The sequence below is a fragment of the Phyllobates terribilis genome, unplaced genomic scaffold (assembly GCF_046119375.1).
Source record: "Phyllobates terribilis strain yellow unplaced genomic scaffold, ASM4611937v1 Scaffold_1__5_contigs__length_1240528914, whole genome shotgun sequence".
Taxonomy (NCBI): Eukaryota; Metazoa; Chordata; class Amphibia; order Anura; family Dendrobatidae; genus Phyllobates; species Phyllobates terribilis.
Window position 1 is genome coordinate 624770389 of NW_027362761.1, and position 72089 is coordinate 624842477.

Here is a 72089-nt window from a genome sequence, read left to right on the forward strand (position 1 = left end):
ATGGACCCTGTTTGCTCTGGTGTATAGAGAAAAGAGTACATGATGGAAGCTATGGACCGTGTGTACTATGGTGTATAGAGAGGAGGAGAGGACATGATGGAAGATATGGACTGTGTGTGCTCTGGTGTATAGAGAGGAGGAGAGGACATGATGGAAGCTATGGACCATGTATGATTCTGGTGTATAGAGAGGAGAGGACATGATGGAAGCTATGGACCTTGTGTGCTCTGGTGTATAGAGAGGAGAGGACATGATGGAAGCTATGGACAGTGTGTGCTCTGGTGTATAGAGAGGAGGAGAGGACATTGTAACATACCTGGCGGCGTCCTTGCATGGTGGTCCATCTCCCACTGTGCAAGAGAGCGCACTTGATCTCCTGTCCAGAATGTCTCTCTGGCTTCCCTCCATGCTGTCTGTTTGTGTCTGTCTCTGCTGCTTAAGGGCGGCGCCCGATCACTTCCTGCCTTTTGTACCTGCTGTGGGTCACACCCCTTGTGCGTCCTCAGCCTATTGCTGTCTGACACTTGGTATATAGCTCAGCAGCTCCCTTCTATCCCTGCCTGAGCATAGTGTTTTTCCTTCAGTGTGTGCTTGCACTCTGAAGGTGCCAGGTCCCGTCTTTGTTTCCTTGTCTGCCTTTCCTGGAGGCTGTATTTCCAGGCCTGTCTGAACTTAGTCCTGTATGTCTCCTGCTTTTTGTATCAGTTCCCGTGTCTGAACTGAGTCCTGTATGTCTCCTGCTTTTTGTATCAGTTCCCGTGTCTGAACTGAGTCCTGTATTTCTCCTGCTTTGCGGTATCAGCTCCCGTGTCTGAACTGTGTCCTGTATGTCTCCTGCTTTGCGGTATTAGTTCCCGTGTCTGAACTAAGTCCTGTATGTCTCCTGCTTTTTGTATCAGTTCCCGTGTCTGAACGGAGTCCTGTATTTCTCCTGCTTTGCGGTATCAGCTCCCGTGTCTGAACTGTGTCCTGTATGTCTCCTGCTTTGCGGTATTAGTTCCCGTGTCTGAACTAAGTCCTGTATGTCTCCTGCTTTGCGGTATTAGTTCCCGTGTCTGAACTGAGTCCTTTCTGTGTATCTTGTCTGTCCTGTCTGAACACGCTCCTAGCCTGTTCCTCCCGCCTTCTAGGAGCCGTTTACCTAGACCCGCTCCTGTATCTTGTCTGTCCTGTCTGAACACGCTCCTTGCCTGTTCGTCCCGCCTCTCTGGGGGCAGTATTCCCAGACCCGCTCCTGTATCCCGCTGCAGTGTCGGTCGCCTCCGTACACTCAGTTCCAGTCTGAACTCTCTCCTATCCTTTATCTGTTTTGCCTCTATGTCCGTTCCCTTCCTTTTTCTGCAGAGTCTGAACTCGTACCTAACTCCTGCTTGTTGTCTCTGCAAGTACTGTGTGAGTATCTGGCTCTGTCTTTCCCTTCCTGTCTGTTCCGTGTGAACAGAGTCCTGTCCTGCCTTGCTTCTGCCCGCTGCTCCAGCAGTCCTGTCCTGCCCTGCTTCTGCCCGCTGCTCCGGCAGTCCTGTCCTGCCCTGCTTCTGCCCGCTGCTCCGGCAGTCCTGTCCTGCCCTGCTTCTGCCCGCTGCTCCGGCAGTCCTGTCCTGCCCTGCTTCTGCCCGCTGCTCCGGCAGTCCTGTCCTGCCCTGCCCGTAACCCTCTGCCTGTATTGTTCCTGAGTCCCGGTGTGTACTGGGTCCTATCCCGCCTGTGTTCCTACCTGCTAGTGCCTCCCTGACTGTACTCTAGCTGTGCTTGCCTTTACCCCCCTGCCTCCATACCCGCCTGCCTGCATACCAGTCGTGCCTGCCTATACCCACCAGTCTGTGTGCCAGCCTACCAGCCTGTTCCTGTATTCCCCTGTGTGGGTCAACAGCCGTGTCCGGGGTCTGTCCTGGAGTAGCACCTGGTCCCTCTGCTCGGTTCCTCCTTGGTGCACTGGCGTCGTATGCCGTCGTGCGACCCTGGTCGGATCGGGTGAATACCTAGTCACGCCCCTCCAGGCATTCACTCTCCGGCACGGTCCAGTGGAATCACTATCAATCACACGCACACGCCGCTTAGCCCGGGCGTGTGCATAACAGACATGAAGGAAGCTATGGACCGTGTGTGCTCTGGTGTATAGAGAGGAGGAGAGGACACGATGGAAGCTATGGACTGTGTGTGCTCTGGTTTATAGAGAGGAGAGGACATGATGGAAGCTATGGACCGTGTGTGCTCTGGTGTATAGAGAGGAGGACAGAACATGATGGAAGCTATGCACCGTGTGTGCTCTGGTGTATAGAGAGGAGAGGACATGATGGAAGCTATGGACCGTGTGTTCTCTGGTGTATAGAGAGGAGAGGACATGATGGAAGCTATGAACCGTGTGTGCTCTGGTGTATAGAGAGGAGGAGAGGACATGATGGAAGCTATGGACCGTGTGTGCTCTGGTGTATAGAGAGAAGAGGACATGATGGAAGCTATGGACCCTGTGTGCTCTGGTGCATAGAGAGGAGGAGAGGACATGATGGAAGCTATGGACTGTGTGTGCTCTGGTGTATAGAGAGGAGGAGAGGACATGATGGAAGCTATGGACCATGTGTGCTCTGGTGTATAGAGGTGAGAGGACATGATGGAAGCTATGGACCGTGTGTGCTCTGGTATATAGAGAGGAGAGGACATGATGGAAGCTATGGACCGTGTGTGCTCTGGTGTATAGAGAGGAGAGGACATGATGGAAGCTATGGACCGTGTGTGCTCTGGTGTATAGAGAGGAGAGGACATGATGGAAGCTATGGACCATGTGTTCTCTGGTGTATAGAGGAGGAGAGGACATGATGGAAGCTATGGACCGTGTGTGCTCTGGTGTATAGAGAGGAGAGGACATGATGGAAGCTATGGACCGTGTGTGCTCTGGTGTATAGAGGAGGAGAGGACATGATGGAAGCTATGGACCGTGTGTGCTCTGGTGTATAGAGAGGAGAGGACATGATGGAAGCTATGGACCGTGTGTGCTCTGGTGTATAGAGAGGAGGAGAGGACATGATGGAAGCTATGGACCGTGTGTGCTCTGGTATATAGAGAGGAGAGGACATGATGGAAGCTATGGACTGTGTGTGCTCTGGTATATAGAGAGGAGGAGACATGATGGAAGCTATGGACCGTGTGTTCTCTGGTGTATAGAGAGGAGAGGACATGATGGAAGCTATGGACCGTGTGTGCTCTGGTGTATAGAGAGGAGAGGACATGATGGAAGCTATGGACCGTGTGTGCTCTGGTGTATAGAGAGGAGAGGACATGATGGAAGCTATGGACCGTGTGTGCTCTGGTGTATAGAGAGGAGAGGACATGATGGAAGCTATGGACCCTGTGTGCTCTGGTGTATAGAGAGGAGAGGACATGATGGAAGCTATGGACCCTGTTTGCTCTGGTGTATAGAGAGGAGGAGAGGACATGATGGAAGCTATGGACTGTGTGTGCTCTGGTGTATAGAGAGGAGGAGAGGAGATGATGGAAGCTATGGACCATGTGTGATTCTGGTGTATAGAGAGGAGAGGACACGATGGAAGGTATGGACCCTGTGTGTTCTGGTGTATAGAGAGGACATGATGGAAGCTATGGACCGTGTGTGCTCTGGTGTATAGAGAGGACAGGACATGATGGAAGCTATGGACCGTGTGTGCTCTGGTGTATAGAGAGGAGAGGACATGATGGAAGCTATGGACCATGTGTGCTCTAGTGTATAGAGAGGAGAGGACATGATGGAAGCTATGGACCATGTGTTCTCTGGTGTATAGAGAGGAGAGGACATGATGGAAGCTATGGACCGTGTGTGCTCTGGTGTATAGAGAGGAGGAGAGGACATGATGGAAGCTATGGACCGTGTGTGCTCTGGTATATAGAGAGGAGAGGACATGATGGAAGCTATGGACTGTGTGTGCTCTGGTATATAGAGAGGAGGAGACATGATGGAAGCTATGGACCGTGTGTTCTCTGGTGTATAGAGAGGAGAGGACATGATGGAAGCTATGGACCGTGTGTGCTCTGGTGTATAGAGAGGAGAGGACATGATGGAAGCTATGGACCGTGTGTGCTCTGGTGTATAGAGAGGAGAGGACATGATGGAAGCTATGGACCGTGTGTGCTCTGGTGTATAGAGAGGAGAGGACATGATGGAAGCTATGGACCGTGTGTGCTCTGGTGTATAGAGAGGAGGAGAGGACATGATGGAAGCTATGGACCGTGTGTGCTCTGGTATATAGAGAGGAGAGGACATGATGGAAGCTATGGACTGTGTGTGCTCTGGTATATAGAGAGGAGGAGACATGATGGAAGCTATGGACCGTGTGTTCTCTGGTGTATAGAGAGGAGAGGACATGATGGAAGCTATGGACTGTGTGTGCTCTGGTGTATAGAGAGGAGAGGACATGATGGAAGCTATGGACTGTGTGTGCTCTGGTGTATAGAGAGGAGAGGACATGATGGAAGCTATGGACCGTGTGTGCTCTGGAGTATAGAGAGGAGGAGAGGACATGATGGAAGCTATGGACCGTGTGTGCTCTGGAGTATAGAGAGGAGGAGAAGACATGATGGAAGCTATGGACCGTGTGTGCTCTGGTGTATAGAGAGGAGGAGAGGACATGATGGAAGCTATGGATCGTGTGTGCTCTGGTGTATAGAGAGGAGGAGAGGACAAGATGGAAGCTATGGACCGTGTGTGCTCTGGTGTATACAGAGGAGGAGAGGACATTATGGAAGCTATGGACCATGTGTGCTCTGGTTTATAGAGAGGAGAGGACATGATGGAAGCTATGGACAGTGTGTGCTCTGGTGTATAGAGAGGAGGACAGGACATGATGGAAGCTATGGACCGTGTGTGCTCTGGTGTATAGAGAGGAGAGGACATGATGGAAGCTATGGACCGTGTGTGCTCTGGTGTATAGAGAGGAGGAGAGGACATGATGGAAGCTATGGACCGTGTGTGCTCTGGTGTATAGAGAGGAGAGGACACGATGGAAGCTATGGACCGTGTGTGCTCTGGTGTATAGAGAGGAGAGGACACGATGGAAGCTATGGACCGTGTGTGCTCTGGTGTATAGAGAGGAGAGGACACGATTGAAGCTGTGGACCGTGTGTGCTCTGGTGTATACAGAGGAAGAGAGGACACGATTGAAGCTGTGGACCGTGTGTGCTCTGGTGTATACAGAGGAAGAGAGGACATGATGGAAGCTATGGACCGTGTGTGCTCTGGTGTATAGAGAGGATGAGAGGACAAGATGGAAGCTATGGACCCTGTGTGCTCTGGTGTATAGAGAGGAGGAGAGGACACGATGGAAGCTATGGAAACTGTATGTGATCATGTAGATTTTTTAGCACATTTTTTAGTGTAGTTGTATGAAAACGGATCGCACACAGACGTCACATGGATGTAAGAACCACTCAGAGAGGAAAATCTGATGAAAATTAGAAAAAATCACCCTAGGTTTCTGGGTGAAACTCAAGCGATTTTTCATCCGCTTGTCTGCAGCTGCCCAGAAATTGGAAGACGTAATAGTTACCATCCATGTGACAAGCAAGGGAGACCTGTGCTGGAAGTATTGTCTGGAAGTATACAGTGGGTATGGAAAGTATTCGGACCCCTTTAAATGTTTCACTCTTTGTTTCATTGCAGCCATTTGGTAAATTCTAAAAAGTTAATTTTTTTTCTCATTAAAGTCCACTCTGCACCCCATCTTTACTGAAAAAAAAACAAATGTAGAAATTTTTGCAAATTTATTAAAAAAGAAAAACTGAAATATGTGGGAAGGGAAGCAAAAGGCCAGAAAAAGCCATACAGCTGACAAATACTATTGAGATCTCTGCTACTGGAAGTGGAAAGGAAGAACAAAGACAAAAAAATCTAAATAATAAAAATATGGGAGGAAGAGAAACCAATCACAAACTAAAATGTTTTTATACAAATGCACAAAGCATGGGCAACAAACAAGGAGAATTGGAACTACTAATGCAGGAAAAGGAATATGATGTCATTGGAATCACTGAAACTTGGTGGGACGATACACATGATTGGAATAAAAGGCTAAAAGGATACAACTTATTTGCAAGAAACAGACTTGATAAACGAGGAGGAGGTGTCGCATTGTATGTTAGAAAAGCGAATATCTGCACAGAGATTGAAGCTTCAGAGACTGGGAGTTCTGTGGAAACTGTCTGGGTAAGAATACAAGGAGAGAACAACGGAAAGGACACCATTGTAGGCATTTACTACAGGCCACCTGGGCAAGCTGAAGATATGGATGAACTCTTTATGTATCAAATGACCAAGTTCTCCAAAAAATATGACGTAGTGGTCATGGGAGATTTCTACTATCCAGACATTTGTTGGGAATCTCTCTCAAGTAAAACTAACAGGTCAAGCAAATTCTTATCCTCTCTTGCTGACAACTTTATCTTCCAAAAGGTAGGGGAGAAAACAAGGGGATCTGCTACTTTGGATCTAATCCTTATAAACAGGGAGGAAATGGTTGAGGAGGTAAAGGTGGCTGGGACCCTAGGAGGCAGCGATCATGCTATTATAGAATTTTGGATAACTAGAGGAGGAAGACATGTGAAGACTCAAACTTTAAGGTTAGATTTTAGAAAGGCAGATTTTAAGAGACTCAGAAAGAGAATAGGAGGGATCCAATGACTGGATGTCCTTAAGGACAAAAATGTCCAGGAAGGATGGGAAATTTTTAAAAATGAGATTCTCAAAGCACAATCGTTAACAATCCCGAAAAGTAGGAAGAATGGGAAGCATTTAAGGAAACCAGGATGGATGAACACAGAACTTAAACACATGCTAAAAAGAAAGAAAGAAATGTTTATTAAATGGAAAGAGGGAGGCATATCTAAAGAAGATTATAATGCAGTCTGCAGATCCTGTAGGGCACGTATCAGGTTAGCTAAAGCTGACAATGAATTAAGGCTTGCAAGAGATGTCAAAAGCAATAAAAAAGGATTTTGGGGGTATGTCAAAAGTAAAAGAAAAGTCAAAGATGCTATAGGATTTTTACAGGATGAAAATGGAGAAATGGTAAGAGAGGATGTTGAGAAGGCTGAACTTTTTAATTCCTATTTTGCATCTGTTTTCTCTCAGAAAGAAAATGTAACATCAACTGATCTTCACTGTCCTTTTAAAGGAATAGAAGAATCCAAGTTATCTGTAAACAGAAAGATTGTGAGGGAATATTTAGCTAACATAAATGAGTTCAAGTCTCCAGGTCCAGATGAATTACACCCCAGAGTACTGAAGGAGATCGTAGAAGAAATTTTAGAACCACTCTCCATAATCTTTGAAAATTCTTGGAGAACAGGAGAAGTCCCAGAAGACTGGAGAAGAGCAAATGTTGTTCCTATCTTCAAAAAGGGGAAGAAGGTGGACCCAGGGAACTATAGGCCGGTGAGTCTGACTTCTATACCAGGAAAGATCTTTGAACTAATTATTAAACAACATGTATGTAAGTACATGGATAAGAATGAAGTGATTAACCAGAGTCAGCATGGGTTTGTAACTAACAAGTCATGTCAGACTAACTTAATTTCCTTCTATGACAGAATCACTGACTGGGTGGATCAGGGAAATGCTGTAGATATAGTATATCTTGACTTCAGCAAAGCATTTGACAAAGTATCTCACACCATCCTTATTGAAAAAATGACCAAGTATGCAATGGACCAGGCAACTGTTAGGTGGATTCATAACTGGCTTAGTGATCGGACTCAAAGGGTGGTTGTAAATGGCTTCACATCCAGCTGGATGAATGTCTCAAGTGGGGTACCACAGGGCTCCGTCCTGGGACCTGTATTGTTCAACATCTTTATCAATGATTTAGATGAAGGAATTGAGGGTAAACTGATTAAATTTGCTGATGACACAAAGCTAGGAGGGATAGCTAATACTAGAGAAGAGAGAGAGAGGCTTCAAAAAGACCTAAATAAACTGGAGCAGTGGGCAGCAACCAACAGAATGGTTTTTAACAGGGAAAAATGCAAAGTACTACATCTGGGCAATAAAAATGAAAAAAGCATCTACAGAATGGGAGGAATAGAGCTAAGCAACAGCACATGTGAAAAAGGCTTAGGTATACTAATAGATCATAGACTGAACATGAGTCAACAGTGTGATGCAGCAGCAAAAAAGGCAAATACAATTCTGGGATGTATTAACAGAAGCATACAGTCTAGATCACGTGAAGTCATTATCGGTCTTTACTCCTCTTTGGTCAGATCTCATCTGGAATACTGTGTACAGTTTTGGGCACCACATTTTAAAAAAGACATAGACAAACTGGAGCAAGTTCAGAGAAGAGCGACCAGAATGGTGACTGGTCTGCAAACCATGTCCTATGAGGAACGGTTGCAGGATTTGGGAATGTTTAGCTTGCAAAAAAGAAGACTGAGAGGAGACTTAATAGCTGTCTACAAATATGTCAAGGGCTGTAACATTGTAGAAGGATCATCTTTATTCTCATTTGCACAAGGAAAGACTAGAAGCAATGGGATGAAACTAAATGGGAGGAGACACAGATTAGATATTAGAAAAAACTTTTTGACAGTTAGGGTGATTAATGAGTGGAACAGGCTGCCACGAGAGGTGGTGAGTTCCCCTTCAATGGACGTCTTCAAACAGAGGCTGGACAGACATCTGTCTGAGATGATTTAGTGAATCCTGGTTTGAGCAGGGGGTTGGACCAGATGACCTAGGAGGTCCCTTCCAACTCTACCATTCTATGATTCTATGATCACATGGTCATAAGTATTCAGACCCTTTGCTCAGACACTCATATTTAAGTTATATTCTGTACATTTCCTTGTGATCCTCCTTGAGATGGTTCTACTCCTTCATTGGAGTCCACCTGTGTTTAATTAAACTGATAGGACTTGATTTGGAAAGGCGCACACCTGTCTATATAAGACCTCACAGCTCACAGTGCATGTCAGACCAAATGAGAATCATGAGCTCAAAGGAACTGCCCAAGGAGCTCAGAGACAGAATTGTGGCAAGGCACAGATCTGGCCAAGGTTACAAAATAATTTCTGCATTACTCAAGGTTCCTAAGAGCACAGTAGCCTCCATGATCCTTAAATGGAAGAAGTTTGGGACCACCAGAAGTCTTCCTAGACCTGACCGTCCAGCCAAACTGAGCAATTGTGAGAGAAGAGCCTTGGGGAGAGAAGTATAGAAGAACCCCAAGATCACTGTGGCCGAGCTCCAGAGATGCAGGAGGGAGATGGGAGAAAGTCAACTATCACTGCCGCCCTCCACCAGTTGGGCCTTTATGGCAGAGTGGCCCGACGGTAGCCTCTCCTCAGTGCAAGACATATGAAAGCCCGCATAAGGTTTGCTAAAAAACACAAGAAGGACTCCCAGACTATGAGAAATAAGATTCTCTGGTCTGATGAGATGAAGATAGAACTTTTTGGTGATAATTCTAAGGAGTATGTGTGGAGAAAACCAGGCACTGCTCATCACCTGCCCAATACAATCCCAACAGTGAAACATGGTGATGGCAGCATCATGCTATGGGGGTGTTTTTCAGCTGCAGGGACAGGACAAGTGGTTGCAACTGAAGGAAACATGAATGCGACCAAGTACAGAGATTTCCTGGATGAAAACCTCTTCCAGAGTGCTTTGGTCCTCAGCCTTGGCCGAAGGTTCACCTTCCATCAAGACAATGACCCTAAGCACACAGCTAAAATAACAAAGGAGTGGCTGCAGAACAACTCTGTGATCATTCTTGACCGGCCCAGCCAGAGCCCTGACCTAAACCCAATTGAGCATCTCTGGAGAGACCTGAAAATGGCTGTCCACCAACGTTCACCATCCAACCTGACGGACCTGGAGAGGCAGCGTTTAGGAAAAATATATACGTGACATGATATGTTACAAAGGAGACCTTAAAATACATAAGCAGTTCCATAAAATAAACAGGATAAAAGAAAACAACTTACACTATACGATCGCTGAGACGATTCAATATAGGTGGAGGAGGGGCTCCCCAGTTGGATTATGCTGTTATTGAACAGGACACGTTGCTTATAATTCTTATTCTCCCCTGGCAATCAGTGCTCCTGTCTTCTCCATGGGTTCTCTGATACCTAAGGGGAGATCTGGCCACACGCCCCCTGTGGTGACATCATGTGGGCCGGTCTCCAGCCTGTACATTTTTATTAAAAACGCTAACTTCTGTGATTACTCATCGCTCGTTGATTGCAGTAGCTTGCAATTGACGCCATTTTTTCCCTTATGATTTTATCTTCAGTTAGAGACCACACACCACATAGTTGCAGTCTGCTATTCCGCTGTTTTTGCGCTACAGCTCTTTGATTTGGTTTGCAACAATGAAAAACTATGGATACATTCCTCGGCTGTTTCTGTCACTAGAAATATGGGTCCCATTATTGTCAGGTGCATGGAACTTACAATATTTCATATTTTGTTTCGGAGTCTGGGTGGGTTGAATTTCTGTTAAACTCTCTTTGAATCAGGCTTTCCCAGTTTCACATAAATTAGTGCATTCCTGCCAGTAATTGCCCCCTGCGTCTTCCAAGGACAAGAGGCTCACATCTTAATGAAGTGTGGTGACACCTCTTGGCTGGCATTTGTTTGTGTAAGGCCTTTTGGCTGTGGGTGATAATATGCAGGAAGATGCTGGGTATTTTCATGGAGACAGCTCTCAAAAGATGGATAAGGGAGGGGGTGAATATCTATGTCAGGCAAATATGGAAGAACATTTTCCTGACATTAATATTTCCCTGACACTATTTATTATCTATCTATATATCCATATATCTAACTATTATCTATCTATTTATATATCTATTATCTATCTATCTATATATCCATATGTCAGGAATATTAGAAAATATTAATATCAGGAAAATGTCCTTCCATCTGCGTGACACACATGTTCACCCCCTCCCTCACCCACTCCTTCTGCCAGCACAAAGCCCCAATTAAGGCACGACTGATAAATAGTTATTCACACACGGCCAGGGAAGAAGTGTGAAAACTTCGTTAGGAAGCAGGCCTCTTGTCCCTGAAAGACGCAGGAGGTACTTAAAATGCAGGCTTCCCTAATTTGTGTGTAACTGTGAAGGGTCTTTCCCGAGCTTCAAAGGGGAATTTGCAGACTCACTGACTCCGATATTAGTTATGAAATAATATGAGTTCCATAGGTCCGACAATAACGAGACCCAAATGGGTTGTGACCAAATCAGCCCCAGAATATGCAGGTATTTTTCCACGGCTGTATCCACAATCAGGGAGCTGCAGCGCAAAAACACCCGAATAGTAGACTGCAGCTGTGGGATGCGTGATATCAAAAGAAAGATAAAATCGTGAGGGAAAATATGGCGTAGTTTGCGAGCTTCTGCGATCAACGAACGATGAGTTATCGCAGAAGCTAGCATTTTCTAATAAAAATGTACAGGCTGGAGACTGGCCCACATGATGTCACCACAAGGGGCGTGTGGCCAAATCTCCCTTAGGCATAAAAGAGTCTATGGAGAAGACAGGGGCACTCATTGCTGGGGGGAATACGAATTATACGCAAAGGGTCCTGTTCAATAACAGCAATCTGGAGAACCCCCCCTCCCACTATATTGAATCGTCTCTGCGATCGTGTAGTGTAAGTAATTTTCACTCTTTACCCTGTTTATTTTATGTAACTGTTTATGTATTTTAATGTCCCCTTTGTAACATCCTTATGTATATATTTTTCCTAAACACTGCCTCCCTTTTGGATTAAATATAAAATTTAATAGTTCTGTTTCTTTTGTTCTGTAATCGTTCTCCTCCCCGAAGCCATAAACGCTACCTGGTTGGTTCCTGACCCGATACAAGTCCATTAATACCGGGCAGTATCAAACCAGAACTGGTGGCAGCATACCATCTGGGGGATTTGAGGAAGGCTGGCAGTGACGGTCGGAGGTGTGGATATATATTACTGGCGCAGCCAGGGAAATATATATATACTGCCCTCACTGCAGAGGGCTACAGGACGGCCTCTCCGGCGACCACTCGCTCTAGGTGCAGTACCTTGACTGACCTGAGAGGTGAGGGGGTGCCAGAGAGTTGTGCCTGTATTGTGGCATCACGGATTGGTGACGTGTAAGGGACAACACACCACTGTGTTTTCCCCCGCTGGTAGCAGCTTCCTGGCACTACTTACTCTAGGTGCAGTACCTTGACTGACCTGAGAGGCAAGGGGGCGCCAGAGAGCTGCACCCACCGGCCGGCAAGTTTCCCTGACAAATAGGTGGCAGCGGTGGGATACTGTGTGATCCTGCCGGTGCCATTCCTGACAAATTGGTGGCAAGTGGTGGGATATTACAGAACATCAGTGGCTGGATTGAGCAATCATTCCTGTCACTGAAAACTTGCACGGTTCTTGCGAGAATTCTGTGCAGAGTTTTAAGAAATCAGACTCAGTGTTTTAATATTTTTTATCTGGGACATTACTATACGTGTAGCAGTTGCATCCCCTCCCTTCTCTTGTTTTTCTATCCTATCTTTTATTTGGCAAACAATGGCTACACGTGGAGAGCCCTGGTATCAACAGCAGACGAAGCCCTCTCTCATCGCCCTCTGTGAGCTGAGGCAGATTGACCCCACGAGCAAAAACAAGGCCCAAATGATTGCTGAACTGTTACAAGGTGCTGCAGAGCCCGTCCGACAGCAGAGCCCTGATGATGGGGCGGCCAACCAAGGCCCGGATGGTGCTGCTGCAGGGGTCCCACCTGTGATTGCCAGCCATACCCGCAACCAGGGTAGTGTGGACCCCCACCTGCAGATGGCCTTGGAGCAGCTCGCCGCAGATGATCGTGATGGACGACTGCAGCTGATCCTGAAATTCCAGGAGCGAGCAGAGCAACAGGCCCAAGCTGACCGAGAGGCCGAGAGAGCTGAGCGCCAGGCCCAAGCTGACCGACAACTCCAGCTGGAGCTAGCCCGGATTCAAAAGGAGTCGCCCTCTACGTAGACCCGTGAGTCCAACAGTGCCAGCTGCTTTAAACCCCGTCCTGAGCACTTCCCTGTGATGGAAAAGGATGGGGACTTGGACACATTTCTGCGAGGCTTTGAAAAGGCCTGCAGGCAGTATCAGCTGCCCACCGACCAGTGGGCAAGATATTTAACTCCAGGGCTCCGAGGAAAAGCCTTGGAAGTGTTCGCTTCCCTCCCTCGAGAACAAGATGGAGACTATGAGGCCGTCAAGCAGGCCCTGATAAAAAAGTACCAGCTGACTCCGGAGGTTTACTGGAAAAAGTTCAGAGCCCTCCAACGTGGACCACATAACACCTACAGCGATGTGGTAGACGGGCTCAGAACCAACTTTGAGCAGTGGATCCAAGGACTGTCAGTCACCACCTTCAAGGACCTGAAGGATCTGATGGTGAAGGACCAGTTTTTTCATCTTTGCCCAGTGGAAGTGAAGCAGTTTGTGCTTGACCGGGAGCCGAAAGAAGCCGCCATAGCAGCCCAGATTGCGGATACCTATGAGGCCAACCGCACACCAGAGGTGCGGAAGTCAGCCGCCGCCAGCTGGAAAGGGGGTAAGCCGACGACCACCCCCAGTGTTCCATCCAGCCGTCCCTCAGCAGGGCCTGCCCCATCTTCCAGCACCTGGACTGCATTTAACTCCCGTAAGTGCTATACTTGTGACCAAACGGGTCACATCAGCCTTGTCTGCCCGGAGAGGCAGAAGATGAACCCCACACCTGAGGCCCCAGGACCTACTGCAGCCATTCTTTTTGTGGGTGGGGCGGTTGGCCGGGCCCGGGAGAACTTACAACCTGTTACCATGGGAAACACAGTCACTGTCGGCCTTAAGGACACTGGCGCAGAAAGCACCCTGATCCGCCCTGAGTTTGTGTTACCAGAGGAACTCATTCCTGGGAAGACCCTTACTGTCACCGGGTTTGGGGGTGTCCGCCGTCCCATACCGATGGCCCGAGTTTTCCTGGACTGGGGTGCGGGGAGGGGGTTAAGGGAAGTGGGGGTGTCGGAGAATCTCCCCACTAATGTGCTATTGGGAACTGATCTGGGACGGTTGGTTGCCCGATACATTCCTGACAACCCTCCCAGTTCTGATATGTCATGTAATGCCACTGTCAGTAATGTCAATGTGATGTCTAATAAAAGTGTGTGTTGTGATAAAGGGGAACTCAGCCACCTCACCCCGCGGGGTGATGCTGCTGAGGATCCCATAAAGCGAGCCAGTATAAGTGCTAGGAGCAAGGGGAGCAGGCACGGACACCAGGAAGCAGGTCGTCCCGTGCAGGTGACCAGTGTCACACCAGATGGTGACATGGTCGGTGGTAGCTGCCCCATGACTAGCACGGCTCCAGAGGTGATGTGGAAGGATGGGGAGAAACACGGGGATCATAGGGAAAGTGGTCCCGTGCCGACGACCAGTGTCACGACGGACTGTGACATGGCCGGTCATAGCTCCCCCTTAGAGAGCACAGCTCTCAAGGTAAAGAAAATGACAGGTAAAAAGGTAGGCCGCATAACCAGGCGAGGTAACAGGAAAGTGTGTTCTCCTGTCTGTCAGGAGTGTGGGAGGAAGGTACCCATAGCCTGTCAGAGGTGTGGGGAAAATGTATCCCAAACCAGTCAGGGTGATCGGAAAGCTGGACCCTCAGGTTGGTGGGCAAGTGGATCTGCGGCTTGTCAGATCAGCAGGAAGGGTGGGCCAGGAGGTGGGCTCAAGGGGCGATCTGTAAATCACCCCTTATGCCACCTCAAAGAGGGGGAGATGTCAGGAATATTAGAAAATATTAATATCAGGAAAATGTCCTTCCATCTGCGTGACACACATGTTCACTCCCTCCTTCACCCACTCCTTCTACCAGCACAAAGCCCCAATTAACGCACGACTGATAAATAGTTATTCACACACGGCCAGGGAAGAAGTGTGAAAACTTCGTTAGGAAGTAGGCCTCTTGTCCCTGAAAGACGCAGGAGGTACTTAAAATGCAGGCTTCCCTAATTTGTGTGTAACTGTGAAGGGTCTTCCCCGAGCTTCAAAGGGGAATTTGCAGACTCACTGACTCCGATATTAGTTATGAAATAATATGAGTTCCATAGGTCCGACAATAACGAGACCCAAATGGGTAGTGACCAAATCAGCCCCAGAATATGCAGGTATTTTTCCACGGCTGTAACCACAATCAGGGAGCAGCTGCAGCGCAAAAACACCCAAATAGTAGACTGCAGCTGTGGGATGCGTGATATCAAAAGAAAGATAAAATCATGAGGGAAAATATGGCAGAGTTTGCAAGCTTCTGCGATCAACGAACGATGAGTTATCGCAGAAGCTAGCATTTTCTAATAAAAATGTACAGGCTGGAGACCGGCCCACATGATGTCACCACAAGGGGCGTGTGGCCAGATCTCCCTTAGGCATAAAAGAGTCTATGGAGAAGACAGGGGCACTCATTGCTGGGGGGAATACGAATTATACGCAAAGGGTCCTGTTCAATAACAGCAATCTGGAGAACCCCCCCTCCCACTATATTGAATCGTCTCTGCGATCGTGTAGTGTAAGTAATTTTCACTCTTTACCCTGTTTATTTTATGTAACTGTTTATGTATTTTAATGTCCCCTTTGTAACATCCTTATGTATATATTTTTCCTAAACACTGCCTCCCTTTTGGATTAAATATAAAATTTAATAGTTCTGTTTCTTTTGTTCTGTAATCGTTCTCCTCCCCGAAGCCATAAACGCTACCGGGTTGGTTCCTGACCCGATACAAGTCCATTAATACCGGGCAGTATCAAACCAGAACTGGTGGCAGCATACCATCTGGGGGATTTGAGGAAGGCTGGCAGTGACGGTCGGAGGTGTGGATATATATTACTGGCGCGGCCAGGGAAATATATATATACTGCCCTCACTGCAGAGGGCCTCAAATACCCAGTGGGCTACAGGACGGCCTCTCCGGCGACCACTCACTCTAGGTGCAGTACCTTGACTGACCTGAGAGGTGAGGGGGCACCAGAGAGTTGTGCCTGTATTGTGGCATCACGGATTGGTGACGTGTAAGGGACAACACACCACCGTGTTTTCCCCCGCTGGTAGCAGCTTCCTGGCACTACTTACTCTAGGTGCAGTACCTTGACTGACCTGAGAGGCAAGGGGGCACCAGAGAGCTGCACCTACCGGCCGGCAAGTTTCCCTGACAAATTGGTGGCAGCGGTGGGATACTGTGTGATCCTGCCGGTGCCGTTCCTGACACCATATATCTAACTATTATCTATCTATTTATCTATCTATTATCTATTAATATCTATAATATAACCGGGGATGCGTGTCTCTGTCTGAAGCCTCGATAGACTGCGCATGCTTGACGCGCAGTCTGGCTCCAGACAGAAGAACGCATGGAGCTGTTACAGGTAAGAGGAGGTGTATGGCACCGGAGATCGCGGTATCTGTAGACACTGAACGCATACCGCGATCTCCGGCGCCATACTTACATACTTACTTGACCGTGAAGAGCATTGCCGAGGCGACTCTCTTCGCCGGAGACCAGGGCAGGAGTGAGGCGTCGGATCGGCGCATGCGCATAGCGCTATCCGGCGCCATTTTACTGAAGACACATTTGCAGTGTGTCTTCAGCAAAATGGCGCCGGCCAGCGCGGTATGGGCACGAGCGTACTCCGGCGCCGCACTCCTCCCCCGGCCTCCGGCAGAACAGGAAAGAGCAGCGCTGGAGCACATGGAAGAAAGGCGAGTATAACTGTTTATTTTTGTATGTGTGCAGCGTGAAAGGGATGAGGGGTGCCATACATACCAGGATTGGGGGGTGAGGGGGCCACACATACCAGGATTGGGGGGTGAGGGGGCCACACATACCAGGATTGGGGGGTGAGGGGGCCACACATACCAGGATTGTGGGATGAGGGGGCCACACATACCAGGATTGGGGTATGAGGGGTACCAGGATTGGGGGGTGAGGGGATCATGCATACCAGGATTGGGGGGTGAGGGGACCATACATACCAGGATTGGGGGGGGGGTGCCATGCACACCAGAATAGGGATGAGGGGTACCATATAAACCAGAATGGGAATGCGGGGCTCCATGTCTACCAGGATGAGGGATGGGGTGCCATGCATATCAGGATGAAGGGTACCATGCATACCAGGATAAGGATGATGGGTGCCATACATACTAGGATGAGGGATTGGGTGCCATGCATACCAGGTTTCTGGGATGAGGAGGCCATACATACCAGAATAGGGATGATGGGTGCCATGCATACCAGGATTGGGGATGAGGGGTCCATGCATACCATGATTGGGATGAGGAGTGCCATGCATACCAGGATGGGGGTGAGGGAGCCATACATACATACCAGGATTGGGGATGAGGGAGCCATGCATACCAGGATTGGGGATGAGGGAGCCATGCATACCAGGATTGGGGATGAGGGGTGCCATGCATACCAGGATTGGGGATGAGGGGTGCCATGCATACCAGGATTGGGGATGAGGGGTGCCATGCATACCAGGATTGGGGATGAGGGGTGCCATGCATACCAGGATTGGCGATGAGGGGTGCCATGCATACCAGGATTGGGGATGAGGGGTGCCATGCATACCAGGATTGGGGATGAGGGGTGCCATTTATACCAGGATTGGGGATGAGGGAGCCATGCATACCAGGATTGGTGATGAGGGGTACCACACATACCAGGATTGGGGGGTGAGGGGACCATACATACCAGGATTGTGGGTGAGGGGTGCCATGCATACCAGAATAGGGATTAGGGGTACCATACATACCAGGATGGGAATGCGGGGCACCATGCCTACCAGGATGAGGGATGGGGTGCCATGCATACCAGGATGAAGGGTACCATGCATACCAGAATAGGGATGAGGGGTACCATGCATACCAGGATAAGGATGAGGGGTGCCATTCATACTAGGATGAGGGATTGGGTGCCATGCATACCAGGTTTCTGGGATAAGGAGGCCATACATACCATAATAGGGATGATGGGTGCCATGCATACCAGGATGAGGGGTACCATGCATACCAGGATTGGGGATGAGGGGTCCATGCATACCAGGATAGGGATGAGGAGTGCCATGCATACCAGGATAGGGATTAGGAGTGCCATGCATACCAGGATGGGGGTGAGGGAGCCATACATACATACCAGGATTGGGGATGAGGGAGCCATGCATACCAGGATTGGGGATGAGGGGTGCTATGCATACCAGGATTGGGGATGAGGGGTGCCATGCATACCAGGATTGGGCATGAGGGGTACCATGCATACCAGGATTGGGGATGAGGGAGCCATGCATACCAGGATTGGGGATGAGGGAGCCATGCATACCAGGATTGGGGATGAGGGGTGCCATGCATACCAGGATTGGGGATGAGGGGTGCCATGCATACCAGGATTGGCGATGAGGGGTGCCATGCATACCAGGATTGGCGATGAGGGGTGCCATGCATACCAGGATTGGCGATGAGGGGTGCCATGCATACCAGGATTGGGGATGAGGGGTGCCATTCATACCAGGATTGGGGATGAGGGGTGCCATTCATACCAGGATTGGGGATGAGGGAGCCATGCATACCAGGATTGGTGATGAGGGGTACCACACATACCAGGATTGGGGGGTGAGGTGACCACGCATACCAGGATTGGGGGGTGAGGGGACCATACATACCAGGATTGGGGGTGAGGGGTGCCATGCATACCAGAATAGGGATTAGGGGTACCATACATACCAGGATGGGAATGCGGGGCACCATGCCTACCAGGATGAGGGATGGGGTGCCATGCATACCAGGATGAAGGGTACCATGCATACCAGAATAGGGATGAGGGGTACCATGCATACCAGGATAAGGATGAGGGGTGCCATTCATACTAGGATGAGGGATTGGGTGCCATGCATACCAGGTTTCTGGGATAAGGAGGCCATACATACCAGAATAGGGATGATGGGTGCCATGCATACCAGGATGAGGGGTACCATGCATACCAGGATTGGGGATGAGGGGTCCATGCATACCAGGATAGGGATGAGGAGTGCCATGCATACCAGGATTGGGGATGAGGGATGCCATGCATACCAGGATTGGGGATGAGGGATGCCATGCATACCAGGATTGGGGATGAGGGGTGCTATGCATACCAGGATTGGGGATGAGGGAGCCATGCATACCAGGATTGGGGATGAGGGGTGCCATGCATACCAGGATTGGGGATGAAGTGTGCCATGCATACCAGGATTGGGGATGAGGGGTGCCATGCATACCAGGATTGGGGATGAGGGGTGCCATGCATACCAGGATTGGGGATGAGGGGTGCCATGCATACCAGGATTGGGGATGAGGGGTGCCATGCATACCAGGATTGGGGATGAGGGGTGCCATGCATACCAGGATTGGGAATGAGGGGTACCATGCATACCAGGATTGGGGATAAGGGAGCTATGCATACCAGGATTGGGGATGAGGGCTGCCATGCATACCAGGATTGGGGATGAGGGGTGCCATGCACACCAGGATTGGGGATGAGGGGTGCCATGCATACCAGGATTGAGGATGAGGGGTACCATGCATACCAGGATTGAGGATGAGGGGTACCATGCATACCAGGATTGGGGATGAGGGGGGGTGCCATGCATACCAGGATTGGGGATGAGGGGTACCATGCATACCAGGATTGGGGATGAGGGGTGCCATGCATACCAGGATTGGGGATGAGGGGTGCCATGCATACCAGGATTGGGAATGAGGGGTACCATGCATACCAGGATTGGGGATAAGGGAGCTATGCATACCAGGATTGGGGATGAGGGCTGCCATGCATACCAGGATTGGGGATGAGGGGTGCCATGCACACCAGGATTGGGGATGAGGGGTGCCATGCATACCAGGATTGAGGATGAGGGGTACCATGCATACCAGGATTGAGGATGAGGGGTACCATGCATACCAGGATTGGGGATGAGGGGTGCCATGCATACCAGGATTGGGGATGAGGGGTACCATGCATACCAGGATTGGGGATGAGGGGTACCATGCATACCAGGATTGGGGATGATGGAGCCATGCATACCAGGATTGGGGATGAGGGGTACCATATATACCAGGATTGGGGATGAGGGGTGCCATGCATACCAGGATTGGGGATGAGGGGTGCCATGCATACCAGGATTGGGGATGAGGGGTGCCATGCATAAGAGGATTGGGGATGAGGGAGCCATGCATACCGGGATTGGGGGGTGAGGGGTGGCATGCATACCGGGATTGGGAGGTGAGGGGTGCCATGCATACCCGGATTGGGGATGAGGGGTGCCATGCATACCAGAATTGGGGATGAGGGGTGCCATGCATACGGGGATTGGGGATGAGGAGTGCCATGCATACCGGGATTGGGGGGTGAGAGGTGCCATGCATACCGGGATTGGGGATGAGGGGTGCCATGCATACGGGGATTGGGGATGAGGAGTGCCATGCATACCGGGATTGGGGGGTGAGAGGTACCATGCATACCGGGATTGGGGATGAGGGGTGCCATGCATACGGGGATTGGGGATGAGGAGTGCCATGCATACCAGGATTGGGGATGAGGGGTGAAATACATACCAGGATACTGATGAGGGATGGGTACCATGCATACCAGGATAGGGATGAGAAGTACCACACATACCAGGATAGGGGATGAGGGTGTGCCACGTATACCAGTATTGGGGGTGAGGGGTGCCACGCATACCAGTATTGGGGATGAGGGGTGCAATGCATACCAGGATTGGGGATGAAGAGTGCCATGCATACCAGGATTGGGGATGAGGGGTGCCATGCATACCAGGGTGAGGGGTGCCATGCATACCAGGAGTGGGGGTGAGGGGTGCCATGTATACCAGGATTGGGGGTGAGGGGTGCCATTCATACCAGGATAGGGATGAGGGGTGCCATTCATACCAGGATAGGGATGAGGGGTGCCATGCATACCAGGAGTGGGGGTCAGGGGCGCCATGCATATCAGGATTGGGGGTGAGGGGTGCCATGCATACCAGGATAGGGATGAGGGGTGCCATGCATACCAGGATAGGGATGAGGGGTGCCATGCATACCAGGATAGGATGGTGGGGGCAGCAGAAATACCAGGAGGGGGGCAGCACATACCTGCATGGGAGACCATATACCAATAAAAAGGCTCGCCACCCGGGTGTAGAACGGGTTCAATAGCTAGTATCTATATATCCATATATCTAACTATTATCTATCTATATATCTATTATATATCTACACATGTATCTATTATCTATCCATATCTCTATCTAACATAGATAATAGATAAATATATGGATATATTGATAGATACAGTTGTGCTCAAAAGTTCACATACCCCAGTGATTTTGGCCTGATAACATGCACAGAATTTGACATAAATGGGTTTGAATGGCTACTAAAGGTAACATCCTCACCTGTGACCTGTTTGCTTGCAATTAGTGTGTGTGCATAAAAGCTGAGTGAGTTTCTGGGATCCAGAGAGAATCTTGCATCTTTCATCCAGCCGCTAACGTTTCAGGATTGTGAGTCATGGGGAAAACAAAAGAATTGTTAATGGATCTACGGGTAAAGGTAGTTGAACTGTATAACACAGGAAAGGGATACAAAAAGATATCCAAGGAATTGATAATGCCAGTTAGCAGTGTTCAAACTGTGATTAACAAATGGAAAATCAGGGGCTCTCTAAAAGCCAAACCACGGTCAGGTAGACCAACAAAAAGTTCGGCCACAACTGCCAGGAAAATTGTTCGGGATGCAAAGAAAAACCTACTAATAACATCAGCTGAAGTGTGGCTGCTTCAAATTGCATAATAAGGAGGCACTTGAAGAAAAATGGGCTACATGGTCGAGTCGCCAGAAGAAAGCCATTACTGCACAAATGTCACGAAGTATCTCGCCTACAATATGCCAAACAGCACAGAGACAAGCCTCAAAACTTCTGGAACAAGGTAATTTAGAGTGATGAGACCAAAATTGAACTTTTTGGCCACAACCATAAATGTTACATTTGGAGAGAGGTCAACAAGGCCTATGATGAAAGGAACACCATTCCTACAGTAAAGCACGGAGGTGGATCGCTGATGTTTTGGGTGATGTGTGAGCTACAAAGGCACAGAAAACCTGGTAAAAGCTGAAGGAAAAACGAATACAGCACGTTATCAGCAAATAATGGAGGCAAATTTGCCCTCATCAGACCGGAAGCTGCGCATGGGACGTACTTGGACGTTCCAACATGACAACGATCCAAAACACAAGGCCAAGTCGACCTGTCATTGGCTACAGCAGAACAAAGTGAAGGTTCTGAAGTGGCCATCTCAGTCTCCTGACCTCAATATCATTGAGCCACTCTGGGGAGATCTCAAGCACACAGTTCATGCTGGACAGCCCAGGAATTTACAGGAACTGGAGGCTTTTTGCCAAAAAGAATGGGCTGCTTTACCATCTGACTTCAAGCTGTCATTGATGTTAGAGGGGGCAATACACGGTATTAAGAACTGGGGTATGGGAACTTTTGATCAGGGTCATTTGGATGTTTTGGGTTATCGTTAAGATTTAAAAAGAGAAAACACAGTAGTTTGACAATAAATGGCTTCACCCAACCAATAACCATGAGTGGAGAAAAAGTTTTTTTGTTATCATTCATATTCTATGAAACAAAGCCAAGAAAGGAACAATTCTGCCGGGGTGTGTAAACTTTTTATCACGTCTGTATATGGGTAGATAAAAGATATATGGATAGATAAATAGATTTATAGATAGATAGATAGATAATAGTTAGATATATGGTAATATACAGTGAAGGAAATAAGTATTTGATCCCTTGCAGTTTTTGTAACTTTTTGCCCACTGAGAAAGACATGAACAGTCTATAATTTTAAGGGTGGGTTAATTTTAACATTGAGAGATAGAATATCACCCCCAAAAATCAAGAAAATCCCATTGTATAAGATAATTTTTTTGCATTTTGCAGTGAGAAATAAGTATTTAATCTCTGTGATATGGCCGGGTGTAGCTCCCCCCTAGTGAGCACGGCTTCCAAGGTAAAAATGATGGCAGGTAAAAAGGTAGGCCCCACAACCAGGCAAGGTAACAGGAAAGTGTGTCCCCCTGTCTGGCAGGAGTATAGGAGGAAGGTACCCATAGCCTGTCAGAGGTGTGGGGAAAATGTATCCCAAACCGGTCAGGGTGATCGGAAAGCTGGACCTGACAATCCCCTACAAACCATTATGAGTTCTGGCTCCTACAGACCAGTTAGACGCTCCTAATCAACTCGTTACCTGCATTAAAGACAACTGTCTTACTTAGTCACCTGTATAAAAGACTCCTGTCCACAGACTCAATTAATCAGTCAGACTCTAACCTCTACAACATGGGCAAGATCAAAGAGCTTTCTAAGGATGTCAGGGATAAGATCATAGACCTGCACAAAGCTGGAATGGGCTACAAAACCATAAGTAAGACGCTGGGTGAGAAGGAGACAACTATTGGTGCAATAGTAAGAAAATGGAAGAAATACAAAATGACTGTCAATCGACATCGATCTGGGGCTCCATGCAAAATCTCACCTCATGGGGTATCCTTGATCATGAGGAAGGTGAGAGATCAGCCTAAAACTACACAGGGGGAACTTGTTAATGATCTCAAGGCAGCTGGGACCACAGTCACCTAGAAAACCATTGGTAACACAGTACGCCTCAAAGGTTTAAAATCCTGCCGTGTCCGCAAGGTCCCCCTGCTCAAGAAGGCACATGTTCAGACCTGTCTGAAGTCTGCCAATGAACACCTGGATGAGTCTGAGTTATTGGGAAAAGGTGCTGTGGTCAAATGAGACAAAAATTGAGCTCTTTGGCATTAACTCAACTCGCCGTGTTTGGAGGAAAAAGAAGGATGAGTACAACCCTAAGAACATCGTTCCAACCGTGAAGCATGGTGGGGGAAACATGTTTTGGGGGTGTTTCTCTGCTAAGGGCACATGACTACTTCACCGCATAAATGGGAGTCTCCAGACCTTAATCCCATAGAAAACTTATGGAGGGAGTTGAAGCTCCGAGTTGCCAAGCGATAGCCTCAAAATCTGAATGCTTTAGAGATGATCTGCAAAGAGGAGTGGACCAAAACTCCTCCTGACATGTGCACAACCCTCATCATCAACTACAAAAAACATCTGACTGCTGTGCTGCCAACAAGGGTTTTGCCACCAAGTATTAAGTGCCATGAATATTGGCCCCCTCCCAGGCTAGAAATAGGAGCCCTCAGCCGCCCCAGAAATGGCACATACATAGGATGAAAAAATTCTGACACTTAGTCTCACTCTGCCCACTGCCCTGTAGCGGTGGCAGTGGGGTTATAGGGTTGGGATTGATGTCAGCTTATAATGCCAGCTGACATCAAGCCCAGGTTAGTAATGGAGAGGCGTCTATAAGATTCCCCCATTACTAACCCCAGAGTGATGGTAAAATGTAAAATAAAAACACCCATACCCAGAATAAAATATTTCAATAAAATATTGAAATAAAACAGACACCCTTTAATATTCTAAATTAAACCATAGTTACCATCACACCCATTCCAGCTGAAGCCATTGTCACCTGTAATAAAAATGAAATAATAAATCAACCTCATCCTTACCTTTCCGACGCAGTCCCAATAGCGAGGGTCCCACGAAGATCCCATGAACAGAACAGCCACATTGTAAAATGTGCCCGCTCTGTTCATTTGCCGGAAATACACTGACGCTCATTGCCGGCAAATGAGGTCAGAGCATGCACGGTGAGTATTTTCCCACGCTTGCCAATTTGTTGAACTATACACCTATGGATGCGCCATTTCTGGGGCAGCTGAGGGCTGCTGTTTCTAGCCTCGGAGGGGGCTAATATTTATGGCCCCTTCCTAGTCTATTAATATTAGCCCCCAGCTGTCTGCATAGCCTTTGCTAGCTGTTAAAATAGGAAGACCCCATGTCATTTTTTGGGGGTCCCCCATTTTAATAGCCAGTGAAGGCTAAGTATACAGCTGGAGGTTGATATTAGTAGCCTGGGAAGCTCCATGGGTATTACCCCCTTTCCAGGCTAAAAACATCCGCCCTTCTGTCTGCTTTCCCTCTGCTGGTTAATAAAATTGCGGGGGACCCAATGCCATTTTTTTTTTTCAGAAATTTACTCATTTATTAATAAATTACATGAACAGTAAGGTACAAATGCAAAGCACAGATTATATATATCACATATTTATATCTATCTATCTGTATATCTATCTATTACCTGTCTATCTATTTTCTATATATCTAGCTATCCATATATCTATCGATCTATTATCTATCTACTCATATATCTATCTATTATCTATTTATACAAAACGTAGAAAAAGAGACGAAACCAGAGCCTCAGAATTTTTTGAAAATATTTCATTAACAAATTTATTGTAAATAAGCATACAAAAGGGGTAAGTGCAGAGAATATGCGAAGCTTAAAATAACCCTCACCACATGGCAACCCTCACAGTAGATCCTATATTCCACATAATGAGATCATTAATTTGTAATAACATATAAGCAGTAGGACCATCACTATGGAAAAAAGACACCACATTGTGTATCCATATGTGTCCATACAAAAACAGGCACAACAGTGTTATTTAATACTTGTTCAGGACATAATTTGTGAATGCTATTTCCTAATACCATAAATGGATCAGCTTAATGATTCCTGCTGCCCTTTACTGCCTAAGACTATAGTTCATAACACAGCCACTGTATACATACCAGGGATGTCAGACGGTCACAAGGCAGTCAAACGGTATGTGGGTCTATCAAGAGGGTGCGCACGTGGAGCAGGGAATGCCCCGACGCGCGTTTCGGTCTTCCCTTCGTCAGGGGGCGTGTAGCTAGAACAGGTGTGTCACAATTTATAGGCGCCGCGCGGCACCAAGGACCGGAAGTGACGCATGCGTCACCATGGGGAACAAGACGCCGGCTGGCGTCCGCGTCACATGACATCCGGCGGTGGGGCAAAGTGCCCCGGCGTCGCACGCCAATCAAGACACGGAGGGCCGGCAGGCGCCGAGACCCACATAGCGCGCATCGTGCCTGGTCACAAGTATCCCTATAAGTAGTGACAGTAGACATGGGACTTCATTGGAGATAAAGAAATAAAAAAGTTTAACAGACCCAACCACAGGGATTATCACCATAGCAGTGATTCATAAATCACAGCACACCACATAAGGCCTCCAACCATAAGGTAGTACAATGCCAGGTTAACTGAATGCTTGATTTTACAAAACCATTGGCTACACATGGCATTAATCTATATGTAAATGGAGGAGAATATACGCGCTGGAATCAACCATCAAAGCGGACACGAGAGATATATCAAAATAACACATTCACGGTCACATAGAATTAACCCTTACTTGTATCTAAGAGAATCCCTGTCTTAATATGTACACAAAGATATGCATATAAGTAGTCAACAACATTTGCCCACAGAATGTAAACACATTTTTTTATATATATATGGATGTACATCATTTATTCACATATCATGTGTGTCATTAAATCAATATTATACATCGAGGCAAATATCCAAGAAAATGTACAGATATAAACAACATAAAATATTGATACATATTTATCTCTTAGCCATGTTTCTTTATAGTATATGTTCCCTCGTGGTCCCTTCAGGACAACACAAATATTGATGAAACCAGAGGCGAAGGTCCCAGTGGAGTGCAAGAAAGGTGATACCAGGAAAAAGAAAAAGTCCTAAATGACACAAAGAAAGCAAGTAAGTAAAAACAATCAAACATAATAAGAAATAAAAACAAAAGCCTCAAACATATTGGGCCGATTTTAGGTGTAAATATATAGAAACATATATATAAATATATATATTCATATCTTTAAATCTCTAAGCATGGCGGCTGGCTAGAGAAAAGGGGAAAAACTTATGCTTTCATTTAATCCATTGGGGTGCAAGGTGTTGAGAGTTCAGATCCAGCGGGACTCCATTTGGGCAAGTCTAAGTCCCACTTTACCACCTCGTATGTTGGGTATAATGCAATCAATACCCCTTACTTTAAACACAGAGGCATGACAATTATGGTGGGTCTTAAAATGGCGGGGTATGGTCTTCAAAGTGGATGCATCCGTCTGGTCGGCCGCAGCAATAATTCCCAAAACATGTTCGCGAACACGGACCTTAAACTGACGGGTAGTCATACCTACGTATACCAGTCCGCACGGACAAGTAGCAAAATATATCATATATTTAGTAGTGCAGGTGATTGATCTATTAATCTTGTAGGTCTTGGACCCATCAGATTTAAAGAACGTGTCGCATCTTTCAACATTTGGGCATGCTACGCACCGACCACAAGGAACACACCCACTTTTCTTAGTCTCCCCATCCAAAAAGGTGGTGATCGTTAGACCCTCATAATGTGAATGCACCAAATGATGCCGTAGATTCCTGGAGCGTCTGATAGAGATAGATGGCCTATCCGGAATGAATCTTGATATAATATTATCAGCTTTAAGGATATGCCATGACCGGGCCAGAATCTTTCTCATACGGGAAAATTGGGAATGGAAATTGGTTACAAATCTCACTTTTTCATTGCCATCTCTTATATTTTTACTGCCATATACTAAGTTATGCCGAGGAGAGAATTTTGCCCTATTATATGCCCTCTTGACCATGCGGCGACTATATCCTGCGGGACCACGAGGGAACATATACTATAAAGAAACATGGCTAAGAGATAAATATGTATCAATATTTTATGTTGTTTATATCTGTACATTTTCTTGGATATTTGCCTCGATGTATAATATTGATTTAATGACACACATGATATGTGAATAAATGATGTACATCCATATATATATAAAAAAATGTGTTTACATTCTGTGGGCAAATGTTGTTGACTACTTATATGCATATCTTTGTGTACATATTAAGACAGGGATTCTCTTAGATACAAGTAAGGGTTAATTCTATGTGACCGTGAATGTGTTATTTTGATATATCTCTCGTGTCCGCTTTGATGGTTGATTCCAGCGCGTATATTCTCCTCCATTTACATATAGATTAATGCCATCTGTAGCCAATGGTTTTGTAAAATCAAGCATTCGGTTAACCTGGCATTGTACTACCTTATGGTTGGAGGCCTTATGTGGTGTGCTGTGATTTATGAATCACTGCTATGGTGATAATCCCTGTGGTTGGGTCTGTTAAACTTTTTTATTTCTTTATCTCCAATGAAGTCCCATGTCTACTGTCACTACTTATAGGGATACTTGTGACCAGGCACGATGCGCGCTATGTGGGTCTCGGCGCCTGCCGGCCCTCCGTGTCTTGATTGGCGTGCGACGCCGGGGCACTTTGCCCCACCGCCGGATGTCATGTGACGCGGACGCCAGCCGGCGTCTTGTTCCCCATGGTGACGCATGCGTCACTTCCGGTCCTTGGTGCCGCGCGGCGCCTATAAATTGTGACACACCTGTTCTAGCTACACGCCCCCTGACGAAGGGAAGACCGAAACGCGCGTCGGGGCATTCCCTGCTCCACGTGCGCACCCACTTGATAGACCCACATACCGTTTCACTGCCTTGTGACCGTCTGACATCCCTGGTATGTATACAGTGGCTGTGTTATGAACTATAGTCTTAGGCAGTAAAGGGCAGCAGGAATCATTAAGCTGATCCATTTATGGTATTAGGAAATAGCATTCACAAATTATGTCCTGAACAAGTATTAAATAACACTGTTGTGCCTGTTTTTGTATGGACACATATGGATACACAATGTGGTGTCTTTTTTCCATAGTGATGGTCCTACTGCTTATATGTTATTACAAATTAATGATCTCATTATGTGGAATATAGGATCTACTTTGAGGGTTGCCATGTGGTGAGGGTTATTTTAAGCTTCGCATATTCTCTGCACTTACCCCTTTTGTATGCTTATTTACAATAAATTTGTTAATGAAATATTTTCAAAAATTTCTGAGGCTCTGGTTTCGTCTCTTTTTCTACGTTTTGTATATCTCCCTTTGACGATGGAGCATATTTAGTCCACTATATGGTAGTATTAATGATAATATTATGGTAATTTAAATATATATTTGCATTGTGATGTACATACTACTCTTTCCATGAATTGTGTTTATTCTATTATCTATTTATCTAACTATCCACATATCTATCCATATATATATATTATCTATCCATATAGCTATATATCCATATATCTATTATCTATCTATGAATCTATTTATCTACTGTATATATCCATATATCTAACTATTTATCTATAAATCTTTTTATCTATCCATATATCTATCTATCCATGTATCCATTATCTATCTATATATCTATCCATATGTCTATTAAACTATTTATCTATCTATCCATATTTCTAATTATTTATATATAAGGTTATGCAGACAGCTGGGGGCTGATATTAATAGCCTAGGAAGGGGCCATGAATATTGGCCCCCTCCCAGGCTAGAAACAGCAGCCCTCAGCTGCCCCAGAAATGGCGCATCCATAGGATGCACCAATTCTGGCACTTAGCCTCGCTCTTCCCACTGCCCTGTAGCGGTGGCAGTGGGGTAATAGGGCTGGGGTTGATGTCAGCTTATAATGCCAGCTGACATCAAGTCCAGGTTAGTAATGGAGAGGCGTCTATAAGACACCCCCATTACTAACCCCATAGTGTAAGGCAAATGTAACATAAAGACACCCACACCGTGAATAAAATACTTTATTTGAAATAAACACAGACACCTTTAATATTCTTAATTAAACCATACTTACCGTCACGCCCATTCCAGCTGAAGCCAATATCTCCTGTAATAAAAATAAAATAATAAATCATCCTCACCTGTCCGCCACAGTCCAAATATTGAGGGTCCCACAATGATTTTTCAATGTTGTCGTTCTGTTCATGGGATCTTCGTGGGACCCTCGCTATTTGGACTGCGTCGGAAAGGTGATGATGAGGTTGGTTTATTATTTTACTTTTATTACAGGTGATCATGGGCTTCGGGGATTAGCTGTAAGGTGAGTATATGGTGTTTTTTTATTTTTTGCAGGGGCGGAGAACATCGGGGACAAGGTGTAGGTGAGTATAATGTGTTTTATTTTTATTTGAACTTTTTTTATTAATTTAAAAAAATTTTTTTACTTTCAGCAGAGCACAGATGCTGGTGGATGAGAGACTATAAGGCCCTGAATAAAATAAGGAAAGGGCCTAGGACTGTGAGGGAGTTGGTGGTGGGTCCCTTGAGGGTTAATTAAAAAGTGAGGCAAATAGCTGGGGCTGCACAATTTGGGGGCGTGGTATTCAAATGGTTATACACATGAGGGAGAGGCGGCAAAGATCAGTCACACAGCGTCTTACCTGAGAAGAAGAAAGAAGATGTCAGGCTTGGAAGAGCTTTTAAGGGAGAAGATTGCCCAGGAAGTAGTCGGCTGGTTGCAGGCATTCATAGCTAACCCCCCTCACCACCCGGAGGACGTGGGTGAAAAACAGGACACCAGATTACAGCAGACTCGTCCCAAATGGCGTGTAAGGCCTCCAACACGTCTTAGCCCAAGTCCAGGTCCATGTACAGGAAGACGTCGGGCTCGCATGGATGACATCAGCGGAAGTAGCTCAGTTCAAAGAAAAGGACGTTCATCTACCAGGACTGGACAGGAGAGGAATGCAGCTGAGCTGGAGAATTGCGGTGAGCAGGACAATGTTTTTCTGCTACAACACAGGGAGCCATTTAATGATATAGATAAGGGGGGAGCTGGTAGCAGCCAGAGAGAGGAGACAAGGGGAGGAGCAAGCTGCCTAGAGAACTGGAGGGGGGATGTGACAGCCGGCAATGCAATGTTAACCCCTTCAGGAGTTATGCAGATGGAAAGTAATAAGCAAATGGACACAGAACAGATGTCAGGAAGAGAAAAATCAATGGGTAGAAGGGTGCCTTCCACAAATAGGAGCAATTTGATCAATAGTCAAGGCAGGGGTTGTGTTTCTGATTACACACCAAATCGAGCTCGGTCCACATATAGATGTGGAGCTGAATGTTATAAAAATGTGAATATTATATCAGGGAGGGATGATCGCGGAAGTTGCCGCTCTCATCGCATGAACGGAGATATTTCGGAAGCAGTTTCGTCTTCGGATCATTCTTTTGCAGGGTCCGGCAGAATTACGGAAAGGAAGGCACAGAGACGGAGTGTGATAAGGGAACATCGCAGTTATGGTAGAAGACGACATGAAGGGAAAATAATTTCGCCGGTCGATAGCCGCTCATCCTCACGGTCTGGCAGTTTGGTCTCTTCACCTGAAAAAGAACGGCATAGGCGGCACACGGTTCCTTGCAGACGCAGGGATGATCGTTTCGCGGCACGGGGAGATGGAGCATCTGCACGGCCGGCGACGGGAGTTTCCACACAGAGAACAGAGCTGGATATACAACTCAGGAAGCCGGCCGGTGCAACATCAAGGACACAGATCGGGAGTCGTATGGAGGGTGATTGTCCCGTGCTATGGGCATGGTCCACACCACTTCAAACACAGAATACAAATAAAGATTTAGTTGCGGTATTAAAAAATGTGTTAACAAGTCTGGAACAGGAAAGTGGGCAGTGTATCCCACCATTAACACCGGGTGGGGAGTGTTCTCCTCAGCCTGGGGTGGATTCTATAACACAGGGTTTGATTTTTAGGGACTCCGTGTATTGCAGAGTAGCACCTTTGGGTACTCACCTGGTTGGGGAAACAAGGGAGAAAATCAGGCGCAGTGAATATATTGATATTTGGTCTCTTGCTTCTGCTGATCAGGTGACTATTGATAAAGAACGTTCTTTTGAAAGGAATGACAAAAAGGTTAAAGTGGCCAAGACATTAGGGAATTGGTTACAGGCTTTTCTGGTCTTGGCTTATGAGACCTGTCGGTTACAGACGGAAAAAGGTCCTGAATTGCTGGTTTACATGGATACCATATTTAGTGCTCATAAATTACACGAGGGATCGGCCTGGTGGAAATACGATGAGGAGTTCCGCCGACGCATGGCACTATGTCCAGGGGTTGGTTGGGCCACAAAAACAACGGATGTATGGATTCAATTAATTTTGGCCCAGAGACCACAACAGCGGTCCTTTCTCGTTAGCTCATCTTCCACCAGTCAGTCCCACGTGTCAGCTACACCAAAGCCTAGTGGGATATGTTGGTTATACAATGAGGGACACTGCCGATTTTATGCCACATGCAAATTTAAGCATGAACGCACAATATGTGGGGGAGCACATACCGCATTGCTGTGTTTCCGGAGACAAAAACAATACCAGAGTGGGTTCTGTCGGTGCAAATGAGAACACCATTGAAAAAGGAAGCTCTACTGTATTGGCTAGATCGGTATCACAAGAGGGAGGAAGCAAAGGTCCTACAGGAGGGGTTTTGTGAGGGTTTTAGGATACCTTTTCAATTTTCAGCAGTGTCTCTGTTCAGTTCAAACTTAAAATCAATTGAAGATAAAAAGGATATAGTGAAGGAGAAACTGATGAAGGAGGTGGAGCTTGGCAGAATGGCCGGACCATTTTCGGTTCCTCCAATTGAAAACCTGAGAGTGTCTCCTCTGGGTTTAGTACCAAAGAAGGAGCCTGGCAAGTACCGCCTCATTCATCATTTGTCATTTCCACAAGGGTTATCCGTCAACGACGGTATATCGAAAGAGGAAGCAAGGGTGAAATATACATCTTTTGATAGGGCAATATTCTCGGTCAAACAAGCAGGTAAAGACGCTTTATTAGCAAAGTCAGACATTGAAGCAGCCTTTAGGCTCTTGCCAATACATGTGGATTGTATACACTTACTGGGTTGACATTTGCATGGAGAGTCTTTTGTAGATATGTGCCTACCGATGGGATGCTCTATATTTTGTTTTTATTTTGAAAATTTTTAGTTGTTTTTTAGAATGGTTGCTGAAGTGGGAGACTGGGTTATGTTCCTCGACGCATTACCTTGATGATTTTTTATTCGTAGGCCCAGGTGATTCCCAGATTTGTCAGTACTTGTTACTTACTTTTCGTAAGTTGATGAAGACATTGGGTGTCCCTTTGTCAGGGGAAAAGACAGAGGGCCCAGTGAGGAGTTTGACGTTTTTAGGGATAGAGATCGACACAGAGCAGTTTCTTTTGTGGTTGCCCATGGAGAAAGTTGAGACATTACAGTTTATTAGGGTGACTCGGAATATGAAGGATGATTTATTGGTCTGGAAAGAATTTTTGCTCACATTTAACAGCAGAACGTTATTTCAAGAGGAAGAGGTCTCTAGTGGTGATATGGGCTTATTCACGGATGCAGCGGGAGGGGATGGATTTGCAGCGATTTTTGGTAATCAATGGTGTAGGGAGCAATGGCCTCAGCATTGGCGTGATTTGGCTCTGATCAAGAATATTGCACTATTAGAGTTATTCCCAATAGTGGTGGCTTTGGAAGTTTGGGGTAGGCAGTTTAGTAGTAAAAGGATTTGTTGCTGGACAGATAACATGGCGGTCGTATCGGCCATTAATTCACAAACGTCGTCATCGCCACCGGTCTTAGCTTTGATAAGACACTTAGTGCTCAGGTGTCTGCAACAAAATATTTGGTTTAGGGCCAAACATGTTCCGGGATCACAAAATGTTGTGGCTGATACTCTATCTCGTTCTCAAGTGCAGGTTTTTCGGGAACTTCATCCATCAGCGGATCCGGTGGGTTGTCATTGCCCTCATTTCTTGTGGAGCATAGTAGAGGGGAACTTGGCGATTTAGTCAGGAATTCGGTATCGGCTGATACGTGGCGAGGACACGAAAGAGCGTGGATGGATTGGTTAGTATGTTCAGACGGCAAAGCCCCGGATGAGCCCATGTATTTGTTATCGGTAACTTTGGATTATTTAAGAGTTTTAAGCCAGGCGGGTGCTTCGGCAAGCAAGGTGACAAAGTGTCTATCTGGCATAGCTTTCTTTCTAAAATTGCATGATAAAAGGGATGTGACAACATTTTTCGCAGTGCGACAAATAGTAAAAGGATGGCGCAAGGAAACAGTGGTTTTTGACAAGCGCCGCCCCATATCTTATCAATTATTGGTTAAATTGATGCGTGTTATGGTTGTGATTTGTAGGGACATGGAGGAGGTATCGCTATTTAGAGAAGCTTTCTCATTGGCATTTTTCGGAGCATTAAGGATTGGAGAGTTAGTTCCACATTCAAAGAAATCGACAAGATGTGGTGATTTGTGGGAGAATATTAAAAATATGTATTAGAAGATCTAAGACGGATGTGTTTGGACGGGGCACTTGGTTATCTGTTAATGAGTTACAGACTGAGTTCTGCCCAGTAAAATTGATAAAGGAGTATATAGCGATCAGAGGTGAAGGTAGTTTTTTCTTGTTACACAGGGATAACACACATATGACTCGTTACCAATTTTCAGCAGTTTTTAAAAAGGCCATTGGTGAACTAGGATTAGATCCCTCGGAATTTGGGACACACTCTTTTCGTATAGGCGCAGCGACGACAGCAGAAGCGTGCGGTATGTCATCAAGGGATGTCAAAGCACTGGGCAGATGGAAATCCGATTGTTTTAGAAGATACATCCGTCCCGATTTAGTGATATAGATTTTATGTTTATGGTAAACATCAAGTGTTTTTATAGTTGGCTATAGCATTTTGACTCTATGGTTTAGTTGTTTTTGTCTCTTTCTGTTTCAGGTTTCGTGCCGAAACAAACGGTTTTTGTAATAGGACATTCTTTCATTTTTTGGGCAGAAAAAAGAGCAGGTATACGTCCATTGGGTCTTAATTTGGGATCTTCACAGGTTTCGATCTTTTGGAAGGGGGTCAGAGGTCTTCGATGGACGCAGGTGCAGCCTATGGTGGTACAATGCAGCCGACAGTTTGGAGGCAAGGTCATTTTGATGATTCACACAAGGGGTAATGACCTGTGCAAGGTGAAGGTAGGACATTTGTTGTCCTTGATGAAGCAGGATTTTGACAGATTTAAAGAATTCTTTTCAATTGCAACGATAGTATGGTCAGAAATTGTACCTAGAGGCAATTGGCGAGAGGCAAGGAGCGTAGCTGGGGTCGAGCGAGCAATACGATAGTTGAATGTTAGGATTTCAAAACACGTTCAGGCTTTGGGCGGGGTGGCAGTGAGACATAGGGAGTTAGAATAGGACAACAAGGATTTACTTAGGAGCGATGGGGTTCATCTTAATGAGATAGGTATGGATATTTTTTTGTCAGGACTACAGGATGGATTGGAAAGGGCGTTATTATTTTCGTGTGGGGTCGGTCGGAATTCAATGTAGGTATACATTGCCTTCCGCAGTGGCGGTTCTCGTCCATGCTCGATAAGTTTTATTCACAAGGCCCGCTGTAAACCAGCGGTTGGCCTTTGGTATTTTATTGTTGGTTAAAAAAACAGAAAATGAGCATGGACGATGAAGGTTTTTTGGCAATGTATGTACGGTGGTTTTTTGGTTAAATAAAAAAGCTGTGGCCAACCCACATAACCCAACATTGGTTTACAGTATCTTTATTAAAGGTGGCTCCTCAGGCCGCGGTCAATGTTTGGTTAATGCAGCCCCAGGACACTGGTAAGAAAAGGTATGGTGATGTGTTACACTCCTCGCAGTCTACTTCTCCCATCCAGCGGTGCCTGTGCCCACTGTTTTCTATGGCAGTAGGCTCCGGCTGATGGTGGTAGTAGTACCATCAGCCAGTGTAGCATCGGCGTCTCTGCCTCCTGCTGGGCAGAGACGCCGTCTCCCTCACCGCCGCGCTCCAGGTCCGGCGTCCTCCCGCTCCCCTGCTGCTGTGGCGCGCACTGTGCGCAGTTACCCGGGCTCTGTGCTTAGGGCGCGCGCTCCCTCCCTCTTAAAGGGGCCGTGCGTGCCGTCCAATACAGTCCCCGGCCAATGGCCGGAGGACTGCCCCTATATTAGACACCTCCTCCAATATGGAGGTACCTGTCCAATGGTTGTTGTTCCGTGTGCTAACACTTGCTTCAGCCCTCAGGTCCGCTGCCTGTCAGTCCTGCCGCCAGTCTGCCTGCCAGTTACCTGCCGTGCTCACCAGCCTGCTTACTTGGAGCACCTGCCTGTTACCTGTTGTGCCCGCCAGCCTGCATTCCCGGAGCACCGATCTGGCTATCTGCCGAACCAGCCTGCTTATCTACCTGGACCACCCGTCAGCCTTCCTGCCGTGCTCATCCGCTGTACCGGTCAGTTCCTGCCATCTGACCCATGGGAGTCACCTGCTCTCATACAAGGTCGGTCCCAGACTAGCACCTGGTCCCCCTGCTTGGTCCTTCCCTGGTTCACGGAGTCAATTGAGCCGCCTTACGACCTTGGTCAGGCCGAGTTGATACCTAGTTATGCCCCTCTGGTCCCTCCTTGCACCGCAGCACAGAGGTTCCACCACCCGGATCCGTAACAGCCAGCGCCTATGACCCGCGGTAAGCTTTCTACCGCCGTGTCACTGTCACAGCTGTGGGATCAGCATGATGCCACAGCGCTCTGACCCCGGCAATGCAATTACCCATGTTCGGAGCCTGAGTTTCCTGCGCTGTCAAGCAAGTGGCAGAGCAGGAAACCAGAAATATTCGGCTCCCCCATTCACATGAATGGGGTCCGTGTTCGGGTTCGTGGTTCGGGGTACTGTTCAGGTACCCAAACCCGAACTTTTAAAAAAACTGTTAAGCGTTTAGCTCAATTAGTCGAACCCGAACAGTCACGGGTTCGCTCATCACTATCCTCTATAGATAACACAGGTCCAAAATATCCACTGTACACCAGTATACACCACTGGGACTATCATACAGCAGTCACACATGGTGGAGGGCGGCTACTATCATTAGGACCATGTGGTCATTACTGAGGGGCCAGGAGCCATGACAAAATGTTCTATGGAGGGGCCAGTAGTGTCCCCTGTAGATAACACCGGTCCAGTATATCCACTGTACACCAGTATACACCACTGGGACTATCATACAGCAGTCACACATGGTGGAGGGCGGCTACTATCATTAGGACCATGTGGTCATTACTGAGGGGCCAGGAGCCATGACATAATGTTCTATGGAGGGGCCAGTAGTGTCCTCTGTAGATAACACAGGTACCGTATATCCACTGTACACCAGTATACACCACTGGGACTATAATACAGCAGTCACACATGGAGGAGGGCGGCTGCTATCATTAGGACCATGAGGTCATTACTGAGGAGTCTTGACTCTACATTGTACAGACGTTTCACTTACTCGATGCTCCCATCGGCCCACATTCCCGTCCATTCTCCTTGGTGTTCAGTGCCACGACTCATTGGTCCAATCCAGAATTCTTGCTTTGTGATTTTCACCAGCTTCTGTATAATACGATAATGAGGAGATCAGTGTTATATAGTGATAACGATACTTATATAGCACCCACATAGTCCCCAGCGCTGTACAACAAGACCCAGAATACACTGATGATTACCATCAGATACAATGAGCGCAAGTGCACAGAGTATCGCAGGTGCGTGAGTGACATGTTCATGTTCACAGAGTCCTCGTGGCTGCATGTTTCCAGCTGTTATAGATCCACAAAACATAAGGGGATTGCCTGACAAACACGGGCCATCCCTTTATGTTTTGTGGCTAACAGCTGGAAACATGCAGCCGCGGGGACTCGAACATGTCACTCACGCACCCGCAATACTCTGTGCATTCCCGAGCACTCTAGGCAAACTCAAGTAAAAAGCACTTACGCTCATCACTAGATACAATGTTATGGAATAAACATGAGGAAAGAAAAGAACGCTTGGAGGTGGTCACTACAGATGAGGACAAAGAGGAGAAGCAGTACCGCTGAAGGCCCGGAGGTGGTCACTACAGATGAGGACAAAGAGGAGAAGCAGTACCGCTGAAGGCCCGGAGGTGGTCACCACAGATGAGGACAAAGAGGAGGAGCAGCACAGCAGAAGGCCCAGAGGTGGTCACCGCAGATGAGGACAAAGAGGAGGAGCAGCACAGAAGAAGGCCCGGAGGTGGTCACCACAGATGAGGACAAAGAGGAGGAGCGGCACAGGAGAAGGCTCATAGGTGGTCACCACAGATGAGGACACACAGGAGGAGGAGAAGCACAGGCGATGGCTCAGAGGTGGTCACCACAAATGAGTACAAAGTGGAGGAGCAGCACAGGAGAAGGCCCAGAGGTGGTCACCACAAATGAGGACAAAGAGGAGGAGCAGCACAGGAGAAGGCTCATAGGTGGTCACCACAGATGAGGACAAAGAGGAGGAGGAGCAGCACAGGCGATGGCTCAGAGGTGGTCACCACAAATGAGTACAAAGTGGAGGAGCAGCACAGGAGAAGGCCCAGAGGTGGTCACCACAAATGAGGACAAAGAGGAGGAGCAGCACAGGAGAAGGCCCGGAGGTGGTCACCACACATGAGGACAAAGAGGAGGAGGAGCACAGGAGAAGGCCCGGAGGTGGTCACCACAGATGAGGACAAATAGGAGGAGGAGCAGCACAGGGGAAGGCTCGGAGGTGGTCACCACAGATGTAGAGACTTCTTAGCAGAGCAGAGAGTGATATTAAGGAGGGAACACTGATAACTGCTGCACAACAGATATTCTCCCCAACTACACTTCTATACCCCAATTCCCCCAGACACATGTCTACTCTACTCAGCTCAGCGAGCTTGTATGTTTTTGTATAAAGAAAGAGAAATAATTAAGGACAGACACTTCGGGCCGCAGCTCATCTCCTGCTCAACAAAGGTTCAGACATGTTAAAATCCAAAATGCCTTTTCCTTCATTCCTTCAGCATCTGCCATGAAGAAAGATTTAATACTTCCTTGTACCAAAATTGGCAGGTTCGACCAACAACTTTCTAATGTGAATTGGTAACTTAAGACGGTCAATCAGACAAAAAAGGACAATATCTGGACTGATAACAGTCATTCGTCCACTGCTGGGATTCTCTTTCTCATAGGTGCCACAGCTGGTCGTCTACTGGCCACATTTGATCCTTTGATGGTGACTCGGTCTATTTAAAGTCATCAGTTTCCTCACATTGATTTACCTCCATATTTAGCAACCGCTATGTGCTATGTCCTTATTTAACTTCCCTCATGTGTTCACCATATTTTATCTCCCCTGTGTCTAATGTAATCCAAATCCAGTGTCCTAATCTGCAATGTTCTCCATTTCCATCTTCACCCATTTCATATGTCCTCCATGTTCACTCTCCATCATCTCTAAGGTCCACCATCCCATTGTCTTCCATGTTCATTGCCCTACATGCCTACTGTCCATCCTGTGAAATATCTTCTATGTCCAATGTAGACAATGTGCTCCATGTCTACTGTCCTCTGTATCCAATCTCCTCCACCCTCACTCTCCTCCACCCTCACTGTCCTCCACCCACACTGTCCTCTGTATCTTATGTCTTCCCCCCTCACTGTCTTCGACCCTCACTGTCCTTCACCCTCACTCTCCTCCACCCTCACTGTCCTCGACCCCCACTGTCCTCCACCCACACAGTCCTCTGTATCTTATGTCCTCCCCCCTCACTGTCCTCAACCCTCACTGTCCTCCACCCACACCGTCCTCCTCGTCTACTCTCCCTGGGTGCATTGTCCTCCATGTCCACTGCTCTGGGCTCATTCTCCATCACTGACCAGTATCGTTCCCTCCTTCACCATTGCCAGTCTGGCGTTCTGCCTCTCTCAGTCGTCCTCACTTTCTTTCTGGCTCTTCTGGTTTTCGGAGAAGTGATAACACTTGTTAGTAATAAGAATCCAGGGATCAGAACACGGAGAGAACGAGTCTGCGAAACAAGAGAATGGAATCAATCATTATCCTCATGATTTAAACAAGTATGTGCCCCTCCGGTTCAGAATGTTTGTTGTGACTTCAGTAGCAGAATCCCATCATCTCACCCATTATACAGAAGAGACAACTCATCAGAGCCAGGACTACGCTCCGCTCAGCACCATGGTCACGTACCGGTGTGCCGCACCATAGTGACCTGCCATGTACAGCTCAGCCAAAGCCCATATTAATACAGGTACAGAACTCAACCCAAGAGGAGGCAAAAATCACAATATAATGAAATATGTTACACTACAAAAGGGGCCAAACATCACACAATGAGGCAGCGGCGCGGCCCCGAAAGGTTGTATCAATATGGCGGGGAGTGCTACATGCTCACATGAGATAAATGATGGAAAATGCCGGCGTTGTGTGAGATGGAGGAGTTGAAGGTCTCCTTATTCACTCGCAGCGCCCCCCATAGTGTTATATCAGGGTCTTTGTCTATATTATTGATGTACAGAAGAGGTTTCATAACAAGAAAAATACCGGCCCCCTCCGCTCATTCTGATGGTTATGCTGTGAGGTGGCATTAATTGGTGCATATTTATTATCTGATTTATTTATTTTCATGTTATTTTACATATTATTTTATTAGATTTAACAATAACAAAATACATTTTTAAACATTTATAAAGGTATAAACAAAATAACAGGGAAAGAAAGAGGGAAGGATACAGGAAAAGCAGCGGAAGAGGCGAAGAAGAAAAGGGACAAGGGGAGTCAGAACCACTTAATGGTCGAACAATTGACCGGTAAATATTATCTGAAACAATTGCACCTAAATTCTGATGTTTATAGGAGTTATAAAAGATTGTCGACTGCCTGAGAGGTGACACTGCGGAACAGTTAGATCAAACTTGTCCCAAATAGTGATGAGCATACTCGCAAGTACTCGATACTCGCCCGAGCATCTCAGTACTCGACATGCTCAGTGCTCGCCGAGTATTTCCGGGGTTGCCTGGCGGGAGCTCGGGTCACCTCCCTGCATGTTTGGTGCTTTTTACAGAGCCAATGAACATGCAGGGATTGCCTGCCACACACTGTAATGCCGTGTCACAAGTCAGACACAGTCACAAGCTGGAAGCACTGCAGGCTGTGCTGAAGCTAATATGCTTAGGTGACAATCTGCACAATGCTAAAAAGTTGTGGACCGCTCTGAAATAGCAGGCAGATCTGTGGCTCACACCGCTGAACCTACACCCAGGTATGGTTGTATGTGACAATGGCCAGAACCTGGTGGCGGCTCTGAGGCGAGGCGAGCTCACACACGTACCATGCCTGGCCCTTGTGCTTAACCTCGTGGTTCAGTGGTTTCTCAAATCCTACCCGGAGCTGCTGGATCTGCTTGTTAAAGTACGACGCCTGTGTGCCCATTTTAGAAAGTCAGCTACAGCTTCCGCCGCCCTTGCTATGTTTCAGCAGCGTTTGCAGCTTCCGGCTCACAGACTGGTGTGTGATGTCCCCATGCGTTGGAACTCTACACTGCAGATGTTGGGAAGGATTTGTGAGCAGAAGAGGGCAGTTGTTGAGTACCAGCATCAACAAGGCCGTCGGTATTCAGTTCAGACTCCACACATAAAACCTCAGGAGTGGACATGGATGTCAGACATATTTACCATCCTCCAAAACTTTGAGGACTCCACCAAGATGGTGAGTGGCGATGACGCCATAATTAGTGTCACCATCCCGCTTTTCTGGCTTCTGAAACGCTCTCTGCTCAAAATCAAAGAGGATGCATTGCAGGCGGAGCACGATGAGATGGAGCAAGGAACCATACAGGGTGATTACACACAGTCCAGCCTCATCTCATCCCAACGTGGATTGGGTAACAATGAGGAAGAGGAGGAGGAGGAAGAACAGGAGCTAGTTTCATGCGCTATAGACGGTACTACTTGCACAACTGTCATACCGTCTGTTCAGCGTGGATGGCCTGAGGACACAGAGGAGGAGGAGGAGAGCATGGTCAGTCGTCCTCTTGGTGAGGACACGGAAGTCTTGCCTGTTAGCAGTCTGGCACGCATGGCTGAGTTTGTTACGCTGCCTTTCCCATGACCCTCATGTTCTCAAAATTTTGGGTGACAGTCAATACTGGTTGGTGACACTTCTAGACCCACGCTACAAGGAGAACTTTATATCTCTTATTCCTGAGACAGACAGGTCTACAAAAATGGAGCAGTACCAGAAGGCCCTTATTGCGGATCTAAAAAAATTCCCATCCGAAAACGCTGGCGGCAGAGGTCACAGTTCGTTGGACAACTAAGGAGAACAGGCGAGAGAGACACAACTTCAATCCAGCACAGGCAGGGGAACACTGTCAAAGTTCTGGGAGAGTTTTCTCAGCCCCTCCCATCGCACAGGCCCTGAGGTGTGGTGTACTCTCACAAGGAGTGCAAAGTTTGGGGAGATGGTGAGGGAGTACCTTGCCGGCCGTACCAACATCCTCCTTGATTCCTCTGTGCCTTATAATTATTGGGTATCCAAGCTGGATACGTGGAATGAACTGGCCCTCTATGCCTTGGAGGTCCTGGCCTGCCCTGCCACCAGCGTTTTATTAGAGTGGGTTTTTAGTGCCGCTGGTGGAATTATAACTGATAAGCGCACTTGCCTGTCAACTGACAATGCTGACAAGCTGACCCTTATCAAAATGAACAAGGGCTGGATTGGGCCAGACTTCTCAACACCACCGAATGATAGCAGCGTAACATAAACTCAAATCCAGTGTCTTTTTTTGGGAGGTCTATTCCCATGCTTCTCTTCACACCCACACATGGGTATACGCTTCTTGATTTTGGCTATTTGCTCTTGCCCTCCTCCTTCTCCTCATCCTCCACCACCTTATCACCAGGGTGATCGTGGTCCGTGATGCAACACCCACATAATTTTTTTAAATGGTGTTTATTATGCCCATAAAACATTTTTTTATACAGTATGTTCATGTATACCCCCCAGGGGTAAATGTTTGTCAGCCCATACACTTAGTGCATGGGCATTACAAGTATAGGAGACCCGCTCCTTTCTAATGGGAACATTTTTTATGAGGCCCTCCTCCACGTCTCTTCCAAAGGGCATTAGAGTGCCTCCCAATTTTTGGCAGCCCTTGCATTCACTGCATAGGCAAACACAATGGGAGACCCACTTCCTAATAATGGTAACATTTTTTTTCAGGAGGCTCTCCTCTACATCTCTTCCAAGGGGCATTTGAGTGCCTCCAAATTTTTGGCAACCCTTGCATTCACTGCATAGGCAAACACAATGGGAGACCTACTTCCTAATAATGGGAACATTGTTTTCAGGAGGCCCTCTTCTAAGTCTCTTCAAAGGGGTATTGGGGTGCGTCCAAATTTTGGTCAGCCCTGCCACTCACTGCATACGCAATAACAGTATAGGAGATCCACTCTTTAGTAATGGGAACAACAAAGCATAGCCAGCTGATGGCTCTCTAAGAATAGTGAGGGCCGACTGATGACCCTCTAAGAATAGTAAGGGCTGCCTGATGGCCCTATAAAAATAGGCTTTGTGACTTTCAGAGTCCCTCCATCATAAATGAAACAGGATGTGTCTGATGATGTGTCACACACCACATGGCCAGATAAGGTTGTAAAATGTTAAAATGACATTTCCCAGTGAATGCATTTGTCTTATGTGAAAGCAATACAAAATTGCAAAAATGCATCAAAAACGCTACGCGTTGAAAAGAAGTATCTTTGTAAAAACCTTGTGCTGCTGTTACTGCCTGTGAGTGGCGCTATCAGTGGCCACTCACAGGCATCATGTGAAACGCAGAAGACAGAGACCCCTGGCTGCATCCGGGACCACGACGTGACATCAGCGGATGTCAGAGCCGGCGGCAGCCGGGGGTCACGTGATGCCTGTGAGCAGCCAGTGATAGCGCCACCCACAGGCAGTAACTGCACCGCAAGGTAATTACAAAGACACTTCTTTTCACCATAAAATGAGCGTTCCCCAATAGCTGTGGAGAAACATTATCTTTGCCGTTTTCCCGAAAGTAGTTTTGTAACGAAGTCTCTAGATTTTCCCTGTTCTTTGTAATAAGAATGGTTTGCATTTCTGTGGTTTTGCTGATGTGATCACTTTAATAGTTATGGGGGCATGGTCTGACCAAGTGACAACTCCAATCAGTGAGGACGAAAACGATTCTTCAGAAAGTTCTGTGTCTGCCCGAGTAAAAAGCGTATCCTTTAGAAGAAGAGTCCAGACATCTGATGACTGGTGACGGTTTGCCTCTATTAGTTGTTCAGTTTCTTGGTCGCCTATTTATGGCTGTAGAACCAATAATTTTATCAGGGACCATGTTGAAATCCCCAAACATTATAAAATCCCCTTTTTTTTATTGCTTCTGTCAATACTAGGACTTTCCTTAAAAACATTAGTTGGCCATTGTTCGGGGCGTCAATATTGATTAGGGTGAAATCACTATTATTGATCTTACAAGTGATTATTAGATATCTTCCAACGGGGCCGATAATCTACGCTATAAATTGGAAACTGATTACGTTTTTTTAAAATAGAGACTCCTGTTTTCTTTTTAGTATTGATATGTGGGGAGTTGGGGTTTTCAAATTTGGGACAATTGTTCTGGGCAAATTTGGTTTCTTGGAGACCAACAAATTTCGGCTTTAGCTTTTTTATTTCCTTCCATATATACCATATGGAATGAAATATAAAAGTCTTTTCTGTGGGCTATTTAAACCTCTTGCATTTAAGGAGAGAAACTTGGTCTCCATCTTATTAATTACCTCTCAAGCAGTCAGAACTGAACACTCAATCTGTAGACCAGAATCCACTGAATTAGGTGGGTGAAACACAGTCAGTAAAAGGAGTTTAAAGAACTAATACTGTCAGGGATTCCAACACACACAGAGCGACGACACCGGGGAGATCACGCAATATCTCACCGTTGCCGTCACGCTGTCAGTATTTCGTCTGGAGTCGCGAGCATGCGATCCAGACTACTCGCTACGTGGATATCAGCAAGCGACCAGTGAGCGTATGGCACAACACCCTAGGTTCCACAGCCTGGAATCCGTGTTTACTCCCTCCGTACAGTCACTGTCAGCTTCACGATACCCAAATTATTAATATTCTCTGCCACCACCGGCCGAGTTTTAAATATAATATAGGCCTGACCGGACGCCTGCGTTTTGGTAGCGTATATGGCTTCGGGGAAGGGAACGATTACAGAACAAAAGAAACAGGACTAATAAATTTTATATTTAATCCAAAAGGGAGGCTGAGTTTAAGAAAAAATATATACAAGGATGTTACAAAGACATTAAAATACATAAGCAGTTACATAAAATAAACAGGCTAAAGAAGACAACTTACACTATACAGTTCGTGGGGACGAATCAGCATAGGTGGAGGAGGGGCTCCCCAGTTGATTTGAGCGTTATCGAACGTGACTCGTTGCTTATAATTCTTATTCTTATTATGCTTGCTTCTAAATGAAGTTATAACACTCCTTGGCTGGCCTTTGTTTGTGTAAGCTATTTCTCAGGCGTGTGTTAATTGGGGCTTTTGTGCTGAGCAGAAGGGGAATAAGGGAGGGGGGTGAACATCTGTGTCAGGCAGATATGGAATAACATTTTCCTGACATTAATATTTCCCTGAATACCATCAAACAATAAAGAATAAAGGTAAAGTTCACTATATTATAAGTACAAAATTGTAAATACAATTGTAAAGTTGACAAAAAAAACTCCAGGTGATACCACTTTGGCAAGTGGCTCTCACCCCTTGGGAAAGTTCTGGCCTAAGATCCCACAGGAGAATGCGGATGACAATAAAAGAGAACTGAGGAAATATCAGCTTGTACAGATCCTCAAAAATTAAGAGCAAAAATAAAAAAAAGAACATGAAGATGTTAAATAATGATAGATGATTAAGACATCCATATTTCTGTAGGATGGGCCAAAGGCCTCAACGTGTGGGTGTGGGATTTCTGTTAAATAATGGTGGAGCTTCCTTGCCAATGTGTCTTAGAAAGTCTCTACTCCTGTGAAGAATAAAGTGGGATGATTTTACCTTGGTACATAATCAGTAGCTTTGTAGGGAACCCTCATCTGTATGAGATTCTCTCTCTCCTGAAGAATGCTGGGATCTCCCCAAAGGACTTGTGAATGTTCATAGTATCCTTGGAAAAGTCTGAGAACACTTTCCCATCCTGGAATGGTGCTGGTAGTTCATGGTTATCTCGAGTGTAGTTAGCTTTTCTTTGGTCCGGAACTGATGAAATCTCAAGATGATATCTCAGTGAATCTCTAGAGATATTCCTCGTTTTCGGGAGTCTGTGTATTTTGTCTATGGCAGATTCTTGAGGTGGAAGACCCGGAAGTGTTGTTTTTAGTAGATCAAAAGGGAGGAGATCAGAATTTATGACATTTTCGGAGATGCCCCTCAATTTAATGTTATTTCTTCTCTTCTGTCTTCCAAATCTGCAATTTTTGATCTTAGAAATAACAATTCTCCTCTTAAATCATTTTGTTCATCAACTATATGAGCATTGGATGATTCAAGATGGTCAATTCTAGCTCCAAAATCCTCTATTTTGTGGTTAATGTTGTAAATAGAGATTTGCATCCTATCGAATTGTCTCTCCAAGTTAACTGCATTGTTTCTCCAATTGCTGTAAGTGCTTTCACCAGGTGGACCTGAGTGACAGCTAGAACTTTAGTTGGATTACATTTAGTCCATGGATCCTCCAGTCTGGGCAAGGGTTGAGTATAGGGATCTTGTGGTTTAGTCACAGGAGAGCAGTCAAGGTCACATCTAAATCTCTGTTTGTTGGGTCTACTCGATGGACCTCTAGATGATGTTGATGATTGTATTGATCCTTCTTCTTCATGGTCTGAGGCATGACGTGTTACTCTCTTTTTACATTTGTTATTTTTTGGTAATTTCCTTTTAGCACTGAATGTAGAAGATTGGATGATAGTTCAAACATGGAAATCCTATGAACAGGTTCTAATAAGTCCTCTGGATTTATTGTAAGGCAAGGATCTTAGTTTAGAACTTGCAGGATATATCAAAGTACGGGTCTTGTGAATAGGTTTTCCTCCTAGCATCTTGTTTTAGTAGGAGTGTGTCTCCTTTAATATTTGCTGATGTATCAGCCTTGTCGAATGTATTCACTGCAGAGGATGATGTCCTGCCATGTGCACGCTCTTCAGTTTCCAGATGCCATTACAGGGCATGGCCAGTCCTGCGTTACTTTATTTGTATTGTGCCCTGATTATAAGGGCTGTAATGGAGCAGGACCATCCCTCAGATCAGTGCCAAGTGGTCCGGCTCCACTTCTCTCCATTCCTGAGGTCCCCTTACTCAGAGTGACCTCGAGATATTTCGCTGTCCCCGGGCCCTTAATCTTCAGCGCGGTGTCACTGTGTGACACTGCGCCACCTTTGTCCTGTGTGTGCCGCACCTTAGGGGCCTGGGAGGGACCGGCCCTAAATCCCAGCCATGGGGTCGAACCACGCTCCTCTCCATGCTCGAGGCACCGGGGACGCAGGAGACACCGGGGGAAGCGGCGGGGAGAGGCATCTCAGTCCAGCCTCTCTTGGCCGGGACAGAAGCTGGTGCTGGGGTAGGCGAGCAGGGCTGGCAGATTTAGAGGCATTAGCTGGGCAGGCATACGCCCCTGGGCATGAGAGAGTCCTTTAGGGACATGTTAGTCTTACCCTCCACATGAGAGGCACGGCTGCCAGCTCCAGACTTTTTAGGGGTACCCTTGGACATTTTGAAATCCTGGAATGTTATAATCCACACAGGCTGGTATAAGATTGTCCTATGATCCAGAGGATCATAGGACAATTGTCAGATCTCCAGCAGGAGCTCAGTGAATGTGCGTCTTAAATGCCCCGGGTGCAGGCCACGTCCCCTGTTATCTGATTCATGGGGTCACTTTGATGATGGCTGTTATTGACATATGATAAGCTGTAAGGGATGGATTAGGGTTGGTGTCCTCAGGATTCTTTCCCGTTCTCTCTTGGTTTGGGCTCAGTGATTATTATCCAGTTTAAGAAGCAGAGATGTGATCTCCTCTCCCTCCAGAAAATGTCTACAGCAGTGGCTGTGGAACAGGAACATCAACAAATGCCCCAGATTTACTAGGACTGCGCCCATAGTGTGAATGACGTCAACTAGAGATGGTGGAAGAAAACGTGTCCAACTTCTGGAAGATTCTCCAATCTCACAGCGGCATCACTGAGAAGCATCCACTGATGGTGGCACCACGTGTACACTATTATCACGCTTTAGTGAATGTGCGCCAATAATATTCTGGAAACTTCCAGTGGATTTGGTTGTTACACTGCGGGTTTAGATTCTGGTCTTTACCCATTTATCTATTACACTTCCTGCAGATACTTTCTCACATAGGTCATATGGAGACATAAGGAGGTAATACCTTCCCTCAGTGTAAGAATACTGCAGGAATATATTATGTATAGTGCGGGGAATCCTGCGCTGGGTCTTATACTGGCCGTTAAGTAAGATGAGGGGAGTAGTTATGTATGATGAGAGTGGTAGTTATGCATGATAAGGGGAGTAGTTATGTATAATGATAGCAGTAGTTACAGTGGGTATGGAAAGTATTCAGACCCCTTTAAATGTTTCACTCTTTGTTTTATTGCAGCCGTTTGGTAAATTCTAAAAAGTTCATTTTTTTCTCATTAAAGTCCACTCTGCTCCCCATCTTGACTGAAAAAAACAAATGTAGAAATTTTTGCAAATTTATTAAAAAAGAAAAACTGAAATATCACATGGTCATAAGTATTCAGACCCTTTGCTCAGACACTTATAATTAAGTCACATGCTGTCCATTTCCTTGTGATCCTCTTTGAGATGGTTCTACTCCTTCATTGGAGTCCAGTTGTGTTTAATTAAACTGATAGGACTTGATTTGGAAAGGCGCACACCTGTCTATATAAGACCTCACAGCTCACGGTGCATGTCAGACCAAATGAGAATCATGAGCTCAAAGGAACTGCCCAAGGAGCTCAGAGACAGAACTGTGGCAAGGCACAGATCTGGCCAAGGTTACAAAATAATATCTGCATTACTCAAGGTTCCTAAGAGCACAGTGGCCTCCATAATCTTTAAATGGTAGAAGTTTGGGACCACCAGAAGTCTTCCTAGACCTGGCCGCCCAGCCAAACTGAGCAATCGTGGGAGAAGAGCCTTGGTGAGAGAGGTAAAGAAGAAACCCAAGATCACTGTGGCTGAGCTCCAGAGATGCAGTAGGGAGATGGAAGAAAGTTCCACAAAGTCAACTGTCACTGCAGCCCTCCACCAGTCGGGCCTTTATGGCAGAGTGGCCCGATGGAAGCCTCTCCTCAGTGCAATACATATGAAAGACCGCATAGAGTTTGCTCAAAAACACATGAAGGACTCCCAGACTATGAGAAATAAGATTCTCTGGTTTGATGAGACGAAGATAGAACTTTTTGGTGATAATTCTAACGGTATGTGTGGAGAAAACCAGGCACTGCTCATCACCTGCCCAATACAATCCCAACAGTGAAACATGGCGGTGGCAGCATCATGCTATGGGGGTGTTTTTCAGCTGCAGGGACAGGACGACTGGTTGCAATTGAAAGAAACATGAATGCGGCCAAGTACAGAGATATCCTGGATGAAAACCTCTTCCAGAGTGCTCTGGACCTCAGACTTGGCCGAAGGTTCACCTTCCAACAAGACAATGACCTTAAGCACACAGCTAAAATAACAAAGGAGTGGCTTCAGAACAACTCTGTGACCATTCTTGACCGGCCCAGCCAGAGCCCTGACCTAAACCCAATTGAGCATCTCTAGAGAGACCTGAAAATGGCTGCCTACCAACGTTCACCATCCAACCTGATGGAACTGGAGAGGATCTGCAAGGAAGAATGGTAGAGGATCCCCAAATCCACGTGTGAAAAACTTGTTGCATCATTCCCAAGAAGACTCATGGCTGTACTAGCTCAAAAGGGGGCTTCTACTCAATACTGAGCAAAGGGTCTGAATACTTATGACCATGTGATATTTCAGTTTTTATTTTTTAATAAATTTGCAAAAATGTCTACATTTCTGTTTTTTTTCAGTCAAGATGGGGTGCAGGGTGGACTTTAATGAGAAAACAAATGAACTTTTTAGAATTTACCAAATGGCTGCAATGAAACAAAGAGTGAAAAATGTAAAGGGGTCTGAATACTTTCCGTACCCACTGTATGTATTGTGAGGAGCTGCCCACTTACTAAACACTATGAGACTTTTCCAGCATGGGGCTCCATTTTCGTCTATATTATTATTGTGTTTTATTAGAGATTTGCTTGTTGTGTTTTATTAATGTTCTGCTTGCTCGTCAGTTTATGTACACTAATTTTACTTGTAAAGTGTTCAGCTTCAAGAATCACTGTTTCTATTCAGTGACTGTAAGCAGAGGAAGATGTGCTGGCTGGAACTTATGTATACATAAGGCCTGACAAGAGATTGCTAAAGGTAAATGTAAATTCTATTAATCTTTTGGGACCTTAAACCATTGTTCTAACAGCCATTAGTCCTGTTGTGTGAATGGGAACTGTAGATGCAGAGGAGCCGTCACCACAGGGAGTCTCACATGCAGATCCAGGTGATGGCTTCCACCTGAGAAAATATCTTCACACTTAGCTGGAGGGGGAGGGATGAGTTCTTCTGCCCATTCAGGGGGCTGATCCCAGTGTAGAGAGAAAAGAGAAGCCATATGTTTAATCAACAGTTGTGTGGAAGGACACCGAAGGAATAGGATCGAGAGTGAGGACCTGGAAGGATGGATAAACATGCTACCGTTGTGGGATCTGTCGTTTGGATTTAAACTCTCTTAAAAAATTGTTGCTACTGGATACCTGTACTTCCATCGTTTTACCTGTCATCTGTAGGATCGGGGACTGTGACAACAGACTATACTGGCACAAAGACAGTGGAACTACTGTCCCGGAAAGGGGATCTTGTGGACTGAGACAATTGTATTTTGGACATTTACGTGGAATTGCTGTATTACCATGGATGTGAGGAATAAAATACTGTTGCATCGATACCCTGCCTAGGTGATTATTAAAACCCATAATCTCAGCTCTTTACATGTATGATAAGAGCGTAGTTATTCATGAAGAGAGCAGTAGTTATGTATGATGAGAGCAGTAGATGACTCCGCTGACAACCTGTGGCCATAACTCTCCTGTACACGGCCTCCACCTGCTCATCAGGTGTCAGGCGGCTCATGGTGACTTTACCTGCGGCAAACGATGCTTGCGATGAATTTTCACAGCTGCAGTTGTTTTCTGTATCTGAGAATGAGAAAGTCCTCATCAGACACAAGGGCAGGACAGAGAAGCATAACCCTCAGCGGATATCACCATCAATATCACATGTGACGTGAACGTTAGAGATGAGCGTTGTTCTACTCGAACTGTTCGCCAATCTCAAATTCGAGCTGTTTTGGGCGGTGTTCGAGCCGTTCGGCGAACACGAACAATTTGAGAAAAATTCGGCTGTTCGAGGTTATGTTCGATAACTGTTCGTGCACCAAAATCATAACTGGATTTTTTCTCAGTAATGATGAAAATTAATGTTAATCCGCAGTTTGAGTGTACAGCGGGGTGGGGGGAGGGGCAGGGGATGGATCTCTGCAGGAACAATGAAGATCTCCATTTTTTTTTCTCTTTCCCGCATTTACAGTGGGGAGGTGCAATCTGTCAGCCTATCAGCAGCGCACACACGGAGCGAAGTGCTTTTTTCACACAAGCAAGGGCATGTGTCATTGGCAGTGTATGTCACATGTCCTTGCCCTATAAGACCCAGCCATTTTCCCCGTCGCCACCATTTTCTCACTGCTGCAGCTGCGTGTTAGACGGCACCGCTGTTGCTGTGTGCGCTATACCTTGTTAATTTCAAGCCAATTTTCGCACAAATCTACAGATAGCTTGGGAGTAGGGAATAGTTGTGATTGCAGTCCTTTTAAGGACTAGGTTACAGCATTTCCTACGACTTTTATCAGGGAGGTCTGTGCTCTTAAATAGATAGATTGTGGGAGTAAAGACTAATTGTAATTGGAGTCCTTTTCAGGACTAGGTTACATCAGTTCCTATCACTTTTTGCCAGGCAGGTCTGTGCCAGTGCTGTGCAAGTTTTTTTCACAGCATTTGGCTGAATCTAGCAAAGCTAATCCTTTTTGGCCTATTGCAGAGTGTGTTAGTCAGTGGAGTAGCCTATCTGTGTTGCAAGATATACCACCTGTGTATAGAATACTAATTTTTTTACTGCACCTAGTGAAGTAAAATCTTTTGGGCATAGCATCAATCTATTAGTCCATCTATACTGACCTCCATCAGGTTGCAAATTAAAAATAATTTTTATCTGCATCTACCTCTGAAAAAATATTTGGCCTTCTAGCAGTGTGTGGGACTTTCTCTATTAGTCCATCTATACTGACCTCCATCAGGTTGCAAATTAAAAATAATTTTTTGTCTGCATCTAGCTCTGAAAAAATATTTGGCCTTCTAGCAGTGTGTGGGACTTGTTCTATTAGTCCATCTATACTGACCTCCATCAGGTTGCAAACTGAAAATAATTTTTTGTCTGCATCTAGCTCTGAAAAAATATTTGGCCTTCTAGCAGTGTGTGGGACTTTCTCTATTAGTCCATCTATACTGACCTCCATCAGGTTGCAAATTAAAAATAATTTTTATCTGCATCCAGCTCTGAAAAAATATTTGGCCTTCTAGCAGTGTGTGGGACTTTCTCTATTAGTCCATCTATACTGACCTCCACCAGGTTGCAAATTGAATATAATTTTTTTCTGGATCTAACCCAGCCAATAGTTTTGGCCTAATACCACAGTTTGGCCACTCAGCTCTGCTCAGTTCCCATCCATTGTTTTTTTGTGCAAACAACTCCAGAGTTGTGAATTAGTTAACCACCAAAATGAGTGGAAAAAGGCCTGCTGCTGGTGGAAAGGGGAATAGGCGTGTTGGGAAGGGGAAAAAAGGTTGTGTCCGTGGGGTAGGTGTTAAAGCAACAGTAACATCTGCAGAAGAAAGACCATCTTCCAGCCAAACTAAAATGTCTACTTCTTTTAGCGGACAATGTGATAAGATCCCTTTCTTACGGCCACGCCAATCGCTACAAATTCCAGATGAGGCACAAAAACAGCAGGTGCTTCAACGGATATCAAGTGCTCCTTTAAGTGGGCTCTCCTCCACATCAACTTCAACATCACAAATACTCCAGTCCTCAAAGGTGTCACCCAAATCGCACTTGCTTCCTCACAGCTCCCAAATCTCCAGCTGCCCGTCTGAGTATGAGGTAGAACAGATGGTTGAGTCTGCAGAGCTGTTTACTCATACTATAGCCTGGGAATCAGAGGTCGACTCCAGCGCTTCTGTGAATCCAGACGAGGAAATGATCTGCACTGATGCCCAGAATCTTTATGAGTCGGATCCAGGACCAGACGCAGAAGGTTCTGACCATAATGTAGACCCTCATTCCCAAACTGTAACTCCTGTTGGTGGAGACAATGAGGAAGACGATGATGAGACTCAAATACCTGATTGGAGCGACAACTTTAGTTTTTTGTCAGGGCAGGAACAGGTTGGCTCTGAGGACGACGGGTGTGATAACGCACAGAGTGATGATGATGAGGTTGGAGATCCCACTTACTGTCAACCCACAGTCAGCCAAGAGATGAGGTCAGCAGAGGAGGTGGAGGAAGATGCTAGTGACGACGAGGTCAGGTTGCGCCTTCCTGGACAGAGACGTAGTACTGGAAGCACGTCAACAACTGCATCCTCAAACACAACTCTGCCTCTCACCACAAGTCGTGGTGGCTCTTCAGGTCGCATGGGTGCTAAGCCTTGCATAGCCTGGGCATTTTTTCAGATCGATAAAGATGACCCAACTCGTGTTATCTGTAACATTTGTCAGCAAAAGCTAAGTAGAGGCCAAAAAATACATAGTTTGAGTACTTCATGCATGAACCGGCACATGGACATGAAGCATAAGTTGCAGTGGGAAGCTCAGTGTGCTACAATGCGGCCTAGCCGGCCGGGCCATCCACCGTCTGCCATATCTTGTGCATCCGCGGCCTCTTCATCCTCTGTGACTGGGGGGACAGCAGTCACACCTGTTTTGGGGCGCAGACCTGCCACCTCTTTACCCGCAACAGCCAGCATGATTGGCAGGTCATCATTTTCTTTGGAGGTGGTAACACCAGCTGGTGTTGAGCGCTGTCCGACATCGATAGCACCACCTTTGGATCAAGGCAACCTAACATGTCCACCTGCATCTTCCTCACAGACCGGCAGTTTGCCGGGGACACCCTTATCAACCCCGTCTAAGCACAATAGCCAGCCCTCGGTCCCTCAGATGTGGACAAGTAAAAGACCATTTCCTCCTAGCCATGAGAAAGCTAAGAGGTTGAATTTCACCATCTGCAAGCTCTTGGCTACAGAAATGCTGCCTTTCCGCCTGGTGGACACAGAGGATTTTCGAGACCTTATGTCCATCGCAGTGCCCCAGTACCAGATGCCCAGTCGGCACTAATTCTCAAAGAAAGGTGTGCCTGCGCTCCACCAGCATGTCGCACACAACATCACCGCTTCTTTGAGAAACTCTGTGTGTGACAGGGTGCATTTCACCACAGACACTTGGACGAGTAGGCATGGACAGGGGCATTACATGTCGCTGACTGGGCACTGGGTAACTATGGTGACAGCAGGACAAGGGGCTGCTGTCCAAGTCTTGCCGTCCCCACGAGTTGTGCGTCAATCCTCTTTATGTCAAAGTTCCTCCACTGCTTTTGCCTCCTCAACCTCCTCTCGGTCTTCCACCTGCACCCAAAGCCTGTCTGGTCATGCCACAAGCTTTCTAACTGCGCAGAAGGGATCCTGCACACCTCCTTACTATGCTGGCAGTAGGGCTCAACGTCATCAGGCGGTTTTTACTTTGAAATGTCTGGGAAATGTGAGTCACACAGCTGAGGAGTTGTGGTCCGCTCTGGAGAACCAATTTCATGAATAGTTGTCTCCACTGGACCTGAAACCAGGGAAGGCCGTGTGCGACAATGCTGCAAACCTGGGTGCGGCCCTTCGCCGGGGCAATGTCACACACGTGCCTTGTATGGCTCACGTGTTGAACCTGGTTGTCCAGCAATTTTTAGCCCACTATCCCAGACTAGATGGCCTTCTGCAGAGGGCACGGTCGCTGTGTGCTCACTTCCGCCGTTCGCATCCCGCAGCTCAGCGACTTACATCTCTACAGAAGTCGTTGGGCCTGCCACTTCACCGGCTAAAATGCGATGTGCCTACCCGGTGGAATTCAACTCTGCACATGTTGCAGCGACTGTGGCAGCACCGACAAGCCCTGGTGCAATACGTTCTGACGTATAGCCTGGGCCAACGAGATCCGGAGGTGGGGCAAATCACGCTGGAGGAGTGGTCTCAGATCAGGGACCTATGCACCCTTCTGCACAGTTTTGAAATGGCGACGAAGATGTTTAGTGCTGACGATGCCATTATCAGCATGACTATTCCGGTGATTTACATGCTGGAGCACATGTTAAACAGAATTCGGAGTCAGGTGGTGGCACAAGAGGAGGTGGAGGAAGTAGAGGAGGAGGAGTTGTATGCAGAAGGGCTAACATCTGCAAGGTCCAGACGGTCGGCAGCACCAAGGTGGCAGGCATGTGAGGGTGGGGGAGATGGTTTTACCAGGGTGCATGGTAGCAGCCAAACTAGTGAGGAAGGTGCAGGAGCCCAGGAAGAAGTGGAGGACGAACTGATGGAAGACTCATCAGATGAGGGAGACCTTGATCACATTTCTGTTGTGCGAGGTTGGGGGGAGAGGACAGAGGAAGGAAGCATGATTGTTACCTCGCCACCAACACAACAGGGACTTGGTGCTCCTGGATGCGCAACACACATGAGTGCCTTCTTGCTGCACTAGCTGCAACATGACCCTCGAATTGTGAGAATTAGAAATAATCCTGACTACTGGGTTGCCACACTGTTAGATCCCCGGTACAAAAGTAAATTTGCAGAAATTATTCCTGCCATAGAAAGGGATGCACGCATGCAGGAGTATCAGCAGAGACTGTTGCAGAATCTTACATGTGCTTTTCCACAAAACACCAGTGGTGCACGTAGTGAATCTCACAGTTCCAACTTGCCAACCGTGGGACCGTCAAGTGTTCAGCACTCAAACCGTAACAGAACCACAGTATCTGCTGGTAACATCAATTTTGCGGAATCATTTCACCACTTTTTTAGCCCATCCTTTGCAAGGCCACAGGAGACAAGAAGTCTGACACATAGTCAACGCCTAGAGACGATGGTACAGGAGTATCTCCAAGTAAACATTGAAGCCACGACTGTGTCACTGGACCCTTGCTCTTTTTGGGCTTCCAATCTGGATAAATGGCCGGAGCTAGCCACTTACGCCTTGGAGATCTTGTCATGCCCCGCAGCCAGCGTTCTGTCTGAACGTGTGTTCAGCGCTGCTGGTGGTGTGCTGACAGATAAGCGCACGCGGCTCTCCACTGATAATGTAGACAGACTCACGTTCATAAAGATGAACAAATCATGGATCCGAAACGACTTTTCTACCCCTGTGTCATCCTGGGGAGAGTAAAAGCTTGATGATTGGTTAAAATCACCCTACCAACCGTTTTAAGCTTTCAAATTACTAATCATGTTTATCTGTATCTTGACTGGAAAATAATTTGGGCTTTGTAGCAGTGTGCAGCACTGATCCTATTAGGCCATCTATACTAAGCTCCACCAGATTTAAAATTAATAATAATTTTTAGCTGCATCTAGCCCGGAAAATAATTTTGGGGCTCCGAGATGCGCAAGACACATAAGTGCCTTCTTGCTGCACTACCTGCAGCATGACCCTCATATTGTCAGAATTCGAAGTAATCATGACTACTGGGTTGCCACACTCTTAGATCCCCCAAACTTTTTGATCAACCTTTTCATTTTAATAAAGACCAAAAAAATGGTCATTTTTGAAATTATAAGCATTAGCAGGTTATTAGAAACTGAAATCAAACAGTTTTCAACTCAAAACTTTATTCTAGGTGATGTTACATTTTCACATAGGACCCCTTGTTCGAAAGGAGCTTCTGAACTCTCTCGTCCATTGAATTTGTCAGGTTTTGGATGGTTTCTGCTTCAATTGTTTTGCATGAGGACAGAATACCCTCCCAGAGCTGTTGCTTAGATGTGAACTGCCTCCCGCCATCATAGACACTCCTTTTAATGATGCTCCAAAGGTTCTGAATGGGGTAGAGGTCAGGGGAGCATGGTGGTCACACCATAAGTTTGTCCCCTTTTATGCCCATATCAGCCAGAGATGCAGATGTGTTATGTGCAGCATGAGATGGTGCATTATCATGCAGAAAAATGATCTTGCTGTGAAATACACGGTTCTTCTTCTTGAACCATGGCAGGAAGTGCTGTTTGAGAAAATCCACATACATTATGGAGCTCATCTTTAGCGCCTTCAGGGATCCTAAAGGGGCCGACAATCTCTCTCCCCATGATTCCAGCCCAAAACATTACTCCACCTCCTCCTTGTTGGCGCTGTAGCCGTGTTTGCGTGGGGTGTCCATCAACCAGCCATCCTCCACTCCATCCATCTGGACCATCGAGCGCTGCACGGCACTCATCCGTGAACAAAACAGTTTTGAAATCAGTCTTCATGTAATGTTTGGCCCACTGGAGCCGTTTCTGCTTGTGTGAAGTGGATAGAGGAGGTCGACAGGATGGCATATGCACAGCTGCAAACCTCTGAAGGACCCTGCATCTTGTTGTTCGGGGGACGTTGGAGGCACAAGCAGCTTCAAAAACTTGTCTGCTGCTATGACAAGGCTTTTTTGCCGCTGCTCTTTTAACCTGACGTAATTGCCTGTAGGAAAGAGTCCTCAATTTGCCCTTATTAGCATGCACACGTGTGTACTGTGAATCAGCTACATACTTCTTGATTGCCAAGACACTTCATCCTGATCATCGCACAATGTTGATTGTAGTCATGCCTTGACCTAAACACTCCACAATTTGTTGCTTCTCAGCAGCCGACACATCCTTTTTCTTTCCCATTTTGGCAGAAAATGTAGGCTGCTTAATAATGTGAGACAGCCTTCTTAAGTAGTCTTGCCTTTCATTGGACACACCTGCCAAACTAATTAGCACAGGTGTCTGCAATTGCTTACAGTGATATAAAGAGCCCTGACACACATCACCATCAATGAGTTTAACTGACAAACAAACAAATTCTTCCCTTATCACTCCTAAACACTTTTTGCATAATAATTTGGAACACAGTGTACATGTGCTTTTCCACAAAACACCAGTGGTTCACGTAGTGAATCTTACAGTTCTAACTTGCCAACCGTGGTCTGTATGGAGTTGTTCAATAAAGGGCCCGAAATTAAGATAACATAGATGGGAGAGGTCTCTATGAATAGGAATTCCTAAGTATTTGATACCCTGTGAGGGCCAGGCAAAGGGAAAGTTGGACTGGATGGAATCCTATATGGATTTGGGGAGGGAGACATCGAGGGCCTCAGACTTCGCTGCATTGATTTTAAAATTTGACCATGTAACAAAGTGATCTATTTCAGCCATAACAGCATGGATGGATATATGTGATTGAGTGATATATACTAGGACATCATCAGCAAATAGAGAGCACTTGTACTCGGTGCCTCCCACCTCAATCCACCTAATATTGGGGTTATGGCGAATTGATGAGAGCAGGTGCTCCGTCACTAGGATGTATAAGAGAGGGGACAGAGGACATCCCTGCCTTGTCCCATTGGTGATTGTGAAAGGTGATGAAAATGTTCTGACGCGCCCCCTGGGCCTTGGGACACCCGGAGCCGGACCCTTTTTGGTGGATGCTGGTGGTTGTAGTCTTCGTGGCGGCGACCCGGTTCCGTGGCTCAGGGCGGTCAAACCAGTGGCGGAACTATTTATGTAGTTTTGATGTTTAAATGTCCGACTACGCCACCCGTGGATTGCGGTCAGAGTGAACCGCCGCTGCAGGGCAGACCGCTGAGGCTGGTGTTGTGGGTGCAGCAGAGCGTAGCATAACTCCCCACGGGAGGAGTATAGCCTCAGGGCAGTGTATGCGGAGGATGGGGGTGATGGTGCAGGGCAGCAGCAGTAACGACACGGAGTCAGTGATGCAGTTCAGGGCCTTTACTCACAGTTCTTATTATCCAGACCACGTCTGCAGGCAACGGCTGCCCACGTCGTACTGTGCTCACCAGGTGAGGGGCTCAGACAACTCCCAGATAACTTTGGAGCGCTTCACAGGACCCCCTTTGTGTGTCCTTTGTCTGGCCTTTCTTACCAACCCTTCTGTCCGGCTGCCTCGGGCCTCCTCTTGGTAAACTTGGCGCCAGTTTCCCTGACCCTATGTGCTGCCCTCCTAGCGGGTGTAGCGAGGGGCTGCGCCACATAAAATGTCACAGCCTCCGGTTTCTAGCTGAGGGTCGTTTGCTGCCTCCACTAGTTTCGGGGACCGGTCTCCCCCTTTGGCCTGACCCCTCCATGCAGGTGGATTCGGGCGTGCGGTGGCGACTCGCCCGTCCGCACCCCTGGGATCCCTTCGTTCCTCGTTCCTGGAGCCTTCTCCGCTCCTCTTTCTTCCTTCTCCCTCTTCCAGGCCTGGGCCTCTGTTACTAGGCCCGCCTCCGGAGCAGAGCTCATGCAGAGCCCCTGCTCCCTGCCACTTCTGCTCAGACTTCTCTGCACTGAACTAAGATGGTGCCCACCTTTTATACTCCCTTCTCAATGCACCCAGGAACTGCTTCCTCCCTGCTCCTGCACTACAGGGTTGCCCTTCCTCAGTGTTCCCTCCCCCCACTCCAGCCAGGGACAGGGACTGTCGTGCCCATCTCAGGGGCATATTGCTCGCCCTGCCCCACGGCAATGTGGTGTAATGCATGCAGTTGTCGGGTCCTGATCCACACTCCATCCTTACCTGAGAGTGAGATATCACACGTCTGGGTGAGGTGCAATACCTCTGTAGCAACTGAGCCCTCAGGGTGCTACAGTTCCATTTATCTTCAGCCTAGGTGACGTATTGCGATACAGGGCCGTGATTTTGGCTATAAAAGGGTCCCCTAGACCCCTACCCCAAGCTTTTTAAGAGAATCATATATGGCGTGCCAGGAGACTCTATGGAATGCTTTCTCAGCATCCAACGAGAGTATCTAATTACAAATTTTTAACTGCATCTAGCCCAGGAAATACTTTGTGCCTAGTAGCAGTGTCTGCTAGTCAGCGGATTATCCCGGCTGTTAAGCAAGCTACACCACCTGTAGTTTGGACACTTAATTTTTTCAAAGGAAATGCTTCGGGACCACGGGATACTCAGTGAAGAGCATCAGGAGGCACCCCAAGGCATAGGGGCTGGGACTGGCAGTAGGATGCCTTGCGGTGGACAGCCGAGCTCGATCCTTATAAAAGCTTTTTAACTGCAGCAGCTTTAGTGGACGCTACTGGAGCTGGAATTACGCGGCTGCTGGCATGAGACTTGCCCTCCAATAGATCCTTGTAAATGGATTTAAAGTGTATTCATTCAAATTAGAGAGACAATTTAAATTAAAAAGTTTAGAGCTGCCTCCACCACAGGGGGGCTCGCTCGACCCACCAGCGGACAGGCACCAGTATTGGGAGAGGGGGGCTGGCCGTCAGGGTTCACCGCGGCTCTGGCACAAACCCGGCGACACGGAGGTGGCACGGGCAGGAGCGGACTGAACGTGTCGGCTTCTCACTTTTTGGATTGTAGAAGGGCATGACATGCCTATATCTGTGTCTCCCCCTCCTTTTACTCCTCCACCTCTTTTCTTTTCTCATGACTATATGTACTTGTCACTTTTCCATGTGTTAGTTGTGTCTTCTGAGCAGTTTGTCAGCTTTTGGACACCTTTGAAGGTGTTTTCTATGTGTTTCTATGTGTTTTTGTTTGCCTGCCATTGGTTTTAACGGTGTTCGAAGGTGTTCGACGAACAGTTCGACGAACAGTTCGGCGAACACACGGGTGTTCGACGAACCGAACCGAACTCGAACACTACGGGGGTGGCTCAACACTAGTGAACGTCCTGGGAACAAGGAGAAGCAAGGACAATGGAGATGTCACTCACCTGTACTGGTTCTTGCACCAGGTCTTGGTTCCTTCCTCCAGGAAAAGTTCCCAATTTACAAGCCCTCATCGGGCAACTGTGGAGACCCGGCAACACCTTTCCGATCATCACCAGAGGCCTTTTAACCCCTTAAGCCCCGGAGCATTTTTCGTTTTTGCATTTTCGTTTTTGCTCCCCTTGTTCCCAGAGCCATAGCGTTTTTATTTTTTGGTCAATATGGCCATGTGAGGGCTTATTTTTTGCGGGACGAGTTGTACTTTTCAACGCCATTACTAGTTTTATCATATCCTGTACGGGAAAACAGGAAAAAAATTCCAAGTGCGGTAAAATTGCAAAAAAAGTGCAATACCCCAGTTGTTTTTTATTTATTTTTTTTACCATGTTCACTGAATGCTAAAACTGACCTGCCCTTCTTATTCTACAGGTCATTACGAGTTCATAGACACCAAACATGTATAGGTTCTTTTATATTTAAGTGGTGAAAAAAAATTCCAAAATTTGGTAAAAAAAAAAATAAAAAAATAGCGCCATTTTCTAAGACCCGTAGCGTCTCCATTTTTCGTGATCTGGGGCTGGTTGATGGCTTATTTTTTGCGTGCCAGGCTGACGTTTATATTGATAACATTTGGGGTAGATCCGATGTTTTGATCGCCCGTTATTGCATTTTATTGCAATTTTGCGGCGACCAAAAAACGTAATTCTGGCGTTTAGAATTTTTTTCTCGCTACGCCGTTTACCGATCGGAATAATTCTTTTTTTATTTTGATAGATCGGGCGATTCTGAACGCGGCGATACCAAATATGTGTATGTTGGTTTTTTTTTTATATATTTTATTTTGAATGGGGCGAAAGGGGGGTGATTTAAACTTTTATATTTTTTTATTTTTTTTTATATTTTTAAAAACTTTTTTTTTTTACTTTTTGCATGCTTCTATAGTCTCCATAGGAGACTAGAAGCAGCAACTGTCCGATCGCCTCTGCTACATACAGGGGACCAGCAGATCCCCTGCATGCAGCAGAAATGGTCCTGTGCTATGAGCGCCGACCACTAGGTGGCGCTCATAGCGACAAGATCATGACAACCACAGGCGTCTGCTGCAGACCCTGGGTTGTCATGCACGCCCATCGGCGACCCGCGATCACGTGACGGGGTCGCCGGTGGGCGGGGCTTATGACGCGCTACCCGGAAGCGCGCGTTAAATGCTGCTGTCGGAGATTGACAGCAGCATTTAACTGGTTAACAGCCGCGGGTGGATCGCGATTCCACCCGCGGCTGTTGCGGGCACATGTCAGCTGTAAGAATCAGCTGACATGTGCTCGGTTCAGTGAGGGCTCAGCGCCGGAGCCCTCACTGAACCGGCGGTACGCAGATATGCGTACTAATACGTCCCCGGTAAGTAAGGGGTTAAAGACGACTCAGACAGCTATATGCTAAGTATTTAGTAAGCAGAACGCTGCATTTGTTGAGGAAGGGCAATGGCCCTTCCCGGTTGACCAAGTGAGTGTCAAAGTATTATGTTGATTGCGCAATCCAACGGGGAACCAGACAGAGACAGTGCTCTGTATGGGAGGATTCAACGAATCTCTAATCTCGTTTATTTCTACTTAGCATTTTATATTGTTTTGAGTATATCAATAGCCAATCACCTACAGCCATACTACAGTACTACAGGCTTGAGCCAATGTTAGTGCAATTATTACGGAAACACATATATGGTCATATTATCATCGTTAGTTCGAAGCACGATGGAAATTTAAAAGGTCAATCCTGGCCTAGACTAGTCAGATAACGGGAACAGGGTGTTTGACAAAATGTTCTTGTGAGAAAAGGTTAGTGTGATATAGTTGCATGAGAAAAGAAGGAAAGAATGTATGTTATGCAAGGAGTATAATAACATGATTTTGAAACAAGCAGAGAAAATGGAGTTGCTCTAGCATGAGTGTCAATATGTCCTTTACACTTGGATAGCATGGATATTAATATGTCCTTTACACATTATCTCATGTACGTCAGGAGTTTGTCTCACCATCCACATCACTCAGCTGTCTAATCATCCCAGCCGGCCATGCAGATATCTGCAACTACTTCTGCAGCAGGAACCTGATTACCAACTTCTCTCTAATATAGTGGTGCTGTTCACACTCACAGCTCTGCTGCAACAGTGTCTACTCTTCTCTGCACGCAAGTATAATGTTTCCTGCTCATCACTGCTGTCCTGTGGTTAACCATGTGTCTTCTGATTGCATATGACTCCGGTATCCATCTGTCTGCTGCAAGTCTCGGTTTCCTTATACAGTGGTGGCCAATAGTTTTCAGACTGACACAAGTTTTTATTTTTCACATTTTCTCTCTTCAGTGTTTTTGCTCTGCTAGTTGGATCTTTCTATAGTTACTGGCGAACAATTATAAACATTTCATCAGTTTTTCCACTTTTACTGACAAATACACGAAGTTTCTGTAAAGACTCGATATCTTCAGTTGAAGTAAAGAGAAACAGAAAGCTCAATCCACCACAGGAATTTCCATAAAAGTCAGTTTGTTCGGTCATCGGATGCAAAACTGAGACACAGACTGAAGGAGCAACAGGTGTTTCGCCTAAGTATACGCTTCTTCTGGCTCTAACATCAATCCCATCATTCCCCATCATATAGAAAAAAACATATTTCATCCAGAAACAGAGGCACAGGGTCCAATGGGTGTAAATGACTGCAATGACCTGAGCTCATGTCTATATATACATATTATTAATTATTCTTTGTGTGCTTTCTAATTCTCTTTTATGTTCTATGTTGTCTGATGTTGATGGCGGTATTAATAAAAGTGACATTCTGATAATGGCAGGTTCTATATGAAGAAGAGTGACGGGATTGATGTGATATCCAGAAGAAGCGTATACTTAGGCGAAACACCTGTTTGTGCTATCTATGTCTCTGTATTGCATCCGATGACCGAATAAACTGACTTTTACAGAAATGCCAGTGGTGGGTGCCGCTTTCTATTCCTCTACAATTCATCTAGAAGTAGTGAGTCTTTATAGAAACTTATGAAATGTTTAGAATTGTATGTCAGTGACTATAGACATGTCTCCCGGTATGTTCTGCTCTGCTTGTCTGTCGGCATACCCTGCTGTCCTGTGACCATAACTCCCCTGTACACGGCCTCTACCTGCTCGCCAGGTGTCAGGCGGCTCCTGTGGACAGTACCTGCTGCAGATGGCGCCGCCGATTCATTCCTGGACATGAAGATCTTTTCTGCATCTGAGAATGAGAAAGTCCTCATCAGATACATGTGCACATCATGCATCACACGGGAGAGAGAAGCACAACCCTCAGCGGACATCACCATCAATATCACATGTGACATGACTACCCAACATAAGGGGACAATGGAGAAGGAACAACAGTACAGAAAAAACTATAATGCAGAATAGAGTATGACTACTGATCTATGTGACAAGATGGGGGGCTGTGTGCATGGTGGCGGGGCTCATGATATTCGGAGGTTTTCCCCATGACCAGCGGTCTCGGGAGCGACTCTTACATGAACTACATTACAGGTGTGAACTTACAGGAGATTCTGATGGTGGTGAAGAGAAGAACCAGACACAGGGTGGCCAGACAGAGGACCAGGATCACGGAGCAGCACCGTCCTGCAGGGTCAAAGACACAACAAATCACCATAAAATAACTATAATGAGCAGCGAGACCACACAGATGACAGCAAGACCTCTGGACACTCTACATTTTAGAGAGAGGTCACTATAGAGTTTGAAAACTCAAAGAGATGATTAAGAGCACAGGTGCAGCACAAGAGAAGTCAAGGAGATACGAGCAAATGCTCATCCTCACTTTTAGTTCAGGCTCTATTATTCCCTGACTGTTGATGCTCCTGAATCCCGAACTCACATGAGGGAGCAGGGTGGGGGAGCATATACCAGGATGGGGGAGCATATACCAGGATTGGGGAGCACATACCAGGATGGGGAGCATATACCAGGATGGGGGGCATATATCAGGATGAGGGAGCAGGATGGGGTATCATATACCAAGATGGGGGGAGCATATACCAGGATGGGGGAGCATGGACCAGGATGGGGGAGCATATACCAGGATGGGGGAGCATATACCAGGATGGGGGGGCATATACCAGGATGAGGGAGCAGGATGGTGGAGCATATACCAGGATGAGGGAGCATATAGCAGGATGGGGGAGCATATACCAGGATGGGGGAATATATATCTGGACGTGGGAGCATACACCAGGATGAAGGAGCATACACCAGGATGGGGGAGCATATACCAGGATGGGGGAGCAAGGACCCAGATGGGGGAGCATATAGCAGGATGGGGAGCATATAACAGGATTGGGGGAGAATATACCAGGATGGGGGGAGTATATACCAGGTTAGGGGAGTATACACCAGGAAGGGTGAGCATATAGCAGGATGGGGGAGCATATACCAGGATGGGGGAGTATATATCAGGACGTGGGAGCATATATCAGGATGATGAAGCAGGATGGGGGAGCATATACCAGGATGGGTGGGAGCATATACCAGGATGAAGGAGCATGCACCAGGATGGGGGAGCATATACCAGGATGGGGGAGCATGGACCCAGATGGGGGAGCATATAGCAGGGTGGTGAGCATATAACAGGATTGGGGGAGCATATACTAGGATGAGGGAGCATATACCAGAATGGGGGGAGTATATACCAGGATAGGGGAGTAAACACCAGGAAGGGTGAGCATATACCAGGATGGGGAAGCATATACCAGGATGAGAGGACAGGATGGGGGTGCAAACACCAGGATGAGGGAGTATATACCAAGATGGGGGGGCATATATCAGGATGGGGGAGCATATACCAGGATGGGGGAGTATATACCAGGATGAGTGGGCACAGGATGAGGGTGCATATACCAGGATGGGAGAGCATATAACAGGACGAGGGAGCATATTCCAAGATGAGGGGGCAGGATGGGGGTGTATATACCAGGATGGGGGAGCATATACCCGGATGGGAGGAGCATATACCAGGATGGGGGAGCATATACCAGGATGGGGGAGCATACACTAGTATGGGTGAGTGTATACCAGGATGGGTGAGTGTATACCAGGTTGGGGGTGCATATACCAGGATGGGGGTAGCATATACCAGGATGTGGAGCATATACAAGGATGGGAGGAGCATATACCAGGAAGGGGGAGCGTATTCCAGGATGGGTGAGCATATATCAGGATGGGGGAGCATATACCAGGATGGGTGAGCGTATATCAGGATGGGGGAGCATATTCCAGGATGAGGGGGCAGGATGGGGGATCATATACCAAGATGGGGGGAGCATATACCAGGATGGGGGAGCATGGACCAGGATGGGGGAGCATATAGCAGGATAGGGAAGCATATATCAGGATGGGGGAGCATATATCAGGATGTGGGAGCATATAGCAGGATGAGGGAGCAGGATGGGGGAGCATATACCAGGATGGGGGAGCACATACCAGGATGGGGCAACATATATCAGGATTGGGGAGCACATACCAGCATGGGGAGCATATACCAGGATGGGGGGCATATATCAGGATGAGGGAGCAGGATGGGGTATCATATACCAAGATGGGGGGAGCATATACCAGGATGAGGGAGCATATACCAGGATGGGGGAGCATGGATCAGGATGGGGGAGCATATAGCAGGATAGGGGAGCATATATCAGGATGGGGGGCGTAAACCAGGATGGGGGAGCATATACCAGGATGGGGGACCATATACCAGGATGGGGGAGAATATACCGGGATGGGGGAGCATATACCAGGATGGAGGGGCATATACCAGGATGAGGGAGCAGGATGGTGGAGCATAAACCAGGATGGGGGAGCATATAGCAGGATGGGGGAGCATATACCAAGATGGGGGAGTATATATCAGGACTTGGGAGCATACACCAGGATGAAGGAGCATACACCAGGATGGGGGAGCATATACCAGGATGGGGGGAGCATGGACCCAGATGGGGGAGCATATAGCAGGATGGAGAGCACATAACAGGATTGGGGGAGCATATACCAGGATGAGGGAGCATATACCAGGATGGGGAGAGTATATACCAGGTTAGGGGAGTATACACCAGGAAGGGTGAGCATATAGCAGGATGGGGGAGCATATACCAGGATGGAGGAGTATATATCAGGACGTGGGAGCATATATCAGGATGATGAAGCAGGATGGGGGAGCATATACCAGGATGGGTGGGAGCATATACCAGGATGAAGGAGCATGCACCAGGATGAAGGAGCATGCACCAGGATGGGGGAGCATATACCAGGATGGGGGAGCATGGACCCAGATGGGGGAGCATATAGCAGGGTGGTGACCATATAACAGGATTGGGGGAGCATACACTAGGATGAGGGAGCATATACCAGAATGGGGGGAGTATATACCAGGATAGGGGAGTAAACACCAGGAAGGGTGAGCATATACCAGGATGGGGAAGCATATACCAGGATGAGAGGGCAGGATAGGGGTGCAAACACCAGGATGAGGGAGTATATACCAAGATGGGGGGGCATATATCAGGATGGGGGAGCATATACCAGGATGGGGGAGTATATACCAGGATGAGTGGGCACAGGATGAGGGTGCATATACCAGGATGGGGGAGCATATAACAGGATGAGGGAGCATATTCCAAGATGAGGGGGCAGGATGGGGGTGTATATACCAGGATGGGGGAGCATATACCCGGTTGGGGGGAGCATATACCAGGATGGGGGAGCATATACCAGGATGGGGGAGCATACACTAGTATGGGTGAGTGTATACCAGGATGGGTGAGTGTATACCAGGTTGGGGGTGCATATACCAGGATGGGGGGAGCATATACCAGGATGTGGGAGCATGGACCAGGATGGGGGAGCATATAGCAGGATAGGGAAACATATATCAGGATGGGGGAGCATATATCAGGATGTGGGAGCATATAGCAGGATGAGGGAGCAGGATGGGGGAGCATATACCAGGATGGGGGAGCACATACCAGGATGGGGCAACATATATCAGGATTGGGGAGCACATACCAGCATGGGGAGCATATACCAGGATGGGGGGCATATATCAGGATGAGGGAGCAGGATGGGGTATCATATACCAAGATGGGGGGAGCATATACCAGGATGAGGGAGCATATACCAGGATGGGGGAGCATGGATCAGGATGGGGGAGCATATAGTAGGATAGGGGAGCATCTATCAGGATGGGGGGCGTATACCAGGATGGGGGAGCATATACCAGGATGGGGAAGCATATACCAGGATGGGGGAGCATATACCGGGATGGGGGAGCATATACCAGGATGGAGGGGCATATACCAGGATGAGGGAGCAGGATGGTGGAGCATAAACCAGGATGGGGGAGCATATAGCAGGATGGGGGAGCATATACCAAGATGGGGGAGTATATATCAGGATGTGGGAGCATACACCAGGATGAAGGAGCATACACCAGGATGGGGGAGCATATACCAGGATGGGGGGAGCATGGACCCAGATGGGGGAGCATATAGCAGGATGGGGAGCATATAACAGGATTGGGGGAGCATATAACAGGATGAGGGAGTATATACCAGGATGGGGGGAGTATATACCAGGTTAGGGGAGTATACACCAGGAAGGGTGAGCATATAGCAGGATGGGGGAGCATATACCAGGATGGGGGAGTATATATCAGGACGTGGGAGCATATATCAGGATGATGAAGCAGGATGGGGGAGCATATACCAGGATGGGTGGGAGCATATACCAGGATGAAGGAGCATGCACCAGGATGAAGGAGCATTCACCAGGATGGGGGAGTATATACCAGGATGGGGGAGCATGGACCAAGATGGGGGAGCATATACCAGGATGAGGGAGCATATACCAGAATGGGGGGAGTATATACCAGGATAGGGGAGTAAACACCAGGAAGGGTGAGCATATACCAGGATGGGGAAGCATATACCAGGATGAGAGGGCAGGATGGGGGTGCAAACACCAGGATGAGGGAGTATATACCAAGATGGGGGGCATATATCAGGATGGGGGAGCATATACCAGGATGGGGGAGTATATACCAGGATGAATGGGCACAGGATGGGGGTGTGACGCGCCCCCTGGGCCTGTGTTGTGCAGGGAATACCCGGAGCCGGATCGCTGGGGGTTGTAGTCTCCGTGGCACTGACCCGGTCCGTGCCCAGGGTGGTCAATTCAGTGGCAGTCTTAATAGAATGATAATTGTCCAACTACGCCACCCGTGGATTGCGGTCAATGGGGACCGCCGCTGCAAGGCAAACCGCTGAGGCCGGTGTTATGTGTGCAGCTAAGAATGGGATGACTCCCCACGGGAGGAGTACAGCCTCAGGGCAGTTAGCGTGGATGATGGGAGTGATGGTGGAGATAGTCCCAATACCAATAGTGCCGGAGGAGCAAAAAGTCACAGACAACGTGTTGCAATCCAATGTCCTTTACTCACAGTTTGTATTCTCCAGGTCACTCTCGCGAAGCAGTGACCACCCAAGCCGTGCTGCGTCCACCAGGCAAGGGACTCGGTCAACTCCCAGGTCTTTCTGGAGTATGTCTCAAAGCTCCCTTCCGTCCTTTCTCTGGCTCATGCCCCACCAGTGACCAAGCTTATGTCCAGCTCCCGCGGGCCTTCTCTTGGGAGGGCTACATGCCCACGTCCCTGACCCTCTATGGTATGCCTTCCTAGCAAGGTGTAGCGAGGGGTCGCACCATGGGCTGGTCACGACCTCCGGTTCTTGGCTGAAGATGATTCGCTTCCACCAATTTGGGATCCAGTACCCTGTTCTGCCAACCCGTCACCCGTAATATCCTGGGTCCTTAGAGTTCTCTCTTCCTTCTCGTTCCTGAGCCTTTCTGTTTCACTTGTTACTTCTGTTCTGGTCTTGTTCCCTTTCCTTTCCACTGTTCCTTCTCCTCTCTCTCTCTGGCCCCGGCCTCTGTGCTAGGCCTGCCCAGGGAGCAGAGCCCATGCAGCAGCCCTGCTCCCTGCCTTCTCCACTTCTCCTCACAGACTGAACTTCTTCTTCTTTCTCTTTCAGTGCTGGCTGGGCCTCACAGGCTAGGCCCGCCTCCGGAGCAGAGCTCCACAGAGGCCCTGCTCTGTCACTTCCTCTCCCAGACTGAACCTAGATCTAAGATGGCTCCTCCCTTTTATACCTCCCTCTGACCATGAGCCCAGGTGACTAGCAACCAATGGGCTCCTACCTATGCTCAGGAACCAACCCCTATCTGCCCCTACAGCACTGGGTATTCCACCCCCCTACCCACTCCAGCCAGGGACAGATGCTGTCATGCCTGCACTTCTGTCTAGTGTGAGCACCGTTGAGCTGTCCCTCGGAAATGGGGTGTGTGTGCTGTATGCAGCCTACTGAGCCTTGATCCATACTCCATCCTTACCTGGGAGTGGGATATCACACCTCTGGATGAGGTGCAATACCTCTGTAGCGATCAAGTCCTCGGGGCGCTACAGGTGCATATACCAGGATGGGGAGCATATAACAGGACGAGGGAGCATATTCCAAGATGAGGGGGCAGGATGGGGGTGTATATACCAGGATGGGGGAGCATATACCCGGATGGGTGGGAGCATATACCAGGATGGGGGAGCATATACCAGGATGGGGGAGCACATACCAGGATGGGGCAGCATATACCAGGATTGGGGAGCACATACCAGCATGGGGAGCATATACCAGGATGGGGTATCATATACCAAGATGGGGGGAGCATATACCAGGATGAGGGAGCATAAACCAGGATGGGGGAGCATGGATCAGGATGGGGGAGCATATATAGCAGGATAGGGGAGCATATATCAGGATGGGGGGCATATACCAGGATGAGGGAGCAGGATGGTGGAGCAGAAACCAGGATGGGGGAGCATATAGCAGGATGGGGGAGCATATAGCAGGATGGGGGAGCATATACCAGGATGGAGGAGTATATATCAGGACGTGGGAGCATATATCAGGATGAGGGAGCAGTATGGGGGAGCATATACCAGGATGGGTGGGAGCAAATACCAGGATGGTGGAGCATATGCCAGGATGGGGGAGCATGTACCAGGATGGAGGAGCATATAGCAGGATGGGGGAGCATATATCAGGATGAGGGAGCAGGATGAAGGAGCATACACCAGGATGGGGGGAGCATATACCAGGATGGGGGAGCATATACCAGGATGGGAGAGCATGGACCCAGATGGGGGAGCATATAGCAGGATGGGGAGCATATAACAGGACTGGGGGAGCATATACCAGGATGAGGGAGCATATACCAGGATGGGGGGAGTATATACCAGGATAGGGGAGTATACACCAGGAAGGGTGAGCATATACCAGGATTGGGAAGCATATACCAGGATGAGAGGGCAGGATGGGGGTGCAAACACCAGGATGAGGGAGTATATACCAGGATGGAGGGTATATATCAGGATGGGGGGAGCATATACCAGGATGTGGAACATATACAAGGATGGGAGGAGCATATACCAGGAAGGGGGAGCGTATACCAGGATGGGTGAGTGTATATCAGGATGGGGGAGCATACACCAGGATGGGTGAGCGTATATCAGGATGGGGGAGCATATACCAGGATGAGGAGGCAGGATGGGGGATCATATACCAAGATGGGGGGAGCATATACCAGGATGGGGGAGCATGGACCAGGATGGGGGAGCATATAGCAGGATAGGGAAGCATATATCAGGATGGGGGAGCATATATCAGGACGTGGGAGCATTTAGCAGGATGAGGGAGCAGGATGGGGTGTCATATACCAAGATGGGGGGAGCATATACCAGGATGAGGGAGCATATACCAGGATGGGGGAGCATGGATCAGGATGGGGGAG

The 72089-nt window shown here is 47.3% G+C and overlaps 1 protein-coding gene across 1 annotated transcript; it reads left to right on the top strand.

Moving 5' to 3' along the window:
• The first annotated feature begins 13058 nt into the window (after positions 1-13058).
• Positions 13059-39141, top strand: LOC141154420 (uncharacterized). The gene is made up of 8 exons (XM_073640372.1): positions 13059-14129; positions 31914-32163; positions 32565-32864; positions 33115-33120; positions 33196-33465; positions 34827-34852; positions 34934-35071; positions 39100-39141. Exons 1-8 carry the CDS (start codon positions 13059-13061, stop codon positions 39139-39141), a joined length of 2103 nt encoding a protein of 700 aa, XP_073496473.1.
• Positions 39142-72089: the final 32948 nt, after the last annotated feature.

What these genes read in the sequence shown, in the direction of transcription:
- LOC141154420 (XM_073640372.1), top strand. Translation starts at nt 13,059, where the DNA reads ATGGAAAAGGATGGGGACTTGGACACATTTCTGCGAGGCTTTGAAAAG. An exon ending in GGCACTATGTCCAGGGGTTG is followed by an intron (nt 32,164 to 32,564) that starts GTTGGGCCACAA and finishes TTCAATTTTCAG; the next exon opens with CAGTGTCTCTGTTCAGTTCA. An exon ending in TGGATTTGCAGCGATTTTTG is followed by an intron (nt 33,466 to 34,826) that starts GTAATCAATGGT and finishes TTTCTGTTTCAG; the next exon opens with GTTTCGTGCCGAAACAAACG.